Source organism: Schistocerca americana, chromosome 11, assembly GCF_021461395.2.
Source record: "Schistocerca americana isolate TAMUIC-IGC-003095 chromosome 11, iqSchAmer2.1, whole genome shotgun sequence".
Taxonomy (NCBI): domain Eukaryota; kingdom Metazoa; phylum Arthropoda; class Insecta; order Orthoptera; family Acrididae; genus Schistocerca; species Schistocerca americana.
Window position 1 is genome coordinate 137758087 of NC_060129.1, and position 72089 is coordinate 137830175.

The following is a 72089-nucleotide window of genomic DNA, read 5'->3' on the forward strand; positions in this document are numbered from 1 at the left end:
AAATTTGTTAACATCGAGTATAGATTTAAATGTCAGGAAGTCGTTTCTGAAAGTATTTGTGTGGAGTGTAGCCATGTACGGACGTGAAACATGGCCGATGAATAGTTTAGACAAGAAGAGAATAGAAGGTTTCGAAATGTGGTGCTACAGAAGAATGCTGAAGATTAAATGGGCAGACCACATAACTAATGAGGAGGTACTGAATGGAATTGGGGTGAAGAGGAATTTGTGGCAGAAATTGACTAGATGAAGGGATTGTTTGGTAGGACACATTCTGAGGTATGAAGTGACCACCAGTATAGGATTGGAGGGACACGTGGGGGGTAAAAATCATAGAGGGAGAGCAAGAGATAAATACAGTATGCATATTCAGAGAGATGTAGGTTGCAGTAGGTACTCAGTGATGAAGAGGCTTTCAAAGGATAGAGTTGCTTGGAGAGCTGCATCAAACTAGTTTTCGGACTGAAGATCACAACAACAACAGCTATGCCTGGAACACTTCAAGTCAACTTCCCTGTTTTTTTCATTTCTGCAAATGCCAGCGACCTAGGAGTTGTAGCGTCAAAATTTCATGGTGAAGTTAAACGTTGCTGTTTCTGTTGGCAGCACTGAGCACTGATTACATCACCATTTCCTGTCACACGTCTCTGCCGACTGCAAAGACCAATCTTTTGGTTTAGATTTTTGTTCAACAGTTTTTGAAGAATGCCGATGTAAAGAAATAGCACACTAGTTGCATCAAATATTTTTTTTGATGCAACTGGTGTGCTATTTTTTCACAACAGAAATCTTGTTATTCTATTCACCTGCGTCCTGGCGTAAGCTGTCGTCTGCACACCGGTCGCCAAAGATGAAGCGTGAAGATCAATAAGTTGGCGCAGGATCAAGCGCGCCTATCACGAGATAGGCCAGAGACACACGCGCAAGCGACTCGCCGCCAATGCCCTCTCGACAGCAAGTATTTAGCCTGCTGCCGCTCATCGTGGGCCTGTCACTGACTCACCCGCACATTCACCATGGCATCAGTTCTCACAGAGTGGGCTCAGTTCATGTTACATGCTACTACTGTAAATAGTAAATGTACAACAGCTGTTCCATAGTTCCTATCAGCTTGTACACCAATAGAAAAGGTACGATAGGAAACAATGTCTCTGTCATAGTACGATTCCAATCCTTCTAATGCTTTATCACTACCTCGTACTATGGCAAGTGTTAACCATGCATTACCAGGAACAACTTCTGTAGTAGTACATGAAAAGTTAATCTTGCATCCAACAAATGTGATAGGTCCAGTCAGTAGCTCTTCTTGAGAAACATTATTAGGAACAAAACTAAAAGTGTCCACTGTTTTATACACTGGAAGTCTGCTCCTTCTTCTATACATTCTCCTCCTGTACGGCATGGCTGTGTGCTCCGTGCGGCTGCCTCGAGTCGAATGAGCCTGCTGCTGCCTCAGAACAGGATGTACTTCCTGTCTCCCACCATGCGCGCACAGCGCCAGCGCGTATTATCAGTCCCGATTGCGCAACCCGCAGTTTGATTTTCCTGCAACACGGGCCTAGTAATACTAGGGCCCGTGTTGCGCTCTCTCTCTTACACTCAAGGCCACACGCCTCGCGCAGCGGCTACGTCACACTCTTGGTCACGTGACTTAGACAGCAGCATAAGGCTAAGTCACACAGCAATGAGACTTAAGTTTGTAATAGCAAGATTACTGATACCGTCTGCATGCAACAGGACTATTACTGATGAGCTCGTACCACAAAACATGGACTCTATTCCAGTTAAGTAAAAGTTCATGTAAATAAAGCACCATATTAACCCATGTGTGCATTTGTGTTGTAGAAAGAGGCCATAGCAACATCCTCTCCCTTCTTCCTTATGGTACAAACCTCTACAGGGGTGAAGAGGATACTACACCCCTCCCGCCCCCTCGAGTACAATGGCGCTGCTTCTTTGTGCCACCTGTACTTGCTTCACACAGTCAAAGAAAAAAAATGGACGTGATGAAAGCTCAAAAAGTAGTAAGATTCCTTCACATAGTTAAAGTAAAATTATGTTGTACTACAATTTCAAAAGAACTGTTTCAAATATGTAACGAAAAGTGGGCAAAAATATAATATTAAAAAAAACTCTTGGAACGCCAAAATAAAGCACTATAATGCTGTAGTAAAAATAGAGTGCATGTATGCCAGCGAATGCCTCTCAATGAATTACGAGTTGGAAAAGCTGGAGATACTAGAAAGAAGAGTACGAGGGTGGTTTGAGAAGTTCTCGGAATCACCACGAGAGGTCAGCGCTAGCGCAACGGGTTGTTCACGTGATATTCATTGGACTGTTCCCTGTAAACACGTGCCACGTCAGTGCTCTTGCAAGAGAGCTGTGGACATGATGTAGTTCTATTGTTGTTCCCGCGTAGTAATTTGCGTAGATGGAAAAAATCGAGATTCGAGCAGTGATTCAGTGCTTCGTAAAGAGAGGTATGAAAGCAAAGAACATTCGTGCCGATTTCCAGAATGCACCGGGGGACTCTGCTCCTTCATATTCAACTGTTGCCAAGTGGAGAAATGAATTTAAATTTGGTCAGGAGAGCTTAGATGATGATACGCACAGTGGTCGGCCAAGATTTGTCACTACTCCAGAAATCATTGCAAAAGTGCACAAAATGGTCACAGAGGACTGTCAATTGAGAGTGCGTGAAACTGCTTGCCAGATGTCATCTGAAAGGCTATATCACATTTTAAGTGAAGAATTAGAAATTAAACATTTATCTGCATGATGGGTGCCGTGACTCTTGACGCTGGATCAAAAACGCACGAGAATGGAGATATTGGAACAATGTTTGGCCCGTTTTAGGAGAAACAAACAAGATTTTTTGCGCCGGTTTGTGACCACAAATAAAACTTGGATGCACTACTATGCCCCAGAGACAACAGTCAAAGCAGTTCTGGGTTCAAAATGGCTCTGAGCACTATGGGACTTAACATCTGAGGTCATCAGTCCCGTAGTTAGGTTTAAGTAATTCTAATGACATCACACACATCCATGCCCGAGGCAGGATTCGAACCTGCGACCGTAGCGGTCGCGCGGTTCCAGATGGAAGCGCCTAGAACCGCTCGGCCACAGCCTTCTGGGATGCGAAGGAGATTCTGTTTGTAGATTATCTCCTCACTGGACGAACTATTACTGGAGAGTACTGTGCTACGCTCCTGGACAAACTGCAACAAAAGACACGCGAAAAAAGACCAGGTTTACCAAGGAAGAAAGTCATCTTCCATCAAGACAATGTGCACTCATACACATATGCCATCACCATGGCAAAATTACACGAAGTATGGCATGAGTTGTTGCCACACACACCTTAGTCACCTGATATGGCTCCGTCAGACTTCCGTCCTTGCCTAAACTGAAAATTTTTCTTGGTGGACGAAGATTTACCTCAAACGAAGAATTGATAGCCGGAGTTGACAACTCTTGGAGGGATCTCATTTTCGAGATGGGATCAAGGGACTGGAATACTGTTGGACAAAATGGATTAATCTACAAGAAGATTACATTGAAAAATAAAAGAAAAAGTTTCAGTGATGTAGGTACATTTTTTTTTATTTCGTTCCGAGAACTTTTCAAACCACCATCGTATTACAGAAATTCATGGGTCCTACCCAGATTGAAACTGGCTGGAAATTTCGGAGCAACAATGAAATCTACCAAAAAGGTGAGAAAATATCGGAGGCCATGAAAAAGAGGTTATCATTTCCAGAACACCTGTACAGAATGGACAAAACCAGACCAACCAAAAGCATAGTCGACTACCTGTGGAAAAAGAAGACAACAACGACATGGATTAACGAAGCTCGTAAAGATCTGGAAAGGTTCAACATTCAGGGAGTTCAGGGATACATTTCGGGCCGCGATTCAAAATTTGGAAGGCTTTCAAGTCGAAAGAAGTAAGAAGACTGGAAGGGCCCGGACGAATGAACAGAAGGAACAGCGCAGCATCCATTTGAAGGAGTACGGGAGAAAGAGGAAACTTCAGACAAAGAAGAAATCAAATTGCAGCGTGATCCTAAGTTGTTAAAAAAAAAAAAAGCCTCGACATTGCTATTTCGATATGGATATATATAAAAAAAGAATCGCCGGTATATGTCGTTTTTGGTACAAAATATCAATATTTCTTCAGCAGCCGTGCTATTCAACCCCACGAGTGCCCTGCCCGCATCTCGCTGTACCTGGCACTCGTCAGATCGGTGCTGCAGTAGGCGGCCGTGGCGGGGGAAACGCGGCAGAAATACATGTGAAGACTCTGCAAGCAGTACAGAACAAACTCCATCTGCCCCGAGATTTTAGCACGCGGCAGCTACACGATGTCGCGGGAACCAGGATACTTAAGTGACACATCCGCGATCTCGCCACGAGAAAGAACGACGCATTTACACACACACACACACACACACACACACATATATATATATATATATATATATATATATATATATATATACGCACACAAAACTGTTGAAAAATACCACAGCCGGCCAGAGTGGCCGTGCGGTTCTAGGCGCTTCAGTCTGGAACCGCGTGTCCGCTACGGTCGCAAGTCCGAATCCTGCCTCGGGCATGGATGTCTGTGATGTTCTTAGGTTAGTTAGGTTTAAGTAGTTCTAAGTTCTAGGGGACTGATGACCACAGATGTTAAGTCCCATAGTGCTCAGAGCCATTTGAACCATTTTTGAACCATACCACACACTCAACACAAACAAAAGACGAATGATAAAACACACAGCGACAATTGACAGCACTACATACCGAAAACACGCACATGTTGAACACTTCATGTATGCGATATATGGGTGAACGAAAGCCGGAAATCTCCCAACTGTAGTGTGGAGACTAATGAACACGTCTCTAGGGAATCATCCGCGGATTTACATGGATCGATTTAGGGAAATCACCGAAAACCTAAATCTGGATGGCCGACGTACAGTGACTCCACAAAGTATTCGTCCGACCGTGGCGCACAGACTGAAATACGCACAGTCATACAAATATAGCTGTGAAATGAATAATAACTATTTCCTGACATTGGTTGATTTCTACACTTGGAAATAAAACGCTCTTTACGGTTCATACGTCGTCTAATTTGAGACCAAATACACACTATGATAAATGACGCCACAACGAACACCAAACAAGTATTCGTCTAGTAAGCAGTATCTGTGGCACTGGGCCGCACTGACACACGCCACTCTCGCGTTCGTTATGCAGTTGTGTTTCATTCAGCACAGTGAAGAGTTGTCTCTCCGGTTTGAAAGCCGTTGAGTGATATTTACGTAATATGGGTCGAAAACGTTGCGAAACTACAAAGGACGAGAGAGAAATCTGCGTCACGTTATTTCGACAAGGAAAATGTTTCAAGAAATCGGAGAAACCGTCGGTAGACTTACCTGTACAGTGAAGAGTATTATATACAGGTTTAATCAGAGCAAAAAGTACGAAACAAATCACGAAGCGATCGTCCTGTAGTTCTGTCCAAGATGGAGAAACGACAGCTACTTCGAGAAGTCATCAAATATCCGAAACTGTACTCTCCACACCTTGCTACTGCTTTTCATACGCGTACAGAAGGGTCTGTTTCACCACAGACTGTAAGACGTATGCTTCATGAAGCTGGGTATGGAGGACAAACAGCCCGTAGTGTGACGTTTTTCGGCACGGTTATGTTCCAGTCGCGAGTGTTAAATGGTTCAAATGGCCCTGAGCACTATGGGACTTAACTTCTACAGTCATCAGTCTCCTAAAACTTAGAACTACTTAAACCTAACTAACCTAAGGATATCACACACATCCATGCTCGAGGCAGGATTCGAACCTGCGACGTAGCGGTCGCGCGATTCCAGACTGTAGAGCCTAGAACCGCTCGGCCACCCCGGCCGACGCGAGTGTTAAGGTCGATATTGGCCTCGCCAGAGATTCTGGGGCGCCGAATGGCCCTCTGGCGACGAAGAGGGGAGGGTTGGAGCGAACGGCAGTGTGTTGGGGTCCGGGTGGTCCGAATTGTGAATTAATAATTTTGGCACTCGGGAGGAATGAAGTGGTGGTGAAACCGAGACGCAGCTGTTGAGCGATAATCCGTGGGCTCTGCAATTGTATGGACGCAATTTACGGCGAACTGTGGCCGATGTGCTTTGTAGGCGTTTTGCCATGGCAGATAAACGAGACAGCGCGGGCCCAACCTGAACACGCTGTCGTGTAGCTTGTTCGCCCACACTAAGGATGTCATGATATTGGGGAACAGAGCAGTGCAATACGGTACGTGTATAACCTTCAGTGACTTCTGCGGTGTTAGTTTACTTAACTGTGAGCAGATTGTGCAGCATCTGTCACTTTTCAAGGAAATTTACCATTGTGCAAAAGTGTGGCCAATGCCAGATGGACGTTGTCATGAAGTTATTATATTTCTTTATTTGTGAACATGATTTTCTGTTATCGGGATTACTCATTGAACAGATTCGAAATTGTCAGTTCTGTGCTGTAGTTCAGCGGGTTATAACTAATGGAATTTGACAGATATGCTAACTGTGCGTTCTGGATGTGTTTTTTGTATCTGCTTATTAAATGAAAGTGAATTTTGTAGTTTGTAAAGTACCTTTCTACCATTAGGAGTCTGTAAGTTTTTATTTGGAAGTGATGTTTCCTACTGTCCTTGGTTGAGATTTTATTACGTGATTAACAATTATTTAACTAGCCTTTCTATGAAGCGTTTTAAGGCTTGTTTGTCCGTGAAATATTATTAATAAATTACGTAAATCAGTAATGTTGTGTGAGCAGTTATTGAAGGCACCCATCTTCATTCGCCAATCAACCGTGGCCAGGTAGCAATGGACATTGAAGTAACATTAGGCGACTAGAGGCTGTTTGTTAAGTTGTGGCAACGCTAATCCTGTTGTTTGTTGTTCTTCTTGAAGTGTCTAATCGCCCCTAAATTAAAATTAATTCCGCGCAGTAGAAAACTGTGCATTAGTAAAATCAACAGAAGAAAGAGACTTGCATTTGCAACGGAATATAAACTAGATGGGTTTGATTTCTGGAAGGAGGTTGTATTTACTGACGAGAGTCGATCTGAGTTGTTTTAAGTCTAAAGGGCGCGTGACAGTGTGGAGAAAAAACGACTGGGCGGCCGGAGTGGCTGAGCGGTTCTACGCGCTACAGTCTGCATCCGCTACGGTCGCAGGTTCGAATCCTGCCTCGGGCATGGATGTGTGTGATGTCCCTAGGTTAGTTAGGTTTAACTAGTTCTAAGTTTTGGGGGACTGATGACCTCAGAAGTTAAGTCCCATAGTGCTCAGAGCCATTTGAACCATTTGCACCAAAAAAAGAATTGTGAACTTGAAGAGAAAAATATAATAGTCTCAATTAAACATGGAGGAGGTTCAGTACTTGTGTGGTGGTGCATGAGTGCAAATGGTGTGGGGGATTCGTGTTTTATTGATGGAGCACAAGATCTACATAAATATCCTAAAAACGCATCTATCCAGTAGTTTGAATCATATGGGTCTTAATGGGGATTATATTTTCACACAAGATAATGATTCAAAACATATGGCTCTAGACAGAAAGCTGTGAGTGTTGTATAACACGCACAACTGAATGCAGACACCACCACAATTCGCAGACATTAATCCTATCGTGAATTCGTAGTATTTACTCGAGAAAAGAATCACGAATCGTCAGATATCCAGTAGAAATGGGCTACAGACCACTTTACAAGAGGAATGGCGTAAAATTACAGTGCAAACAACAGAATCTCTGGTGAAATCCATGCCAAGAAGAATGCAAGCGATTATAAAGAAGAAAGGAGGCACTACTAAGTACCAACAACAACAATATATGTTCAAAGTGTGATATTCAGTACTGTAGACGAATACTTATATTGCGTCTTACATTGCCTGTCTGTACTTCTGAATGCTTAACCATGTTTATTTATATAGCAATCTGTGTTTATTTATTATATTCTCATTTTCACTGATCAATAAAAGTCTTTGTCCCTGCTTTATTTCAATCCGCCAGTTTTCCACACTTTATACACCCGTAAGGGGGACATTGTACGTGAAATTCGTTGAAATTTGACATTTTCTGTTTTCTAATCCATAATGTACTTTGGACTTTCCTGCACATTTTGGTATATAATACAAAATCAGACAATTGTGAGACCTCCAAATAATATTTTGAATGTTGATGTGTGACTGTCAAATTTCACGGCTACGCATATACTGACTGCCACAGTTGAGCAGTCATATCTTGGGATCTACACAGTCTAGGAGGCTGTGAATTGATTTGTTTTGTGTCTACTGCTACGTCTCAGAAGTTGGCATTACGAATAAACAAATCAGTCCTTTCTTTCTGATAGTAGTTTTCGTTGAAAGTAGTGTGATTATTGGCTATTTTTGTAGTAAGCTAACTTCTATTGCTTTTTGTACGTAAATAAAATGACTGAGCGGAAAAGAAACTTCAAGAAACGCAAATTTGCGGGTAACAGATACTTGGAAACAACGATGAAAAGCCATGTGTCCACCTCCACCAAACACTTGGTGTAAATATAGGCAAGCTGAATTTTCTGGCACCCTGCATGAATTTACACATAGACATTCTCTTCCTTTGGCAGTAATGGAGGCAATCAAACCTACTTACAGAGATTTGGTAAATACAGAGCTACTAAAGAAGTGTTTACATGGGAAGACCCAGAATGTGAATGAGTCCTTCAATAATGTTGCGTGGTGTCGGGTGCCTAAAAATGTATTTGTTGGCCTTATGACAGTAAAGTTAGCAGTGACTGATGCTGTAATAACTTTTAATGGTGGGAAGTATGAAAGAGTTAAGGTTCTGGAGAAGTTAGGGGTAAGATTTGCACAGAACACAGCTAAAGGACTGCGGGAACTGGATGAGCTTCGTGTACGTGAAGGAGAGTTAGATGCTCAGCAAATGACAAAAGAAGCAAGAAAGAAAAGGAGGCAATCACTGGGCTGTTGAGACACTGAAGAATACACAGACTATGGGCCAGGGCAATTCTAGTGCATAAAAGACGCAGATATGTAAGTCTGTATAAGAGTTTGTAATAAAAAAGTTTTAGACCTCTATATCCTTGAACTAAATTCTTTGAAATAAATCAAAGACGCTGTGAGTACATAACATTTTGAATAGGAGCTCATGTCCCGAAACATACCAATTCCGTTGTACGATGATTTCAGTTCATATGCTTAACGCATGCATTTCTCCTTGAGGATGAATTAGGCGTGGCAATTATTACGTAACAATTCGAAGGTAAACGTAACGAATCATCTATTTATCACTTAATAACATTTGTTTTTTTTTAAACTTAAACATTACGTGTTCCAAAATAAAAAGTGCCCAGCATACTGTACGTATAGAACAGTACTGATGCAGTAAAACAGTGTCTCGATGTGGCGAACACCAACATTATTAGAGACATTGTACCTACGAAGCATGTTCTGGTACACATTCTCCTTCCCACCTGGTGTATCTTCAGTTTGTAATGCAGCGGCCAGTACTCGTACCAGCGTATCTTCCTCTGTCTCTACAGAGGCATGGTAAATTAGGCTTTGCACGATGACTTTACAAGTAGTAGTCCACATCTGTAGGAGTTAAATCCGGCCATCTCAACTGCCAAGCGGTTGGACCGCCTTGGTCTATCCACGTTTCACCTTATCGTCTGCTGTCTCCAAACCCTGCTGAAACCACATTTTCTGACGGACATTCAGTGGGACCGCTTCCAAGGACTGGTCCAATAGGAGGATCAAGTATGCCATACCAGTTAGCTTGAGTGGGAGGAGGTATGGGCCAATCACGTGATCTGTCCACACGTTAATACCAATCCGTTGCTGAAATCGCTGAACATGCCTAGCACGAGGGTTTTGGTCTCCCCGGACGTGGCTGTTTCGCGAATTCGGAACACAGTTCCTAGTGAACGTACATTCATCTGTGAACAGAACTCGACGTGGAAAAGAGGGACATGTCGATGCAGCGGTGAAGGAACAACGTGTAGTAGGGAAAGTGTTATGGAAAATCTGCGTGTACCCTTTGTTAAGTCGTACAGATTAGATTAGATTAGATTAATACTAGTTCAACGGATCATGAATACGACATTTCGTAATGATGTGGAACAAGTAAAATTTTCCAATACATGACATAATTAAGTTAATTTAACAACATAATTAAGTTAATATAACAACTTTTTTATTTTATTTTTTTTTAATTTCTTTTAATTTTTTTTCTTAATTTATATCTGAAAATTCCTCTATGGAGTAGAAGGAGTTGTCATTCAGAAATTCTTTTAATTTCTTATTAAATACTTGTTGGTTATCTGTCAGACTTTTGATACTATTTGGTAAGTGACCAAAGACTTTAGTGGCAGTATAATTCACCCCTTTCTGTGCCAAAGTTAGATTTAATCTTGAATAGTGAAGATCATCCTTTCTCCTAGTATTGTAGATATGCACACTGCTATTACTTTTGAATTGGGTTTGGTTGTTAATAACAAATTTCATAAGAGAGTATATATACTGAGAAGTTACTGTGAATATCCCTAGATCCTTAAATAAATGTCTGCAGGATGATCTTGGGTGGAATCCCGCTATTATTCTGATTACACGCTTTTGTGCAATAAATACTTTATTCCTCAGTGAAGAATTACCCCAAAATATGATGCCATATGCAAGCAATGAGTGAAAATAGGCGTACTAAGCTAATTTACTAAGATGTTTATCACCAAAATTTGCAATGACCCTTATTGCATAGGTAGCTGAACTCAAACGTTTCAGCAGATCATTAATGTGTTTCTTCCAATTTAATCTCTCATCAATGGACACACCTAAAATTTTTGAATATTCTACCTTAGGTATATGCTTCTGATTAAGGTCTATATTTATTAATGGCGTCATACCATTTACTGTACGGAACTGTATGTACTGTGTCTTATCAAAATTCAGTGAGAGTCCGTTAACAAGGAACCACTTAGTAATTTTCTGAAAGACATTACTGACAATTTCATCAGTTAATTCTTGTTTGTCAGGTGTGACTACTATACTTGTATCATCAGCAAAGAGAACTAACGTTGCCTCTTCATGAATATAGAATGACAAGTCATTAATATATATTAAGAAAAACAAAGGACCCAAGACCGACCCTTGTGGAACCCCATTCTTGATAGTTCCCCAGTTTGAGGAATGTGCTGATCTTTGCATATTATGAGAACTGCTTATTTCAACTTTCTGCACTCTTCCAGTTAGGTATGAATTAAACCATTTGTGCACTGTCCCACTCATGCCACAATACTTGAGCTTGTCTAGTAGAATTTCATGTAATTGTTGCTCACATAGAATGTCCCAGACGATACTGTGACTAAGATCCATTTCACGCGTAACTGTTCGGGTATTCGTTAACAGGTTCTCTTAAATGCGATTCCGTACATCCTCTTCAAATTCGGGCGTTTGGCTTTGCCGTGGAGCACCACAATCCTGCCCCTACACGGTTAAGGTACTTGGTTCTCGGAAGCGCTGCACAACAAGGGCAAAAATTTTGTGCGATGCCGTGCTACGTTGCGGAAAACGCTCGTGGTACAGTCAACTAACAGCTCTTCCGTTATCTCGAGCTTCGCCATACACAAGAAGTATGTCTGTGAATTCTGAAAACGTATACTGAACCACGTTTACTGTATCACAGACGCACAGGCTCTGAATAGGTCTCGCAGCATGGCAGATGTTAAGTGACATCAGGTGACCGTCTGATGTAGTACACGTCATACTGTGTATAAAAGGCATGGGTACCTTTTCAAAATATTATGCACTCATTCCCCTCTACAAGGCCTACAGGTTTTTAACGGGAATTTCCGAGCACCCTGTATGTTGTGAACTGGAAAGGTCCTATAACACTCCCTACGAGTACATCCGACGCTAGTTTTGCCACTAAGAATATCTCTCCGTTACGAATGACATGTATTGTTATGTCTGCTATGGACTCGTCGATAAAATCGAAAGCTGATTTCGACAATGGTTGTTTGCAAAATCCCTGTAGATTCCTGTAGGGGAGATTTTCTGTCTACAGAAACTTCATAACAGGCGAGCATAAAACGTTTTCTAAACTTCCACAACACACTGACGTCAATTATATTGGCTTATGCTGTTCGATGACCCTTTGTCTGAACTAAGGACCTGGGCATGTTTCAAACCACCTACAGTAGCCCATATCTTTGGCATATTGCGGAAGTATATGGGTAGCTCAAAAGCCCCGTAATCTTTCGTCTGTTCAGATATTTTAGTTGACTTTTATCCTGTTATCACTGCTTACTGTTCTAACAAACATGGCCACATTAACTGCAATGACAACCAACAGCTGCAGTGCAAAACTGAGCACTTCAGCAGCTGTTCAAAAATGGTTCAAATGGCTCTGAGCACTATGGGACTCAACATCTGAGGTCATCAGTCCCCTAGACTTAGAAACTACTTCAACCTAACTAACTGGTGGTAGAGGCATGAAATTTTCACAGCATGCCAAGTGTGAGATTCAACACATGTGGAACTAGAATAATTAAAATAAAATTCTGCTATATATAAAATTCTGCTATATTCTAAAGTTTTGTAGATGCGCTTCTCGAACCATTCTTGGAGATTACACTTTTGCTGGACAATGGTGTTTGCTGGACAATGGTGATGTAAAAAAATAATCAGCACTCCGAAATTACACCTCCTTTTAATTGCTTTTATTGCAATATCATGCGACACACTAAACATCACTTCACAATACAAAACATACTTGAAAACATCTTCCTCACAGTCACTGTTAAAGTTCACATTTTATAAGCTGACGACAATATTCGTCTTTCCAACATGACGTCCACGACTTGACTTTCTCAACGTCCGACTCTCTAACAACTCAACAACTAACTAACTATCGCTTACGCGCCCAAAAATCAGAGTTACAAGTACGTCAAAGATCATAGTGACAAAAGAAAAAATACACATAAGAATAATATCATCGCAATATAAACATATCGATGTATCACAAATGAAATCAAATCTGAATGTTGTCTCAGAAATATGTTAAGTAGTTAACAGAAATACAGTAGAATATTACTGGTATCGAGAGGTTCAGGTGAGGTACCATAATGGTTACGTAATTCAAGTACCATTACACCCTTAAACATACAATCGTGTATTAGACGAATACTTTGCGGAGTAACTGTGAGTTTGAAGCGTCGTCGTATCAAATGCGAGTCACGTGTGCTAACCAGTGTGCCACATCGCTCGGTTCTTACAAGGGAACCTCTCCATAGCACCCCCCTCAGATTTAGTTATAAGTTGGCACAGTGGATAGGCCCTGAAAAACTGAACACAGATCAATCGAGAAAACACGAAGAAGTTGTGTGGAACTATGAAAAAAATAAGCAAAATATACAAACTGAGTAGTCCATGCGCAACAGACGTAACATCAAGGATAGTGTGAGCTCAGGATCGCCGTGGTCCTGTGGTTAGTGTGAGCAGCTGCGGAACGAGAGGTCCTTGCTTCAAGTCTTCCCTCGAGTAAAAAGTTTACTTTCTTTATTTTCGCAAAGTTATGATCTGTCCGTTCGTTCATTGACGTCTCTGTTTACTGTAATAAGTTTAGTGTCTATGTTTTGCGACCGCACCGCAAAACCGTGCGATTACTAGACGAAAGGACGTGCCTCTCCAATGGGAACCGAAAACATTTGATCGCCAGGTCATAGGTCAACCGATTCCTCCACAGGAAAACACGTCTGATATATTCTATACGACACTGGTGACGGCATGTGCGTCACATGACAGGAATATGTTGTCGACCCACCTAACTTGTACACTTGGCGAATAGGTAAAAAGATTCTTCTACCTTGCCCGATTTAGGTTTTCTAATGGATGTGATAATCACTCCCAAAAAAGTCATGAAAACATAAGAGTTTGTCACATAAACTGCAACAAATGAATGCAACAGTTTCACAGTCGCACAGTTTTCCCTGTGCTCTGTCAAAACATATGTTTTTAACGTTTTCAGTTTTTTCCGTGTGTAGACCGTAAAATCCTGCCTATGTCCAAGCAAATCTGAACATGTCTTGGAATTTTGGAGAGCGAAGTTGATTATGTGTGAGTGCCTGAACTATGATAATTGTCTGAAAATAAAAAAAATTTAACTTTTCCCCCGAGGGAAGACTTGAACCAAGTACCTCTCGTTCGGCAGCTGCTCACGCTAACCACAGGACCACGGCGCTCCTGAGCTCATACTATCCTTGATGTTGCCTATGTTGCGCATGGACTACTCAGTTTGTATACTTCGCTTATTTTTTTATAGTTCCACACAACTTCTTCCTGTTTTCTCGATTGATCTGTGTTCAGTTTTTCAAGGCGTATCCTCTGTGCCAACTTATAACTAAATCTGACGGGGGTGCGATGGAAAGGTTCCCTTGTTAGCAGAGGAGGCGCAGCTTTTAGGTCTAGACTGGGCTAGCACAGACGCATATGCAGACAGAGCAGAACGCGGACGCTAGCGGGGCTCCCAATTCCATCCACGCAATGGGCCAATCGGCGACTTCCCGTGAGCAAAGCAGTCACGTGACCTGCGGCACTGCGCCGCGGGTTGGCCCTCTCCTCGCAGTTTTATAGTCTAATCCTGTTACGGAGAGGAGCCAAAGCACCTGTCTGCCACGCACCGCATCGTACTGGACATCCGTCCCACCCCCACTCCAGCGACGAGGTAAGTACTGCACTTGTCCAATGTGCGACGCCGCACTGCCCACGCGCCTATGCCGCTCCACAAAAGCGGCGAAATTAGTTCACAATCTCTCGTAGCAAGTTATCTTTCTACCATAAACGTCTCAATTCTATTTTGTAATACGAGTATCATCGTCAATACACAAAATTTTACGCTGAATGTACTACATTACTAAATTTTTCAAGATGCTGTTGGTCCCAAGGGGCTATTCAGATTGCGTTAATACATCGTTATTTTTCCCTCTCTACTTTTTACGAAATACAGGCTATAAAACAATTTCAGTTCTTTCTTTTCCTCCAGCACTCTTTTCCACTTTTCCTTCTTCAGGCAATTACGCATTTCACTTACTGCTTATGCCTCGAAAGTCCTCTAAATTTAACACTTTACGTCTGCAAATACCTCTCACTGCTGCTTCCTTCGCTTTTGTCGTGTATTTTTAAATCTTGAAAGTCCTCTAAATTTAACACTTCTGTAAATACCTCTCTCTGCTGTTTCCTTCGCTTTTGTCGTGTATTTTTAAATCTTTCAATACCTCGGATCCAGCAAGGTGTTAATTTCTTTTCCTGGAGTTACCTGATTACTTGATTTGCTTGTTTAGCGTACTGTAATTCAACCTGTATAAATTTCCCGAAATATATGACAATCTCATTTTTTCTTTATTATTACTATTATGTTATTCGAATTTCGGCAAACCAGAACCGTGTGAAACAGCTGATAGATAACTTATTCTCTCTCTCTCTTTCTCTCTCCCCTTCCTCTTCTTCTTCTTCGCAATACTTCTCCATTCTTGCTCTCTGTTGTTCTCTTCTTTCTTCTGTCCTTGCCCTTCCACTTTTCCTGTGTTTTCTTCTGAGAACCTTTGACTTTTGGTACGTTCTCCCTGAATTCATGTCTTTTCTATGTCTTTGTCTATATTCCTAACTTCTACAGGACGATTCACGAATATATGTAAATATTTTAATATGTTACCCTACAAGTAAAACTAAAGAAAAAAGTTCGTACAAACATAGGTCCGCAAATGTTTAGTTACGGAGTTACGGCTAATAAAACGTTTTGCCTGAAATTTAGCAACTGTACGGGGTTAAAGTAAAGCATGATTTCCATTTATTTTGTTATTACTCATTTGGTGAATCTAATAAAACATGTCCCAGACGTGTATCTGCAGTAGTTTTCCAGAACATCCAGACAAGCAAAGAAGTAATTTCGTAAAATTTTTGATTTATCAACCACTTGGCCCAATTTATTTTTTAAATTCCTCACAATTGCAGAAAGTTTTCAACAGAAATTGTTGAGAATTTAATATTGGAATAATTATGGTAATAATGTTAACTGAAACTGTATGAATGTGTCAGATAATCTGCTTTTATTAATGCTGTAGCACACGTGAATTCATGTTAAACCGGAAAAAACGAAGCTCATTGTTAAGGAAGTTGTACAGTGTACATACAAACTCACAATAAATGTTCAGAAATGCCTCCAACGAGTTAAATGGATTTAGCTGCACGTGCATGAACTGATTTTGTTGCTCGTTTCAGTTTCACTGGGTTGTTCTTTATTTCGTCTATTGCATTTACAATGCGAACAAGTAATGCCTCACGTCTATTGACTTTGTTCTGATAAACTATGTCTTTCATCCATCCCCATACACAAAAATCCATTGGTGTTAAATCGGGCGATCTGAGTGTTATAGAAGTTGCTAAATTTCAGGCAAAAGATTAGCCATAACTCTGCAACTGAACATTTGCGGACCTATGTTTCTATGAACTTTTTTCTTTAGTTTTACTTGTAGAATGAAAGATTAAAATATTTGCATATCTTCGTGAATCACCCGGTATATATCTTTCTTAAGTTCCATAAACCGTCAAATTTGGGTTTTTGGAATTCTGTCACCGAAGTTGAACTTCCTTTTCAGCTACCTGTTCTTTTTAAGCCATCATAAAATGTACATAGTTCGTCTTCTCGTTGCATCTATTATATTCTTAGTTTTTTTATGCACCTTCTTGTTCTTTGTGAGTTTCCAAATTCTGTTTTCATACTTCGTACCGAAAATATTTCGAATTATTCTTCTTCCTTTCTCCTCCAAATTATTTTACTGTTTGATTGTAGTTACGGTGTGGCATTCTATGGCATAAGGTCAATCGGTTTTAATCACCACATTGTAATACCTCAATTCTGTAATGATACACAAAGATTTTTTTATTGTGCATGTGAAAAGCCATTTCTATACTTCTTATTGCGTCTGTTATTTCTGATATATTACAGCACAGCTTCTTAATGTCGAAGCTTACGTGGTTCTTATTAGACCTGGAATTTTCCTCATTTTCTTCTCTGTAATTTATTCCCAGGTTGTCTCATTTGTGATTCCAGGCTAGGCATTCACTTCTGTATTGGACTTTTGGTTTCACTTGCGTGTTGTAATCCATTATTTCTGCATTTCTTGATATGCACATTTTATTGCTAATATTTTTTGTTATTCCATGTGCCCCTTCCACTTTGTGTGTCCGTTCATTTATGGATGACTTTTCTAAGGAATTGTCCTGAATTATCTCTCCTAGATATTTGAACATTTTGACCTCTTCTGCTTGATCAATGCCCTCCTGTACAAATTTTGTTGCACTTGTTTTATGCCAGTGACAAATTTTGTTCTCTGCACAGATATTCTAGCTAATTTACGACCTAATATCTTCCACATACGTTTCTACAGCCTGGATGGAATAATTTAAATGGAGGCATCTTCCGTTCCGGGCTTTAATTTTTTTTTTCATTTATATATGTACTTACAGATTGGAGCGGAAACTGTCCTACGTATGCTGGATGATTGCTTTTTGTTCATGGTATATCTGGAGCATTTATTTGCGAATGGCCAAAAGACAACTTTTTTCCTTATATTATTTGCTTTAGGTCTAAAAGTTATTTACTATCACGAAATTTGTATAACAATATTTCAGTTTGATCATTTTACATAGTAAGCGTACTGGGTAAATTTTACAAATATCAAACTGTGAAATTCACTAATTGTTAGTAAACCACCGTCGCCTAACGCGTTTATAAATAACGGATTTCTATTTTTTTACCTGATGGCCCACAGTAATTTTTGAGTCGCAGACTAACATTAGCACTAATTCCTATAGTAAAATCAAATTTGGATATAAACTTGAAACATGTTATCAAAACTTGCCAAGTCAAGTAATAATTGTATAAGAGACAACAAAATATTGTGGTCTTGCTTCCATTGTTTATAACTAAGCACTTGTTACTGCTGGCACTTCTTGCTGTTAGACACGTGAAATGGCTGCAGAAACCTTGAACTTCGTTTATAATTATAACGAATGGTTGTGTGACAGCAAGAAATGACAGCAGCGAAAGAAATAAGTGCTTTAACACATCACAAACAAGAAAAGCAAGACCACAACATAAAAAAATCGAAAGTAACGCGCTAAATAACGTGATATATAGCGAATCTCAATCTGAAGTGACCGCAAAGCAGAAAAATGAAAATCACCTTCTGTTGTTTGCACATAACAAGATATAGATTGTATGGCAGGTAAAAAGCTAACAGCATACACAACTAATAGCGTCATATGAGAGATGTGAACAAATACGTAACCGTATTATTTCCACATTTAGTACTCAGAGCTCAATATTTAAGCATACTGTAAGTTGAACAACATACAGCGCCTCAGTTCAGTGATGTAACATACACTCCTGGAAATTCAAATAAGAACACCGTGAATTCATTGTCCCAGGAAGGGGAAACTTTATTGACACATTCCTGGGGTCAGATACATCACATGATCACACTGACAGAACCACAGGCACATAGACACAGGCAACAGAGCATGCACAATGTCGGCACTAGTACAGTGTATATCCACCTTTCGCAGCAATGCAGGCTGCTATTCTCCCATGGAGACGATCGTAGAGATGCTGGATGTAGTCCTGTGGAACGGCTTGCCATGCCATTTCCACCTGGCGCCTCAGTTGGACCAGCGTTCGTGCTGGACGTGCGGACCGCGTGAGACGACGCTTCATCCAGTCCCAAACATGCTCAATGGGGGACAGATCCGGAGATCTTGCTGGCCAGGGTAGTTGACTTACACCTTCTAGAGCACGTTGGGTGGCACGGGATACATGCGGACGTGCATTGTCCTGTTGGAACAGCAAGTTCCCTTGCCGGTCTAGGAATGGTAGAACGATGGGTTCGATGACGGTTTGGATGTACAGTGCACTATTCAGTGTCCCCTCGACGATCACCAGTGGTGTATGGCCAGTGTAGGAGATCGCTCCCCACACCATGATGCCGGGTGTTGGCCCTGTGTGCCTCGGTCGTATGCAGTCCTGATTGTGGCGCTCACCTGCACGGCGCCAAACACGCATACGACCATCATTGGCACCAAAGCAGAAGCGACTCTCATCGCTGAAGACGACACGTCTCCATTCGTCCCTCCATTCACGCCTGTTGCGACACCACTGGAGGCGGGCTGCACGATGTTGGGGCATGAGCGGAAGACGGCCTAACGGTATGCGGGACCGTAGCCCAGCTTCATGGAGACGGTTGCGAATGGTCCTCGCCGATACCCCAGGAGCAACAGTGTCCCTAATCTGCTGGGAAGTGGCAGTGCGGTCCCCTACGGCACTGCGTAGGATCCTACGGTCTTGGCGTGCATCCGTGCGTCGCTGCGGTCCGGTCCCAGGTCGACGGGCACGTGCACCTTCCGCCGACCACTGGCGACAACATCGATGTACTGTGGAGACCTCACGCCCCACGTGTTGAGCAATTCGGCGGTATGTCCACCCGGCCTCCTGCATGCCCACTATACGCCCTCGCTCAAAGTCCGTCAACTGCACATACGGTTCACGTCCACGCTGTCGCGGCATGCTACCAGTGTTAAAGACTGCGATGGAGCTCCGTATGCCACGGCAAACTGGCTGACACTGATGGCGGCGGTGCACAAATGCTGTGCAGCTAGCGCCATTCGACGGCCAACACCGCGGTTCCTGGTGTGTCTGCTGTGCCGTGCGTGTGATCATTGCTTGTACAGCCCTCTCGCAGTGTCCGGAGCAAGTATGGTGGGTCTGACACACCGGTGTCAATGTGTTCTTTTTCCCATTTCCAGGAGTGTATTTGCCACCTAATAATCGCTCCTTTAGAAGTAAAATACTTTTGAACCGCTCGGCCACATCGTCCTGCTCAGAACTAAAATAAACAAAAATCCCACCGATGACGACACGTAAAATACTGAAACATCATTGGGTAATAACAAAACTATAATACGGTATCTTGCACATGGCGGAATTTGTCGCCAGTTTCACTTCCGAGAAAATGATGGCTTCTTTCTTTGGGTACACTGCTCATGCCGGCAGGGGTGGCCGAGCGGTTCTTGGCGCCTCAGTCTGGAACCGCGCGACCGCTACGGTCGCACGTTCGAATCCTGCCTCGGGCATGGATGTGTTTGATGTCCTTAGGTTAGTTAGGTTTAAGTAGGGGACTGATGACCTCAGAAGTTAAGTCCCATAGTGCTCAGAGCCGTTTGAACCATTTTTACACTGCTCATGTCGCGAACGTCGCTTTAAAGGATCTAGGATCAGTTAATGCTCAATGGTATATAACAATTTGTTTCAGAAAAGTCATCGACGAAATGACCAAAAGACAACGGAAAGCGTGCCACCATTCTCATGTTAATGCCAGCTGATACCACGTCAAGTCAAACAGTTGATAACTTCAAGGAGTAAAACATGGAACTGATGTTTCATTGGCCATATTCGCCAAACGACTTCTTGCTGGTCAAATGACTGAGTGGAGCAAAGACCAGAAAAAAAAAGTTGTGGTAAGTTCCTAAGGGAACAAACTGCTCAGTCATGGGGGACGACTCGAACCTTCGACGGGGGAAGCCGCGCGAACCATGGCAAGGCCTCCCGGACTGCGCGGCTAGACCGCGCAACAGCAAAGACTAGACTCCCTAAAAATTACACAATGGATTTTGGTCCGAATTGTAGTCAAACTATGAGTGGGAAATGGAAAAGTTGCCTACTGAAGAAAGGAAGACTAGGTCTAACGTCCCATCGACTTCGAGGGTCATTAATCGGCTATCAAATCGACCAGCATTAGGTCTAGATTTGCCAAAAATCTGAACTAGTGATTTGAGGGAAACTGAAATACAGTATAAGAGAAAGAAAGATAAAAAAAAAATATGATGCACCACGAAGGTGGTCATCCACATGAATGCTAAAAGGAATCCGTTTAACGTCGGTTACAGGATAAATCAACCAAATATAAAGGCTGTAAATTCAACTAAATACCTAGGAATTACTACTACGAACAACTTAAATTAGAAGGAACACACAGAGAATGTTGTGGGAAAGGCTAACCAAAGACTGCGTTTTATTGGTAAGACCCTTAGAAAATGTAACAGACCTACTAAGGAGACCGCCTACACTACGCTAATCCGTCCTCTTTTAGAATACTGCTGTGAGATCCTTACCACATAGGACTGACGGATTACATCGAAACAGTTCAAAGAAGGGCAGCACGTTTTGTATTATAGCGAAATAGGGAAGAGAGTGTCACTGAAATGATACAGGATTTGGAATGGATATCATTAAAACACAGGCGTTTTTCGTTGCGGAGGAATCTTCTCACGAAATTCCGATCACCAACTTTCTCTCCCGAATGTGAAAATATTTTGTTGGCGCTGTTCTACATAGGGAGAAACGATCACTATGATAGAATAAGGGAAATCAGAGTTCGTACGGGAAGATATAGGTGTTCGTTCTTTCCTCACGCTATACGAGATTGAAATGATAGAGAATAGTGAAGATGGTTCGATGAACCAACTGCCAGGCAGTTAAATGTGATTTGCAGATTATCCGAATGGCACGGAAATCGGCAGAAGTGGATTAGATGTACAGACAAACAATTGACTACAATTTCAGAAATGTTGGATGATTTATTCAAGACAAAGAGCCTCACAAACTGAGCAAGTCAGCAATGCGTTGGTAAACATCTGGCCCTTATGGAAGCAGTAATGCGGCTTAGCATTGATGGAGAGAGCTGTTGGACGTCCTCCTGAGGACAAACAAACAAATTTTGTCCAACTTGCGGTTTAGATCGACAAAATCCGATTCCAGGTGGAGGGCTCTGCCCGTAATATTCCAAACATTCTAAATTGGGGACAGATCCGGTGACCTTGCTGGCCGATGTAGGGTCTGGGAAGCATGAAGACAGGAAGTAGGAAGTCTCAAGGTGTGCGGGCGGGCATTATCTTGCTGAAATGTAAGCCTAGGATGGCTTGCCATTAAGGGCCGAAAAACGCGGTATAGAATTTCGTAGATGTTCCGCTGCGCTTTATGGGTGGCACGGGTGGCAACCAAAGGGGCCTCCTATGAAATGAAATGGCACCCCAGACCCATCACACCTGGTCGTTGGAGTCAGCCTGGCATGCCACGGCTGTCGAGGGCATCTGCAGACACGTCTTCGCCCGGGAATCTCATTGACTGGAGCAGAGCTGCCTTGAGTGATGAGTTCCATTTCGACTGATTGATTGAGAGGGGTTATGGGACCAAACGACGAGGTCATTACTTTCGCGATTCCCCAAGTTAGTCAGAGAAGAAAGAGTGTCCACTAAAAGTGGACGGATTCAGTCAGGGGAATCAAATTATAAAATAATGGACATTAAACGCACACAGTAAAAGGCATAAAAGGAGGCAGTCATGGGGTCACAGACCGAGCAGACTGGAAAAGAAGTCCCTACCACAACCAACCTGCCCCTGCTCCAAGACTAAAGTGGAACCTTATATCTGGAAATAAAAACCATTTTCACAGAGGAAACAGGACCAATTCAACCATTTGTGGATCGTCTACTAATATTAAAAGTAAGGAATCGGCAAGAGGGGGGCATTCCACCAATCTGTGCGATATCGTCAGCTTGGCTCCACAACCACATTGTGGGGGTGGGTTTTTACGTAGGAGGAAACACTAGGAGAGCCAGGTATCACCAATGCGTAAACGGCATAAAACTGTGGACTCCTTCCGAGAGGAGTGGAAAGAAGAGTGCCAAAGTGCAGTAGACTCTTTAATTGTGCGGAGTCTATTACTGTGAGCAGTAGTGCTCCAGATGGCATTCCAATTTTGGGTAAAGAGAGATTTGACGTAGATCTGCCTATCTGCAGTTCGAATCATGAAAGGAAATGGGAGGGGGGGATCTGCTTCTCTAGCCAAACGGTCAGGGGCTTGGGACCCAGAGAAAAACAAGTGTACAGGCGGCACGCTCAAGGGCAGAGGGAGGGTCATGGATAGCAGAGACCAAAAGGTGACGAGAGTAGCGTGGATCGATAGCCTGCAGGCTGCTCATTGAGTCTGAACAAATTAAAACACTGTGGAGGGAGGCTTGAAGAACAAAACGGAGGGCCCTGCGAATGGCTAGAAGCTCTGCGGTGAACACACTACAAGAACTGGTATAAATCGAGCGAGGTGGCGCAGTGGTTCGACACTGGACTCGCATTCGGGAGGACGACGGTTCAATCCCGCGTCCGGCCGTCCTGATTTAGGTTTTCCGTGATTTCCCTAAATCACTCCAGGCAAATGCCGGGATGGTTCCTCTGAAAGGGCACGGCCGACTTCCTTCCCCATCCTTCCCTAATCCGATGAGACCGATGACCACGCTGTCTGGTCTCCTTCCCCAAAACCAACCAACCAACTGGTATAAGCATGCATATTCAAATACAGAGATACGTAAACAGGCAGAATACGGCGCTGCGGTCGGAAACGTCTACATAAGGCAAGTGTCTGGCGCAGCTGTTACGTCGGTCATTGCTGCTACAATGGCAGGTTCTCAAGATTTAATTGAGTTCGAACGTGGTGTTACAGTCGGCGCGCGAGCGATAGTACACAGCATCTCCGAGGTAGTGATGAAGTGGGAATTTTCCCGTATGACCTTTTCACGAATTTACCGTGAATATCAGAAATCCAATAAAACATCAAGCCTCCGAAAAGGTTCAAATGGCTCTGCGCACTATGGGACTTAACATCTATGGTCATCAGTCCCCTAGAACTTAGAACTACTTAAACCTAACTAACCTAGGGACAGCACACAACACCCAGTCATCACGAGGCAGACAAAATCCCTGACCCCGCCGGGAATCGAACCCGGGAACCCGGGCGTAGGAAGCGAGAACGCTACCACACGACCACGAGATGCGGACGCCTCCGAAATCGCTGCGGCCATTTGAACCATTTTTTTGAAGCGGGTTAAGCCGAGTACATAGTTCTAACTTTCATCCACCAGAGTACAAAGTGCAAAGAGACATTCAAGGTACAGGTGAAGATAATATTTTTGTGAATTTCTGTTTATTTCTTATTTTGTTCATGTTTGTACAGTTTTTTGTATGCTTTTAGTTGTGTGTATGATGCGTGAATGTGGTGTAAAGTAAATATGTAGATCACTGTTCTATTGATGAACGCTGTACGAATTAGCGTGAGAAAGTTTTACGACAGTGTAGCACAATACACTACTGCCATTAAAATTGCTACACCACGAAATTGGCGTGCTACAGACGCGAAATTTAAACGACAGGAAGAAGATGCTGTGATATGCAAATGATTAGCTTTTCAGAGCATTCACACAACGTAGGCGCCGGTGGCGACACCTACAACGTGCTGACATGAGGAAAGTTTCCAACCGATTTCTCACACACAAACAGCAGTTGACCGGCGTTCCCTGGTGAAACGTTGTTGTGATGCCTCGTGTAAGGACGAGAACTGCGTATCATCACGTTTCCGACTTTGATAAAGGTCGGATTGTAGCCTATCGCGATTGCGGTTTATCGTATCGCGACATTGCTGCTCGCGATGGTCGAGATCCAATGACTGTTAGCAGAATATGGAATCGGTGGATTCGGGAGGGTAATACGGAACGCCGTGCTGGATCCCAACGGCCTCGTATCACTAGCAGTCGAGATGACAGGCATCTTATCCGCACGGCTGTAACGGATCGTGCAGCCACGTCTCGATCCCCGAGTCAACAGATGGGGACGTTTGCAAGACAGAAACCATCTGCACGAACAGTTCGACGACGTTTGCAGCAGCACGGACTATCAGCTCGGAGACCGTGGCTGCGGTTACCCTTGACGCTGCATCACACACAGGAGCGCCTGCGATGGTGTACTCAACGACGAAACTGGATGCACGATTGACAAAACTTCATTTTTTCGGATGAATCCAGGTTCTGTTTGCAGCATCATGATGGTCGCATCCGTGTTTGGCGACATCGCGGTAAACGCACATTGGAAGCGTGTATTCGTCATCGCCATACTGCCGTATCACCCGGCGTGATGGTGTGGGGTGCCATTGGTTACACCTCTCAGTCACCTCTTGTTCGCTTTGCCGTCACTTTGAACAGTGGACGTTACATTTCAGATATGTTACAACCCGTGGCTCTACCCTTCATTCGATCCCTTCGAAGCCTTCATTTCAGCAGGATAATGCACGACCGCATGTTCCAGGTCCTGTACGGGCCTTTCTGGATACAGAAAATGTTCGACTGCTGCCCCGGCCAGCACTTTCTCCAGATCTCTCACCAATTGAAAACGTTTGGTCAACGGTGGCCGAGCAACTGGCTCGTCACAATACGCCAGTCACTGCTGTTGATGAACTGTGGTATCGTGTTGAAGCTGCGTAGGCAGCTGTACCTGTACACGCCATCCGAGCTCTGTTTGACTCAATGCCCAGGCGTATGAAGGCCGTTATTACGGCCAGAGGTGGTTGTTCTGGGTACTGATTTCTCAGGATCTATGCACCTGAATTGCGTGAAAATGTATATTTGTCAAAAAAAAAATGTTTGTGTGGAATCTTACGGAACCTAACTGCTAAGGTCATCAGTCCATAAGCTTACACACTACTTAACCTAAATTATCCTAAGGAGAAACACACACACCCATGCCTGAGGGAGGACTCGAACCTCCGCCGGGACAAGCCGCAAAGTCCATGACTGCAGCGCCCTAGACCGCTCGGCTAATCCCGAGCGGCTATATTTGTTTAATGAATACCCGTTTATCATCTGCATTTCTTCTTGGTGTAGCAATTTTAATGGCCAGTAGTGTAGTTACGTTGTAAGTAGCGTGGTGCGACCTGCAGTGTGGTAGGTTTCTGCTCGGCTTTCCTACCGGCCATCTCCTGCAACGAGCTCACAGGTAGGTGCTTTTAAAAAGGGCGAAAGGAACCACACCGCCGCAACACCTACATAAGCATCCTGTCTGATCATCTGCATCCATTCATGTCTATTGTGCATTCCGACGGACTTGGGAAATTCCAGCAGGAGAATGCGACACCCCACACGTTCAGAATTGTTACAGAGTGGCTCCAGGAACACTATTCTGAGTTTAAACACTTCCGCTGGCCACCAAACTCCCCAGATATTAACTTTATTGAACATATCTGGGATGCGTTGTAACGTGCTGTTGAGAAGAGATCCCCAGGCCCTCGTACTCTTACGGATTCATGGTGTCAGTTCCCTCCAGCACTGCCCCTGGGGTATGCACTGGATATACACCACAGTGGTTAGACCTAGGATTTCCTATGGGGCCGTAGTGTGGTGGAAGAAGGAAGAACAGCAGGTTGCTGCTGAAGAGCTTGCTAAGGTGCGGAGATTGGCCTCCTTAGCGATAACGGGCGGAATTTGCAGCACACCTATTGCTGGAATGGAAGCCATGCTGGATATGCCTCCACTTTCACCTTTGGGTCAAGATGGAGGCAGCAGCTGGGGCATACAGACTTAAAACTGGCCAAAACTGGGTCTCATTTGGATATCCAGAATCGCACACTAACATAGTGAATGAGGTAAATATAGGTATGGCTGGGGAAATGCCGCTGACTATATAATAACTCCTGACTACTTCGACAAGCCTTACAACATAATAATTGAAAGTAGGGAGCAGTGGGAGAAAACAGTTTGACACCATACGGGGGACATCGTTTGGTTAACCGATGGGTCGAAAACAGATCAAGGCGTTGGGGCAGGGTTGTACGGGGTTCAGCCAAGCCTGGAGAGCAGCATCTCTCTAGGGAAGCTGGCCTCTGTATTCCAAGCCGAAATTACTGCAATCAGGGCATGTGAGGAGCAGAATATGAGTAGGTGCTACAATGACCGTAGCATCTACATCTACTCAGACAGCCAGGCAGCCCTGAAATCATTGGCAGCTCCTGCAAAAAGATCTAACAGTGTTGCAGATTGTCACAGGGCTTTGGTGAAGCTAGGGGGAAGGGTGAACCTAGTGTGGGTCCCTGGCCATTCAGGGATCTGTGGCAATGAACAAGCCGATAGATTGGCTGGTATGGGGGCAACAACTCCATTTATTGGACCGGAACCTGTCTTGACAATCACCAAGGCTATGATCAAATTAGAACTACGGAACTGGCTTAGGAAACAGCACGTAGGATATTGGACCAAGGTCCATAAACAAAAACGTGGTAAGGTAATTATGCCGAAGCCATGTTTTAAAAGAAGCTCTGTAATTCTGGGATTGAACAGGAAAATGGCTCTGAGCACTATGGGACTTAACATCTTAGGTCACCAGTCCCCTAGAACTTAGAACTACTTAAACCTAACTAACCTAAGGACATCACACACATCCATGCCCGAGGCAGGATTCGAACCTGCGACCGTAGCAGTCCCGCGGTTCCGGACTGAGTGCCTAGAACCGCGAGACCACCGCGGCCGGTGATTGAACAGGAAAGAGATCAAACTCATGACTGGACTGATGACCGGCCATGGGAATTTCAAAAAACACCTACACACAATGGGTATAATGGGAGAGGACCCTAAATGTAGGATCTGTGATGAGGGTGAAGAAACTGCATCACACCTAATCTCTGAATGCATGGCATTGGAGAGTAAAGGATACAGAATCTTCGGGACGACTAGATCTGAAGAAACTGTGTCTAACGAAAACATGGTAGAGGGACTCCTTACACTATTTAAGGGCAGTGGTTGGCTTTACTAGATATACAGGGAGCGATACCGCACAATAAACCTAGTATCGGTGCGGGCAGTGGCGGGTCAGAACTAAGCTGTTTTAGCTCTCCTGTTAAAATCAGTCAATCACTCAATCCCTCCAGCACTACTGCAGACATTAGTCGAGTCCATCCGACGTCGTGTTGCGTCATTTCTGTGTGCTCGCGGGGCCCTACACGATATTTGGCAGGTGTACCAGTTTAAGGGTACATACAACCCATAGAAGGTTGATCTCTGCAACTCCCAGACATTCCTTTTATGTCGGCCTCTTGATGCTCAAAATAAGTCATTATTTTTCCTCTCGTAAATGTTCTTTCAAATGAGCCTTACTAAAGATTGAACTTGCAAGTCATTTTGGAATAGGTTTCGATCCTGTGGTGAGGTTGCGGCAGATGGGCATTCAGAAACTTTGGTGTTTGCAGGGGCAGCGGCATGAGGCTGCGCAGAGGAGTCGCCCGCTGGCTGGTGATCGCAGCGCTGGTGGCGGCGCTGCTGCCGGGGGCGGCGGAGGCGGCGCGCGGGGGCGGAGCCGGCGCCAGGGTGGCGGGAGGCGTGGGCGGCCGGAACCAGCGGGCGGGCGGCGGCGCGGTCCGCAGGTTGGCGCACCGCACGCGCGTCGTGGACGAGGTCCCCCACCAGCAGAACGCCTACTACAACCACAGAGACGTGGCCTACTACAACCACAAAGACGTGAGCACCGCACTCACCACCCATACCAGTCGGTTGGGTTTAGCGGCTGTTCACAATGAACTGGACACCATCTGTATCTGGAGTGGGCAACGGCCTTGCCGCAGTGGATAGACCGGTTCCCGTCAGATCACCGAAGCACTGTTGGGCGTGGCCGGCACTTGGATGGGTGACCATCCGGGCCGCCATGCGCTGTTGCCATTTTTCTGGGTGCGCTCAGCCTCGTGATGTCAATTGAGGAGCTACTCGACCGAATAGTAGCGGCACCGGTCAAAGAAAACCGTCACAACGACCGGGAGAGCGGTGTGCTGACCACACTCTCCTCATATCCGCATCCTCATCTGATGATGACATGGCGGTCGGATGGTCCCAATGGGCCGCTTGTGGCCTGAAGACGGACTGTTTTTGTATCTGGAGGACAGTTCACATTCCTTCCCATAGTTCCTCTACAGATTCGCCGTTTCAACACATCTACTGGGATCATGCTCAGGTGTCTTCTGGTGGTCCCACGTTGTTGAACACTGTCGAAAACGAACCCCGTGTTCACTTATCAGGGTGTATACTCGGATAAAGGAAAAAATTCCCGGATTTCCCGGTTAAAAATATGTTTTTTCGCGGATGAAAATATACTATTGCCGTATTGAATGACAGTATACTCGTACTTACCCTTACAACTGTAAAACTTAACAATTCTTTGAATAGTTAAGCTTTTATAGACCAGCATAGAACTTCTTGGCACTTTTACAAAACGAACTCCAGGAGGAAGCAAAAAAATAAAAATTAAAAAAAACGCGTTTTGAAAAGATATTCGATGTGCAACAGCGTGTACGATGCGCATTTTCGTATTACGATACGCTGCATGTTTTCATATTACGAATGCATAAATTATGTGATCAAAAGTACCCGGATACCTAGCTGAAATTGTCTGACAAGTTCGTCACGCCCTCCATCGGTAATGCTGGATTTCAGTATGGTGTTGGCCGACCCTTAGCCTTGATGACAGCTTCCATTCAATGAGGTGCTGGAAGGTTTCTTGCAGAATTGCAGCCCATTCTTCACGGAGGAGAGGTATCGATGTCGGTCGGTGAGGCCTGGCACGGAGTGGGCGTTCCAAAACATCCCAAAGGTGTTCTGTAGGATTCAGGTCAGGACTCTGTGCAGGCCAGTCCATTACACATGTTATTGTCGTGTAACCACAGGCCGTGCATCATGAACAGGCGCTCGATCGTGTTGAAAGAAGCAATCGCCATCCCCAAAATTGTTCTTTAACAGTGGGAAGTAAGAAAGTGCTTAAAACATCAATGTAGACCTGTGCTGTGATAGTGACACGCAAAACAAGGGGTGCAAACCCCCTCCAAGAAAAACATTAACACCACCGCCTCCGAATTTTACTGTTGGCACTACACACGCTGGCAGATGACGTTCACCGGGCATTCACCATACCCACACCGTGGCATCAGATCGCCACATTATGTACCAAGATTCGTCACTCCACACAACGTTTGTCCACTGTTCAGTCGTCCAATGTTTACGCTCCCTACGCCAAGCGGGGCGTCGTTCGACATTTACTGGTGTGATGTGTGGCTCATGAGCAGCTTCTCGGCCATGAAATCCGAGTTTTCTCACCTTCCGCCAAACTGTCATAGTACTTGCAGTGGATCCTGATGTAGTTTGGAATTCCTGTGTGGCAGTCAGGATAGATGTCTGCCTACTACACATTACGACCCTCTTCAACTGTCGGCAGTTCCTGTCAGTCAACAGACGAGGTCGGCCTGTACGCTTTTGTGCTGTACGTGTCTCTTCACGTTTCCACTTCACTATCACATCGGAAACAGCAGACCTACGGATGTTTAGGAGTGTCTAAATCTCGCGTACAGACGTATGACACAAGTAACACCCAATCGCCTGACCACGTTCCAAGTCCGTCAGTTCGGAGGAGCGCCCCATGCCTAATGAGTACTGAGGTCGCTAATTTTGAGTACCTGGCAGTGGGTGGCAGCACAACGCACCTAATACGAAAAACGTGTTTTAGAGGGTGCCCGGATACTTTTGATCACATAGTGTACATTCGAATTCGACCAAACATAGCAAGTTAATTTCCGAACCACTGAAATCGAGACTGCCTTGCGCCCTTCTAAGCCTATCATATCACGTTGTATCGCCGGTCGATGACAGATATTTAGAGCACAGGACACGTGATGTAGTCTGTAAATAGGAATATCACCGTTAAGTAGTGCGAACACAGGTTTTCATAAATGCAAAAATATATTTTTTTTTCTTTTTTGTCAGTATACTGTCTTGTATACTAGCTGTTTGTGACAGCATTCTTTCTGTTGATTACTTCGTATTGTAGAAATGAAATGGAGCAAAGAGGTGTTAAGCGTCTAAATTCAGGTATACAGCGAGGATAGATGTATGTATGTACCCGCTGAATCATAATACGATATGTTGGCAATCGTTTCTTTCTCAGTAATATGCATACAACGTTACACAGTGATTTTCGATTTGTATCGTAATGCAATCTCCTGCAGTATTCCAGAATGCCAGAAAAGAGAAACGGGCAGTGATGGTGAGAAAGTTCTGAAGTTTCGCCCAGCGCGACAGGCGATGACAGCAAAACTCTGAGTAGCACATTGCATACCAATTCCACACTTGGACAAATAACGCAAGCGCACTTTTTAAGTTCTGATCGTTTAAAGTGTTGCAAATTGCGGTGCATACACCCACAACAACTTTTGAAATGATGGGCTGTGCTATTCTGTGGCTAAAAGCCAGACCCTTAAAAGATTAACCAGTCGCCAGGAAACGTAACGTTACAACTAGCCTGCAACTTAACAGGGCATGTACCGGTATTTTACCAGTGATCTAGGCTGGTATGATCACTAAACATATAAACATATGATTTAATTGTTCCTTAAGACAAGGTGAGACAGCTTCCCTGATGACTGTGTCACACGTGCTAATTCCATCTTCTATCATACACAGCAGCTTCTTGAAACAGGCCATGTCCAACCTCATGAAGTTCCGAAATACTTGCGGATTTCGGGCCCCACTTCTTTCATAATCCTCTGACTTCGTTCCTTGCTCTCAGCCAGGGTCGAACTCCATTACATCTGGCTTTTCATTTTCGTTGTCGTTCTGCCTCAATCCGAGAGTTTATTGTCACTGCCATGGCAATAGCTCAAAAAACAAGTGGGTCCTCCACGTGCAAAATGCTGTATAAATACACTACTGGCCATTAAAATAGCTACACCAAGAAGTAGTGCAATGATAAACGGGTATTCATTGGACAAATATATTATACTAGAACTGACATGTGATTACATTTTCACGCAATTTGGGTGCATAGATCCTGAAAAATCAGTACACAGAACAACCACCACTGGCCGTAATAACGCCCTTGATACGCCCGGGCATTGAGTCAAAAAGAGCTTGGATGGCGTGTACAGGTACAGCTGCCCACGCAGCTTCAACACGATACCACAGTTCATCTAGAGTAGTGACTGGCGTATTGTGACGAGCCAGTTGCTCGGCCACCATTGACCAGACGTTTTCAATTGGTGAGAGACCTGGCGAATGTGCTGGCCAGGGCAGCAGTCGAAATTTTCTGTATCCAGAAAGGTCCGTACAGCACCTGCAACATGCAGTCGTGCATTATCCTGCTGAAATATAGGGTTTCGCAGGGATAGAATGAAGGGTAGAGTCACGGGTCGTAACACATCTGAAATGTAATGTCCACTGTTCAAAGTGCCGTCAATGCGAACAAGAGGTGACCGAGACGTGTAACCGCACCCCATACCATCACGTCGGGTGATACGCCAGTATGGCGATGACGAATACACGCTTCCAATGTGCATTCACCACGATGTCGCCAAACACGAATGCCACCATCGTAATGCTGTAAGCAGGACTTGCATTCATCCGAAAAAATGACGTTTTGCCATTCGTGCACCCAGATTCATCGTTGAGTACACCATCGTAGACGATCCTGTCTGTGATGCAGCGTCAAGGGTAACCGCAGCCACGGTCTCCCAGCTGATAGTCCGTGCTGCTGCAAACGTCGTTGAACTGTTCGTGGAGATGGTTGTTGTCTCGCAAACTTCCCCATCTGTTGACTCAGGGAACGAGACGTGGCTGCATGATCCGTTACAGCCATGCGCGTAAGGTGCCTGTCGTCTCGACTGCTAGTGATACGAGGCCGTTGGGATCCAGCACGGCGTTCCGTATTACCCTCCTGAACCTACCGATTCCATATTCTGCTAACAGTCACTGGATCTCGACTAACGCGAGCAGCAATGTCGCGATACGATAAACCGCGATAGGCTACAATCCGACCTGTATCAAAGTCGGAAACGTGATGGTACGCATTTGTCCTCCTTTCACGAGGCATCACAACAACGGTTCACCAGCCAACGCCGGTCAACTGCTGTTGGTGTGTGAGAAATCGGTTGGAAACTTTCCTCATGTCAGCACGTTGTAGGTGTCGCCACCGGCGCCAACCTTGTGTGAATGCTCTGAAAAGCTAATCATTTGCATATCACAGCATCTTCTTCCTGTCGGTTAAATTTCGCGTCTGTAGCACATCTTCGTGGTGTGGCAATTTTAATGGGCAGTAGTGTACATATACCTGTGTAATGAAGTGTCGTAATACAAAACTATCTGCCGATCCTGTAATTCAGAACAGTAATAACCTACATAAGAAAATAACAATTACATAATAAATAATGATAAAAACAATTTCTTTTTAAATAAGAACTGTGAGTTCATGTAAATAATTTGAAAGAATGCTGCTCCTGTGTTACCCGCTCCCCCCCCCCCCCCCCCCTTTGTTTTCCCTGGTAGAACGAACGACTTTACAACAGAGCAGACGGTTCTATTTGCGTTTCGCGTGCTATTACTGTCTACTGCGAATATGTGCCAAGTATATCCCGCATGGACGGTGTAATAGGTCTACATGAACAGCAAGTAGTTAACAGATACGCACGCTTGGAGCCCTGGTGCACAGGTGTACAGTCTACGCGCATCGTGTAATGGGGCTAAACAAACCACTCCTCACTGCCTCCCGTTGGCAGCTGCTAGGCTAGCGGAAAGATGTGGTGGCAGCACTTACTGCGAGATGAGGGTGGGGGGGGGGGGGGATGGGGAGAAGCAGTAGGAAGGAGGGAGTAGGGAAGCGGCGCACGTTCTCAGCTGCGTCCAGCCAGCGACGATGCATGACAGCTCAGTAAACAAACCATTTCGTATGTTGGGACAAAAACGAATTTTTTCCAGTTTTTTTTTTTCAAATTTGATACTTCCTTCACACGTTTGAAATTCCTTGATTTCCAGAACTTGTGGCAACCCTGCCTCATTTCTTTCCATGCTCTAGTTCAAGTTGCTGACTGAAATATAACACTACTGGCGTTCACAATAAGGAAATAGTTCAACAGAAGCAGTACTTGCAGATCTGCCTTTGTAGAGAAAAGGAGCGGAACTTCTTCCTTGGGATTTCACTTAGCCGCGCGGTCTAGGGCGCTGCAGTCATGGACTGTGCGGCTGATCCTGGCGGAGGTTCGAGTCCTCCCTCGGGCATGGGTGTGTGTGTTTGTCCTTAGGATAATTTAGGTTAAGTAGCGTGTAAGCTTAGGGACTGATGGCCTTAGCAGTTAAGTCCCATAAGATTTCACACACATTTTAACATTTTTTTATTTTTTTTATTTCACTTATCGAGAACTCGGACCACTTAGCAGGCTGCGGTGTCGGTGGAGGATGGAACTGACAAGGGAAACTTCTCATTGCACCCCCTCCTCCCCCCCCTAATTTAGTGGTAAGTTGGCCCATTTGACAGCACTTCAAAAGCTGAGCACAGATCAAACATGAAAACAGGAAGACGATGTTCCGAGCTGTGGGAATAAAAGAAGCAAAACAGAAACAGCGAACGGTCCAAATTTAATTTGTGATTGTCGAGCAGCGTCAACGTCGGTCGTGTCGTGGTTGTGTAGTCACTGTGTTAGACTGTAAACGGGGAGATCTGCGTTCCAATCTCCTCATGCTCAATATCTTTTTTCACATAATTACGGAGCGTCTGTCCGGTCATTGACGTGTCTGTTCGCTGTATTCAAATTTCTATATGTGTAATGGTGTAACATCCATTTGCAACAGTGATATGTAAGGAAGAGACGTCCAGACGTACGTACCTGTTATCTGTTCCACACAGGTGCCACAACTTATGCATCTTGCTTTCCATTTTGGAAGTTTTCACTCTTAAATTCCCTTGTTGTAGAAAAAGTTCACACCTGTTTATTTTCTGTTTTCATTTCTGTGAGAAATCTATGCGGCATCTCACCTGCTCTCACTAGGCACCACGGAATATGAGTCATGTGGTAAGAATACACACACATCAAAAAAAGTTTTGCATCTCCCCGGTTCCCAGAACTGCTGAAGATAGACGTTGACTGTGGATACTGCATCACAGGCACAGTCCCTTTGGCTGTTCAGGATGTCACTAAACCCGCCCAGAGCAGCGCCTATTAGACGGAGGGGGTCCGGCAGTCGACCAGTTCCAGTCATTCCACCAGGAAGGAGGTACACGGCTCGTGTTGTCTGTAGTTCAACCATGCCTAGACGGTCAATACCGCAGTTCGATCGTGTCCGAATTGTTACTTCGTGCCAGGAAAAGCTCTCAAGAAGGGAAGTGTGCAGGCGTCTCGGAGTGAACCAAAGCGATGTTGTTCGGACATGGAGGAGATACAGAGAGACAGGAACTGTCGATGACATGCGTCCTTCAGGCCACCCGCGGGCTACTACTGCAATGGATGTCCGCTACCTAGGGGTTATGGATCGGAAGAACCCTGACAGCAATGCCACCATGTTGAATAATGCTTTCATGCAGCAACAGGACGTCGTGTTACGACTCAAATGGTGGCCAAGCGGTTAAAGGCGCTACAGTCTGAGTGATAGTGCAACCATATCGGTAACATATTGGGGAGGCATTGGGCTTCGTGTACGACAATTCGCGCCCCCATCATGCGCCCTGGGACAGATTGAAAAGAGCTGTTTATGGACGACGTGACCCACCAACCGCTCTGAGGGATCTACGCCGAATCGCCGTTGAGGAATGGGACAATCTGGACCAACAATGCCTTGATGAACTTATAGATTGTATGCCACGACGAATACAGGCACGCATCAATGCAAGAGGAGGTGCTACTGGGTATTAGAGGTACTGGTGTGTACTGCATTCTGGACCACCACCTCTGGCTGTATGGCGGTACAGCATGCAATGTGTGGTTTTCATGAGCAGTAAACAGGACGGAAATGATGTTTATATTGATCTCTATTCCAATTTTCTGTACAGGTTCTGGAACTCTCGGAACCCAGGTGATACAAAAGTTTTTTTGATGTGTGTATTACCGTCGCAAGTAAATGCGATACACAGTGAGAGCAGGCGAGATAGTGCATAGCCCTCTCAAAGAAATAAAAACAACAAATAAATGCGTGTGAACTATATTACAACAAAGGAATTCAAAGAGCGAAAACTTACAAAACGGAACGCAAGACGCATAACATGTGGTACCTGTGTAGAACAAATAGGAGGTACGTCTGTGTAGAGGTTCGGAGCTTCCTTCGTTACCCGTTGCTGTTGCAAACGGACATTGTACCACAACAAACACAGGGTACTCATTGAACTATATGGGTAAAAAAAGTAAATTAGTTACAAACTACGTCGTGCACACACACCATTCCACATTTAATCGTCACTACAGATATTCGGATTTACGTTATGCCATGTTCGATATGCCCGCTATCATTGGCAATGATGTGGCGCAGACGTATAGCGAAATTCTGCATGACCCGCTGAAGAGTCGGAACTTCGATGCCGTCAGTGACCTCCTGAACGGCTGTTTCCAGGTTAGCAAAAGTTTTGGGGTTGTTGCTGTACACCTCGTTTTTTGCTCCCACAAAAAGGCGTCGATGGTGTTGAGGTCGGGAGAATATGGCGGCCAATCAAGGCCCATACCAGTGCCGTCTGGGTACTCCAGAGCCGGAATGCAGTCCCCAAAGTGCTCCTCCAGGACATCAAACACTCTCCTGCTGCGATGGGGTCGAGCTCCGTCTTGCACGAACCACGTCTTGTCGAAATTAAGGTCACTTTGGATAAAAGCGATGAAATCATCTTGGAAAACCTTCACGTACCGTTCGGTAGTCACCGTGCCATCGAGGAATGTCGTACCGATTATTCTGTGACTGGACACTGCACACCACACAGTGAACCACTGAGTGTGAAGAGACTTCTCGATCGCGAAATGCGGATTCTCAATTACTAAAATGTAAACTTTCACGGCCGGAAATAACATGTCCATTATAATTATCCGGGCTGTTATGCCGTGGTCGGTTGATGAATTCTGTGGTGATTCCCAACAGCGGCCAATTGCACTGACGTTTTCAAAACACGTGACGTCACGCAGCGGCGCGGGGGCGCGCGGACACGGAATTTAGCGGCAGTCAGTAGCGAGCCAGTGTGTGTGTTGGACCTTCCATTAAGCTACGGACCCCCTTGAAGATGTCTCCCGCAGTCGGAGACGAAACGTTGGGAATCACCACAGAATTCATCAACCGACCACGGCATAACAGCCCGGATAATTATAATGGACAGGATTCTCAATTCCCCAAATGCTTTCTGGCGAACCCATCCAAATGAAAGTGGCTTCGTCTCGACACCAAACCATACAAGGCATAATAATTCCTATCATGCTCCGTGGCCAACAGTGCAGTTTGAATGTCCTAACGCAAATCGTTCATCACCCTGTACACAAATTTGAATATAGCGGTCAGACGTGTCAATGACCGGGACGACACTTCATAATTTGGTGAAAAAAAAAGTGGGGTCTGAGGTAGATTTGAACCTGGGTCTCCCCCTTCTTAGTCTACCACTGTGACCACGCAACCGTGACAAGATGGTCACTAATGACGATGTCATAAGTGTCGCTCGACAAAATTAAATCTGGACCGTTGTCCCGAATGTGTCGCGGATGTGAGTAGAAATGCATAACACTGCATAAGATGAACATGTAGGAAAACAACCTAGCGTCAGCCAGGGCGCTGGGAAGCAGGAGAGGTTGCGTTCCTATGACAAGGTACTGGAGCTACACTACTGGCCACTAAAATTGCTCAACCCAGAATAAATGCAGATGATAAACGGGTATTCATTGGACAAATACATTATACTAGAACTGACATGTCATTACATTATCACGCAATTTGGGTGCATAGATCCTGAGAAATCAGTACCCAGAACAACCATCTCTGGCCCTAATAACGGCCACGATACGGCTGGGCATTGAGTCAAACAGAGATTGGATGGCGTGTACAGGTACAGCAGCCCATGCAGCTTCAACACGATACCACAGTTCATCTAGAGTAGTGACTGGCGTATTGTGACGAGCCAATTGCTCGGCCACCATCCACCAGACGTTTTCAGTTGGTGAGAGATCTGGAGAATGTGCTGGCCAGGGCAGGAGTCGAACATTTTCTGTATCCAGAAAGGCCCCTACAGGACCGCAACATGATGTCGAGCATTATCCTGCTGAAATGTAGGGTTCCGCAGGGGTCAAATGAAGGGTAATGTAGGGTAGGGTCGTAACACATCTGAAATGTAATCTCCACTGTTCAAAGTGCCGTCAATGCGAACAAGAGGTGACCGAGACGTGTAACCAATGGCACCCCATACCATCACGCCGGGTGATACGCCAGTATGGCAATGACGAATACACGCTTCCAATGTGCGTTCACTGCGATGTCGCCAAACACGGATGCGACCGTCGTGATGCTGTAAACAGAACCTGGATTCATTCGAAAAAAATGACGTTTTGCCTTTCGTGCACCCAGGTTCGTCGTCGAGAGTACACCGTCGCAGGCGCTCCTGTCTGTGTTGCAGCGTCAAGGGTAACCGCAGCCACGGTTTTCGAGCTGATAGTCCGTGCTGCTGCAAACGTTGTCGAATTGTTCGTGCTGATGGTCGCTGTCTTGCAAACGTCCCCATCTGTTGACTCGGGGATCGAGACGTGGCTGCGCGATCCGTTACAGCCGTGCGGATAAGATGCCTGTGATCTCGACTGCTAGTGATACGAGGCCGTTGGGATCCAGCACGGCGTTCCGTATTACCCTCCTGAACCCACCGATTCCATATTCTGCTAACAGTCATTGGATCTCGACCAACGCGACCAGAAATGTCGCGATACGATAAACCGCAATCGCGATAGGCTACAATCCGACCTGTATCAAAGTCGGAAACGTGATGGTACGCATTTGTCCTCCTTACACGAGGCATCACAACAACGTTTCACCAGGCAACGCCGGTCAACTGCAGTTTGTGTATGAGAAGTCGGTTGGAAACTCTCCTCACTTCAGCACGTTGTAGGTGTCGCCATCGGCGCCAACCTTGTGTGAATGCTCCGAAAAGCTAATCATTCGCACATCCCAGCATCTTCTTCCTGTCGGTTAAACTTCGCGTCTGTAGCAGGTCATCTTCGTGGTGTAGCAATTTTAATGGCCAGTAGTGTACTTGCCCAGCTACGACAGAATGTTCTGGAGGGACGACAGGACACGGGAGACGTCGTGATCGCGGGGGATGGCATCAGACGAGCCAATATAAGCAGGGCCGCTGGTGCTGCTAGGGAGATTCCTTCGACAAATGCCTCAGACACTGAACCTGAGTTACTCTGGCACTTAGCTACACAGGGTAGATGCAGGATTGCACAACTTACATTCAATGTGTTGGTGCCTCTTAGGGTTCGACAGTGGTCTTATTCTACCCCGTGTTCCGTATCAGTTATTTCATCAGAACTGTACGTCCATTACCCACCGAGATCCCTTATCTGCACAGAATTTCCAGCACCAGGACTTCGAGTTGGACGAGCCTCCTCATTACTGGATTTAGCGTCCAGCTCCCATCCTGATCCGCTTGCAGGAAACTACAGACGCGACACCGTTCACTGTGGCCATTTTGCTTCTCCTTTCCACAGTTCAGTCCAAAATCTTCCTGTTTTCAGACTTGATGTGTGTTCAGTTTTTGATGGGCTACGTGATGGCCCATTTCAACATTCAATTGATGAGAGTGTGATGGGGAGTTTCCCTTGTAAGTGTAGATGATGGACTGATCCGAGCAGAACCTCAGGGGACCACCCGTGCTGAGCCTGTGCCTGGTGCTCTTGTCGGCAGGGCGCGCGCATCGTCAAGTCGTCGCACTTCGAGCAGGACTACATGCTGGGCCGCAAGATCTCCTTCTTCTGCATAGCGCAGGGCTACCCGCGGCCGGAGATCACCTGGTTCAAGGACGGCGTCGAGCTGCTCGACCACGACTACTTCCAGGTCACTACATCTGGACTGTACACTTTAAATTGCATTAATTATTATCTGTACCAATGTGGTTTGGTTGTTGTTGTTGTTGTTGCGGTCTTCAGTCTAGAGACTGGTTTGGTGCAGCTCTCCATGCTACTCTATCATGTGCAAGCTTCTTCATCTCCCAGTACCTACTGCAACCTACATTCTTCTGAATCTGTTTAGCGTACTCATCCCTTAGTCTCCCTCTACGGTTTTCATCCTCCACGCTGCCCTCCAACACTAAATTGGTGATCCCTTGATGCCTCAGAACATGTCCTACCAACCGATCCACTCTTCCAGTCAAGTTGTGGCACAAATTACCCTTCTCTCCAGTTCTATTCAATACCTCTTCATTAGTTAAGTCTGGTAAATTTCCACGAAAGAATGGAACATTCTCTTGCGCCTTCACGGTCGGTAAGGTCGACTGTTCCGGTATTGTATAAAGAATTTCGACAACATACAGCATATATAGCTAATTCATGACAGCTACACTATGTGATCAAAAGTAACCGAACACCTCCAAAAACATGTGTTGTTCATATTAGGTGCATTGTGCTGCCATCTACTGCCAGGTACTCCATATCAGCGATCTCAGTAGTCGTAAGACATCGTCACTTGACATGAGGCGTTCCGCGGAACTCAAGGACTTCGAACGTGGTCAGGAGATTGCGTGTCACTTGTGTCATACGTCTCTATGCGAGATTTCCACATTCCTAAACATCCCTAGGTCCACTGTTCCACGTCACTACATCTGGACTGTACACTTTAAATTGCATTAATTATTATCTGTACCAATGTGGTTTGGTTGTTGTTGTTGTTGTTGCGGTCTTCAGTCTAGAGACTGGTTTGGTGCAGCTCTCCATGCTACTCTATCATGTGCAAGCTTCTTCATCTCCCAGTACCTACTGCAACCTACATTCTTCTGAATCTGTTTAGCGTACTCAATCCTTAGTCTCCCTCTACGGTTTTCATCCTCCACGCTGCCCTCCAATACTAAATTGGTGATCCCTTGATGCCTCAGAACATGTCCTACCAACCGATCCACTCTTCCAGTCAAGTTGTGGCACAAATTACCCTTCTCTCCAGTTCTATTCAATACCTCTTCATTAGTTAAGTCTGGTAAATTTCTACGAAAGAATGGAACATTCTCTTGCGCCTTCACGGTCGGTAAGGTCGACTGTTCCGGTATTGTATAAAGAATTTCGACAACATACAGCATATATAGCTAATTCATGACAGCTACACTATGTGATCAAAAGTAACCGAACACCTCCAAAAACATGTGTTGTTCATATTAGGTGCATTGTGCTGCCATCTACTGCCAGGTACTCCATATCAGCGATCTCAGTAGTCGTAAGACATCGTCACTTGACATGAGGTGCTCCGCGGAACTCAAGGACTTCGAACGTGGTCAGGAGATTGAGTGTCACTTGTGTCATACGTCTCTATGCGAGATTTCCACATTCCTAAACATCCCTAGGTCCACTGTTTCCGATGTGATAGTGAAGTGGAAACGTGAAGAGACACGTACAGCACAAAAGCGTACAGGCCGACCTCGTCTGTTGACTGACAGAGACCGCTGACAGTTGAAGAGGGTCGTAATGTGTAATAGGCAGACATCTATCCAGACCACCACACAGGAATTCCAAACCGCATCAGGGTCCACTGCAGGTACTATGACAGTTAGGAGGGACGTGAGAGAACGTGGATTTCATGTTCGAGCGGCTGCTCGTAAGCCACACATCATGCCAGTAAATGCCAAACGACGCCTCGCTCGGTGTACGGAGCGTAAACATTGGACGCTTGAACAGTGGAAAAAAGTTGTGTGGAGTGACGAATCACGGTATACAATGGGGCGATCCGACGGCTGGGTGTTGGTATGGCGAATGCCCAGTGAACGCCATCTGCCAGCGTGTTTAGTGCCAATAGTATAATTCTGAGGCGGTGGTGTTACGGTGTGGTCGTGTTTTACATGGAGGGGCTTGCACTGCATGTTGTTTTGCGTGGCACTATCACAGCACAGGCCTAGATTGATGTTTTAAGCACCTTCTTGATTCCCACTGTTGAAGAGCAATTCAGGGATGGCGATTGCACTTTCACGATCGACCACCTGTTCAAAATGCACGGGTTGTGGCGAAGTGGTTACACGACATTAACATGTGTAATGGACTGGCCTGCACAGATTCCTGACCTGAATCCTGTAGAACACCTTTGGGATGTTTTGGAACGCCACCTTCGTGCCAGGTCTCACCGACAGACAGCAATACCTCTCCTCAGTGCAGCACTCCGTGAAGAATGGGCTGCCATTCCCCAAGAAACCTTCCAGCAACTGACTGAACGTATACCTGCGAGAGTGCAAGCTGTCATCAAGGCTAAGGGTGCGCCAACACCGTACTGAATGCCAGCATTACCGATGGACGTTGCTGCGAACTTGTAAGTCATTTTCAGCCAGGTGTCCGGATACTTTTGATCACAGTGTATGTGAAGAGATCTGTGTCTCGACTACGTTCGAAAATGGAGAAACCGAGTGTCGTACTATTATCAAACATTTTCATTTGGAGGGATGCACTGCCACACAAATCAAAACAAAATTATATATATGGACTCTGCACCATCATTAAAGTCTATTTACTTTTGCATTAACGAATGTAAACAGGTTCAGACGACAGCAGGCCATCCAATTGAGTCACCTTTGTGACTTTTAATTAAACCTGGATCGATCATTATACATCAAAGTGAAAACGGCACTCGAAACAATGTAAAAAGACTGTTGAAAGTTCATGGAAGGAGGCAAAAACCACTTCGTCGACTGGTAATCCGATGGCCACTGTTTTTTGGGATTCTCAAAAAGATTACTTGAGAAAGGCAGTACCATAACTGCTCTTTCACCAGGATAATGTCCGCAGCTCGTGGTCTTGCGGTAGCGTTCTCGCTTCTCGCGCACGGGGTCCCGGGTTCGATTCCCGGCGGGGCCAGGGATTTTCTCTGCCTCGTGATGACTGGTTGTTGTGTGTCTTTCATCATCATTTCATACCCATCGACACGCAAGTCGCCGAAGTGGCGTCAACTCGAAAGACCTGCACCAGGCGAACGGTCTACCCGACGGGAGGCCCTAGCCACACGGCATTTCCATTTACCAGGATGATGCACCATGTCACACATCAGCAATAACAATGACGAAAGTGCACGAATAGGGCTCTGAATTGGTTCCTCATCCACCCTATTTGCAGCCGCCATGTGACTTCTGCCTGTTCCCCAGCTTGAAACTGGCTTTCTGGGAAGTTTTCATCAGATGACGTAGCGTAGGTGTTGTAGTCAACGAGCACTTTGCAGAGTTTGACAGAACCTAGTTTTCCGATGGGATGAAAAGGTGGAGGATCTCTTGACCAAGAATATATCCCTCGAAGGGAACTACGTCGAGAAGTAAGGTGAGTTATTCACGAAACAAACATATTTTCTTGCTTTTTCACCAGATTTATCAAACCGCCCGAGTATAACTAAACCCTTAAAAGGGTCACAGGCTCTTAGTCGCGCTTGCCTATCTGCTTGCAGGGGCAACAAAAACTTGATTTTCAGAATTTCTTGTAACTGTTGACTTAATTTAAAAATGTAAAACGCTGCCATACGATTCACATTCAGAGGTAAAAATCATACATCAAAAGTTTTTAGCACAATTAAGTTTAGTACTACAATACAGTTAAGTCTAGTATTAGATTTACAAACTGTGTAGAGGAGCAAATTCGCAAAATTCAGAAATGAAAAGTATTTTTTTCTCTTTTTTTTCAATTTTGACGCAAAACGCTTAGTTAAAATTGTATTTACAACAAGGTAATTTTTTACTGTACTTTCAAGATATGAGGGCCTTTGCAGTGAACTAGGTGTGGTTTGTTACGTTTCCTTTTCGATTTCTTCTTCATTCTTCTTCTCGTTCGATAACTCACTGCCTCTCCAACCTTCACACATTCACTTTCTATTATACCCCACATGTTAACATGACTAAGAATTCACATCTGGCTTGTATATTGCAAGTCATAATATACAGTGCGAATCAAAAAGAATCATCCGATTTAAAAAATGATAACCATCATGTTATCTGAGATATGTGCACGAACAACTTACTGTTGGAAGGGCCAAACATTCGAGCTTTGCATGGTTTCCGCTAGGTAGCAGCAGTGTGCGCCCACATCAGTTCTAGTAAAAACGGTCTCAGGGCAACAGAGAGTGTTTTGTGTTCTATGTTTTGCGCAGTGTGTATCAGCAATAACTGCTCAGCGTGACCTTCGCACTAGGTATGGTGTGCATCCTCCGAACAGCACAGAGAATCAGACGATGGCACGAACAATTCCGAGAAGCAGGTTGTTTGCGTAAAAGGCCAATCGCCCGGCCGTCCCAGAGTGTCTGACACTGACGTCGAACGCATCCGCCGTAGTTTCACAAGCAGTCCGCAGAAATACGTTCGCCACGCAGCTCGACAGCTCAACATGCCTCCGATGTCCGACTGGCGTGTGTTGCGTAGACGTTTACACACGAAACCGTACAAAATTCAGCTACTACAAGCTCTTCCTGAAGGTGACACACAACGATGTGTCGAGTTCTGCGATTTTGTTCTTGGCAAGATGGAGGATGACAGTTTCCTTCCACGCTTAGTGTTTAGTGACGAGGCAACATTCGATTTAAATGAAAAGGTGAACCGTCATAATGTCAGAATATGGGGTACGGAACAACCACATGAAGTTGTACAACATGAGAGGGAGTCTCCAAAATTTGGTGTGTTTTGTGCAGTTGCACGGGAGAAAGGTGTACAGTCCATTTTTCTTAGCCGTGAACACTGTTACAGGAAGCACATATTTCGGTATGCTTGAGAACTTTCTTTTCCCACAGTCGGAGACTGATTCGAACGACTTCATTTACCAACAGGATGGGGCACCGCCACACTGTCCTCTGGAAGCGCAGTAATTTTTAAATCGAAGGATTACCGAACGGTGAATCGGTCGCACTGCACCAAATGGTTCAGCCTCACATTACTGGCCTCCGAGGTCACCGGACCAGACTGTATGAGCTTATTCCTTGTGAGGGTTTACATAAAACTCTGTTTATGTGCGTCCTTTACTAACAACAGTGAATGAACTGAGACATCGCATAATAGCAGCTGTGGAAGCTGTAACTCAAGAAATGCTCGCTGTGGGAACAATTTGAATAGCGCATTGACATACCTGTGCATCTCAAGGGGGGCATATTGAACACCTATGAAAAACTATGAAAAAAAACTTTTTCAGTTTCCTATTCATCAAAAAACAAAATCAATTACATATGTTTATTAGTTTCTGAAATATAGACGTGCCAAATCGGATGGTTCTTTTTAACACCAAAAAGTCAGTATAAATTTGAAAACTGAATAAATCACGGAATAATGTAGATAGAGAGGTACAAATTGACACACGTGCTTGGAATGATATGGGGTTTTATTAGAACCAAAAAGATACAAAAGTTCAAAAAACGTCCGACAGATGGCGCTTCATCTGATCAGATAGCAATAATTAGCATAACAAAGTAAGACAAAGCAAAGATGATGTTATTTGCAGGAAATGCTCAATATGTTCACCATCATTCCTCAGCAATAGCTGTAGTCGAGGAATAATGTTGTGAACAGCACTGTAAAGCATGTCCGGAATCATGGTGAGGCATTGGCGTCGGATGTTGTCTTTCAGCATCTCTAGAGATGTCGGTCGATCACGATACGCTTGAGACTTCAGGTAACCCCAAAGGCAATAATCGCACGGACTGAGGTCTGCGGACCTAGGAGGCCAAGCATGACGAAAGTGGCGGCTGAGCACACGATCATCACCAAACGTCACGCGCAAGAGATCTTTCACGCGTCTAGCAATATAGGGTGGAGCGCCATCCTGCATAAACATCGTACGTTTCAGCAGGTGTTTATCAGCCAGGCTGGGGATGATGCGATTCTGTAACATATCGGCGTACCTCTCACCCGTCACGGTAGCAGTTACAAAACCAGAATCACGCATTTCCTCGAAGAAAAAAGGCCCGATAACGGTAGATGTGGTAAATCCAACCCATACCGTGACTTTCTCGTCGTGCAATGGAGCTTCCACGACATTTCTAGGATTTTCGGTAGCCCAAATTCTGTAGTTGTGGGCGTTGACAGACCGTCGGAGCGTGAAATGAACTTCGTTGGTTCACAACACGTTACTTAACCAATCGTCATCCTCCGCCATTTTTTGAAACGCCCACACCGCAAATGCTCTCCGCTTCACTAAATCGCCAGGTAACAGTTCATGAAGCCGATGGGATTTGTACGGATAGCATCGGAGGGTACACCTAAGTGCCAAACAAACAGTAGTGTATGGAATGCCGGTGCGACGAGCGACTGCACGAGCGCTGACTTCCCCGTGCATAGACGAACCCGCTACAGTCTCCATTTCTTCCTGAACTGTCTCAGCAGCATTACGCCTTGTGCTCTGTCGGCCACTACGGGGTCTATCGTCTAAACAACCCGTGGCTTCGAACTTCGAAATCATTCTCGCCACAGCTGCATTTATCAACGGACCTTTACCCGTTCGAATCCCCTTCCTATGGCGACAGGATCGTAACGCTGAACTAGCACATTCCCCATTCCGATAATACAGCTTCACTAAAAGCGCCTTTTCAGGTAACGTCAACATGCTGCGACTGCTGGCGCATCTGATTCTCTCATTACAGCTCCTTTTATAGACGATTGTCGTGCGCAGTCACTGACGTTTTGCTGTCCAGCGCCATCTGTCGGACATTTTGTGAACTTTTTTTTGTTCTAATAAAACCCCATGTATTTCCAAGCATGTGTGTCAATTTTTACCTCTCTATCTACATTATTCCGTGATTTATTCAGTTTTCAAATTTATACTGACTTTTTGATCACCCAGTATATAAAAGCACACACAACAATGTCGCAATACCGAAAACAAATACCATTTGGTCGTTGTTGGTCAGCTCAAAAGATTTACGTCAGAGCTTTGACTCACACTACTAGAAAGTGCACTACGGAATGATTTTTGAATTTGTTACTTTTGAAAGCTCTTTTTGCAGGTTTAAAATGCGTTTCGACAGGATCTGGTTGTATGAGTGTCTAGTAAGGATGAGAAAATACAAGAGTTCATATAAAACTCAATTTTGTCCACCGGTGGACATAATAAGTTTTGAAATGTTGCTAGTCGAGTATCTCTTGAGGCAGCATAACTGGCCGGCCGCTGTGACCGAGAGGTTCTAGGTGCTTCAGTCCGGAACAGCGCTGCTGCTACAAAAATGTTCAAATGTGTGTGAAATGTTATGGGACTTAACTGCTAAGGTCATGAGTCCCTAAGCTTACACACTACTTATCCTAAATTATCCTAAGGACAAACACACACACCCATGCCCGAGGGAGGACTCGAACCTCCGCCAGGAGCAGCCGCACAGTCCGTGACTGCAGCGCCTGAGACCGCTCGGCTAATACTGCGCGGCTGCTGCTGCTGCTGCGGTCGCAGGTTCGAATCCTGCCTCGGGCATGGATGTGTGTGATGTCCTCAGGTTAGTTAGGTTTAAGTAGTTCTAAGTTCTAGGGGACTGATGACCTCAGATGTTAAGTCCCATAGTGCTCAGAGCAATTTGAACCATTTGAACATAAGAACTTATCGTTCCTTAGTACTTCCGTATCTCACGTCTTTGCACACTGATTCTTCCTGACTACTCTCGTGAACTTTAGCCTACTCTTTATCAATACTAAATTGTGGTCCGAGTCTATATCTGCTCCTGGGTGACCTAACTGAAAATCTTGCTGTATCTCCCTGCGTTTCCCAAGTGTACCACCTCCTCTTATGATTATTGCACGGATTATTCGCTGTTACTAGCAAAATTTATTACAGAACTCAATTAATATTTCTCCTCTCATTCCGAATACCAAGCCGATTTTCTCCCGCAACCGTTTCTTCTGCTCCTTCCCGTACAAGAGTATTCCAATCCCCCCTGACTATTAGATTTTCATATCACTTCACGAATTGAATTACCCATTCAGAATCCTCATATGCTTTTCCTGACTGTAACTCACACTCTGTCCATTTTGCTGCTGTCGATATTACGCTGTACTCACCTGACCAGCATTCCTTGTCTTCTTTTCATTTCACTTCACTGATGCCCTCTGTATTTAGATTCAGCCTTAGCATTTCCGTTTTCTGTTTTTCTAGCTTGCCTCCCATGTTCAAACTTCTGACGTTCCACGCCCCGACTGATAGTACGCGATAAACTTTTTTTCCTTCCATCATTGTGTGGCTGCGTGCATGTTCAAATGGTTCAAATGGCTCTGAGCACTATGGGACTTAACATCTTAGGTCATCAGTCCCCTAGAACTTAGAACTGCTTAAACCTAACTAACCTAAGAACATCACACACATCCATGCCCGAGGCAGGATTCGAACCTGCGACCGTAGCGGTCGCGCGGTTCCAGACTGAAGCACCTAGAACCTCTCGGCCACTCCGGCTGGCTAAGTTCTTATGTTGGTGGTGGTGGTGGTTAGGGTTTAACGTCCCGTCGACAACGAGGTCATTAGAGACGGAGCGCATGCTCGGGTTAGGGAAGGATTGGGATGGAAATCGGCCGTGCCCTTTCAAAGGAACCATCCCGGCATTTGCCTGAAACGATTTAGGGAAAGCACGGAAAACCTAAATCAGGATGGCCGGAGACGGGATTGAACCGTCGTCCTCCCGAATGCGAGTCCAGTGTGCCAACCACTGCGCCACCTCGCTTGGTCTAAGTTCTTATGTTCTCTGAGGCTATAGATACTGCGATAATGAAGAGGAAAAGGATATATCTGAAAAGGGCAGTCACAGAAGATGGGGAGAAAAACATAGGCACGAAGAAGGTTACTGTCAAACGACCATGCGTAACAGAAGACATACTTCAGTTGATGGGCGAAAGAAGGGAGTACAACAATGTTCAGGAAAATTAAAGAATACAGAAATACAAAGCTAAAGTGAAGTAGCTGCATTAAAAAGGTGAAGGAACCGAAAAGGAAATGACTGTCGGAAGGGCTGACTTAGCATACAGAAAATTCAAAACAACGTTCGGTGAAATTAAAAGCATGTGCGGTAACATCAGTGCAATGGGAATTCCACTGTTAAATGCAGAGGAGAAAGCCGATAGATAGATCGCGCGTTTGTATGAGGGGGAGGACTTATCTGATGACGTGACAGATGAAGAAACAGGAGTCGCTAGGGAAGAGACAGGAGATTTTAAAAGAGCCTTGGAAGACTTAAAATCAAATAAGGCAGAAGGGAAAAATAACATTCCATCGAAATTATTAAAATCATTGGGGGAAGTGGCAACGAAACGACTATTCACATTGGTGTGAGGCATGTCTGAGTGTGACGACAAACCATCAGATTTCAGAAAAACATCATTCACCTGATTCCAAGCCATCAAGAGCCGACAAGTGCGAGAATTATGGCACAAACAGCTCATGCATTCAAGTTGCTGACAAGAATAATATACAGAAGATTGGAAAAGGAAAATGAGGATCTGTGATGACGAACAGTTTGTCTTTAAGGAAGGTGAAGACACCATGAGGCAGTTCTGACGTTGTGGTTGATAATAATAGCGCGACTGAAGAAAAGACAAGATACAATTGTAGGATCTGTCAAGCTGGAGAAAGCGTTCTACAATCTAAAATGGTGCAAGTTTTTCGAAATTCTCAGAAAAGTAAGGGATGGAGTGGGTCTTCACGTACTTTACTGGCTGAATAAGATGTGCGGCCATTATATTAGCTTGGTCTTTTTCATTTGCTAACTGACAGAATTCCAGATCACTCAAGAGGGTAGCAGAAATGAATATTCAAAAAAATCCCAGAAATGTATTTCATGTTCAAAATTACACTCGTATGTCCCAAAGATACTGTTGTCTGAAACGCTAAAATTCCATTTAATACAGTCTTCGCTACCGTAACCAATTCACTTTCAGTTACAGTTATTTCATTTTGTATTACTTTCGCGTTTGCTTTATCCGCTGTAATCGAATTCACAAAGTATGCTGACGCATGTCCCACGAGGAATGTTCAGTACTCACAAGGGAACCTCCCCATCGCACCCCCCCTCAGATTTAGTTATAAGTTGGCACAGTGGATAGGCCTTGAAAAACTGAACACAGATCAATCGAGAAAACAGGAAGAAGTTGTGTGGAACTATGAAAAAAAATAAGCAAAATGTACAAACTGAGTAGGCCATGTGCAAGATATGCAAAGGACAGAATGAGCTCAGGAGCGCCGTGGTCCCGTGGTTAGTGTGAGCAACTGCGGAACGAGAGGACCTTGGTTCAAGTCTTCCCTCGAGTGAAAAGTTTATCTTCTCTATTTTCGCAAAGTTATAATCTGTCCGTTCGTTCATTGACGTCTCTGTTCACTGTAATAAGTTTAGAGTCTGTGTTTTGCGACCGCACCGCAAAACTTTGCTATTATTAGACGAAAGGACGTGCCTCTCCAATGGGAACCGAAAACATGTGATCGCAAGGTCATAGGTCAACCGATTCCTCCACAAGAAAACACGTCTGATATATTCTATACGACACTGGTGACGGCATGTACGTCACATGAGAGGAATATGTTGTCGATCCACCTAACTGTACACTTGGCGAATGGGTAAAAAGATTCTTCTACCTTGCCCGATTTAGGTTTTCTTGTGGATGTGATAATCACTCCCAAAAGACGGAAAGATAATAATTATCTGAAAATAAAAAATTAAAATTTTCACTCGAGGGAAGACTTGAACCAAGGACCTCTCACTCCGCAGCTGCTCACGCTAACCACGGGACCACGGCGCCCCTTGCTTCAGGTTATCCTAGATGTTGCCTATCATGCACATGGACTACTCAGTTTGTATATTTTGCTTATTTTTATCATAGTTCCAAACAACTTCTTCCTGTTTTCTCGATTGATCTGTGTTCAGTTTTTCAAGGCCTATCCACTGTGCCAACTTATAACTAAATCTGAGGGGAGTGCGATGGGGAAGTTCCCTTGTCAGGAACACGACAGGAACGCTCAAATGAAGCAAAAAGCTTCATATGGACATATGAGAAGCTTATTTCCAAAAGGTACCAAATCTGAAAATTTGAAAAATGAGATGATAGGTGGCTGCACTACTTAAAACCATTCTTTTGTAACAAGAACTGTATGCCAAAACGTACCATATATGTTACATATTTCCCCTTAAGACTTCTTGTTCATGGCGAAGAGTACCAAATCCAGTTTTAAATCGTTTACAAGAAGTACCACACACCGACAGCCAATGTTGCTCTTCTTGATAATGACGTCACAGTCAACATGGCCGACATTTATTTACATGATATTGTATGTTGTAAGAACGTGTCTGGCAGTTTTCTATGTTCTGTGTGAGTTTTTAATTAAATTATCGAGTTTGATACGTCAGATGAATGCAGTGAATCACCAACAGGAACTCCGGAGTAACAGTTCCCGAAATTAATTTTCTGCCGAAAGGTACCAAATAAACTTTTATTTATGCAGTATCAATTAAACAAACATTTAACACAGATACTTTGTGTAATGTGTCTCAATATCTGTCTGAATATAAAAACAAAGAAACGAAACATATCGTGATTCTACTGTGTTTGTAAAACGTTTTTTTTTTTCTCTCCTGTTAAATCAGATTTTATGAATGTGGTACCTTTTGCAGATGAGTATCTCATACGTCCTATTTCTAACGCTTTCCGGGATGGAATATATTTACTGTACACTGGGTTTTGAGCTAGTGGCTCGTAGGTACATGTCTTATCTACTCAACCTCTTTCACGTTTAATTCTAGCTCAACCTATCTTGTTGCTGTTAACCTCTCTGCTCTATCCTTATGCCACCAAACTAGCGCGCTGAACGTACAGTTGAGCACGAACCTCAAAATAGTAATGTTGATTAGTAATCTGTCTTCAAGGGACACACAGAAGATACACAATTCAATTAATACCGGGAAAAGGCAATCATGATCGCTTTGAATCTTGATTTGCTCGACCCAGTTTCTTTCACTCTCAGTGAAGTTAGACCCTTCCATTGCATGGACTGGCGCTTAGTTACTGGATCATAAGCGAAAAAGCAATATTTGTCACATGTTATCAATCTTTAATCAGGCCCATTTTAGTGGTATTCAAAGTGTCGGTACAAACATTTGCACGAGCTTCTTTTTGACCCATCCCGAGAATTTCCGGAACCAGTTTCGCACACATTTTTGTCACGTTAAACTGGTTATGTAAAATTTGCCTTGTGTAGTTTTATCAGTTCATGCAGTTTCAGGACTATCAAATAACCAAATACTCAATCGACACTGATTACCTACTTTTTTGATATTTTCATCCGTTTTTGACACTGAATGGTGTCCCCGGCGGGAGTCATCTTGAACGGCTTCTGGCCCAACTTGGAAACGCTTGAAGCACTTGAAAACTGGCGTATGTGATAAACAGTACTCGCTAGACACTTCTTTTAGTAAAAAATAGGTTCCAAAAACCTTTTTTTCCAAGTTTCATGTAAAACTTCACGGCAAGTCATCGTTCCATTATTACAGTTACTTATTTACTGGCAAACAAGCAACAGCTGTTACACAAACACAGGCCACGGCCACACATATTAGTGCACAGACACCACAGCTAGTGGTCGTTCATCTTTAAGCGCATCGGCGTGGTGTGGGCGCCTTGCAACGGTTCACGCACCCACCCCCTCCCCCATCGCCGAGGTTCCAGTCCTCCAAAAAATGGTTCAAATGGCTCTGAACACTATGGGACTCAACATCTGAGGTCATCAGTCCCCTAGAACTTAGAACTACTTAAACCTAACTAACCTAAGGACATCACACACATCCATGCCCAAGGCAGGATTCGAACCTGCGACCGTAGCTGTCGCGCGGTTCCAGACTGAAGCGCCTAGAACCGCTCGGCCACACCGGCCGGCTCGAGTCCTCCCTCGGGCATGTGTGTGTGTGTGTGTGTGTGTGTGTGTGCGTGTGGTCGCCAATGCATTGGCGTTCAACTTCTCATCCTCAGCAAAGGAAGTGCTTGAGGCCAAGGGATTCGCCCATGTGGAATTGCAGCTGGCTTTGGTAACTTGCCGGCGATGCAGCCATTTTGATATTGTTATAAAGTAGCGTTTTAATTACGGTTTCACCGGCCGACATTACGTGGGCAGAAGTGTTTAGTAGTCGTCCCATGTGCGGCACTTATTTTATTACAAGGAGCTGACCACCACCACCACCACCACCACCACCACTATCATCATCATCATAAGAAGGAGAAGAAGAAGATTAAATGTCGCCAGTGGACGACCTCTCCCTTAAAAAAACGGAGCGAGCAGTGTGATGGGACAAAATTAATGTCTGGCCTTAAAGCTGAACTGGAATATGGGCTATTTCAAGATTTTTTCCCTAATCAGAGTTACAGATTTCTAAATGTTATTGAATTATGCAGGTTCTAAAATTTCCAAGGGTGACACTTCTTTTGGAAGAGCTGTACTTGCAGCAGGAAGTTAGTAATTCTCAGTTTCGTTTCTTTCTCTGTTCAATAAAAACTCCGGTTTCTTTTTAACATGGTGCACATTTCTTTCTCTTAGGTTTTGTCCCCCCCAAGAGTCAGTCTAACCTTTTCAATTTTTTTAATAATATCAGATGTATGTGGGCTGGGGGTAAGGAATGGAAGAGGAAGCCGCCTGATAGATTTTTGCACAGAGCATAACTTAATCACAGCTAACACTTGGTTTAAGAACCAAAGAAACTTGTATACGTGGAAGAGTCCTTAGACAGTGGAAGGTGTGTCCACTGGGGGACGAACCACACAATAACCCTAGGTTCGATGTGGGGCAGCGGGGGGGTGGGTGGACTGCTGTGGGGTTGTGAACCACTGAGGGCTACAGCGAGACGAAGCCTCTCCATCGTTTCTAGGCTCCCGGTTTAATACACACAATACTGTGATTCACACAATCAAATGCCTCGGATAGATCACACAAAATGCATACCGGTGCTATTGTGTTGTTTAATGCTTGTAATATCTGGTGTGTGAACATGTGAATGGCATTCTCAGTAGAGCAACCCTTCTGAAACCCAAACTGTGACTTGCTGAGGATATAATTGTTGCCAAGGCGAGACACTATTCTAGAATACATCACCTTCTCAAAAATTTTGTAAATGATGTCAGCAGTGAAAGAGGTCGGTAGTTACTGACGTCTCTCTTATCACCTTTCTTAAAGAGGGGTTTAACAATGCCATATTTCAGTCTCTCTGTAAAAAGGCCTTGTGTTAGTGATGCATTAGGTATTTCGGACAATATCGGACTTATTTTATGGGAAAGAATCTTTAGTACTCTACTGGAAACACCATCAAAACCAGAAGAGCTTTTATTCTTGGGAGAATGTATGACCCTCTTAATTTCAGAACTAGAAAGTGGTGGTACAAACATATGCTTTAATTTTATGAGAGTTATTTCTTCAACATATTACTGTGATATTTCTTGTGAACTGTTGGTCCCTATTCTTGCTACTATGTTTAACAAATGATTATTAAATACGTTTGCTACCAGTGACTTGACATTTACAACGCTTCCATTCAAGACATTTACAACGCTTCCATTCAATTCAGTAGTAATGTGATCCTCTTCTGTAGTTGGCTGTCCTCTCTCTTGCGTCACTGTATTCCATATTGCCTTAATTCTGTGGTCAGACATGCCGATTTCTGACATTATGTGCAAGTTCCTTGACTTTTTAATAAAATTTCTTAGTAATTTTGAGCACTTTTTGTAGTGCGCAGCTACTGCAGGGTCTCTACTTGTTCTTACCAAAAGATACGAGGCGTGTTTTCTTAAGTAAATACCGTTTTGAAATTAAAAAAAGACGTGCTAAGACATCTCAATAATTTTATTTTTACATGAAAGCCTATAAGTTAATATTCTTTTCTACATAATTTCTGTCAATATTGAGGCACTTGTCATAACGTTGTACCAGTTTTTGAATACCCTCCTCATAGAAGCCTGCCGCCTGACTTGTTAACCACTGCGTCACCACTGTTTTGACTTCGTCATCGTCTCGAAGACGCTGACCGCCCAGGTGTTTCTTCAAGTGCAAGAACAGATGGCAGTCACTGGGTGCAAGATCAGGGCTGTACGGAGGATGATCTGGAGATTCCCATCGAAAAGATGTGATGAGATCTTTGGTCTGATTCGCCACATGAGGACGGGAATTGTCTTGCAGCAGAACGATGCCCTTTCTCAACTTGCCACGTCTTTTGTTCTGAATTGAACGGTGCAGATTGTGCAATGTGTTACAGTAAGCTGCAGGCAGAAATTCCACAAGCAATACCCCTTTTCAGTGCCAAAAAATTGTGCATATGATTTTTAGAGCACAAATTGTTTGCTTAAACTTCACATTTCTGGGTGAATCTGAATGTCGCCATTCCATGGACTGTTGCTTTGATTCTGGTGTGACGTAGGCCACACCTGTTTCTTCGCCCGTAACAATTTGGCTTAAGAAATCGTCACCGTCGTTGTGGTACCGCTCAAGCAAAGTCAAAGCACTGTCTAAACGTTTGGTTTTGTGCACATCCGTCAACATTTTCGGTACTCAACGTGCGCACAATTTTTGGTAGTTCAGGTGCTCGGTCACAATGCCATACGAAACACTATGAGAAACATTACGAAAGTCATCCCGCAAGGAGGAAATCGTAAAGCGTCTGTTTTCTCTCACCTTATTGTCCACTTCCTGCACAAAACTTTCATTAATGACCGAAGGACGCCCACTCCGTTGTTCATCGTGCACATTTGTGCGGCCATCTTTAAATGCTCTCACCCACTTTCTTACCATTCCATCGCTCATAATGTTTTCTCCGTAAACTCCACAGATCTCACGATGAATATCAATCGCTTTTAGGCCTTTAGGGAACTTCCCCATCGCACCCCCGTCAGATTTAGTTGGCGCAGTGCATAGGCCTTGAAAAACTGAACACAGATCAATCGAGAAAACAGGAAGAAGTTGCGTGGAACAATGAAAAAATAAGCAAAATATACAAACTGAGTAGTCCATGCGCAAGATAGGCAACATCAAGGACAGTATAAGCTCAGGAGCGCCGTGGTCGCATGGTTAGCGTGAGCAGCTGCCGAACGAGAGGTCCTTGGTTCAAGTCTTCCCTCGAGTGAAAGGTTTACTTTCTTTATTTTCGCAAAGTTATGATCTGTCCGTTCGTTCATTGGCGTCTCTGTTCACTGTAATAAGTTTAGTGTCTGTGTTTTGCGACCGCACCGCAAAACCGTGCGATTAGTAGACGAAAAGACGCGCCTCTCCAATGGGAACCGAAAACATTTGATTGCAAGGTCGTAGGTCAACCGATTCCTCCCCAGGAAAACACGTCTGATATATTGTATACGACACTGGTGACGGCATGTGCGTCACATGACAGGAATATGTTGTCGACCCACCTAACTTGTACACTTGGCGAATGGGTAAAAAGATTCTTCTACCTTGCCCGATTTAGGCTTTCTTGTGGATGTGATAATCACTCCCAAAAAAGTGATGAAAACATAAGAGTTTGTCACAAACTGCAACAAATGAATGCAACAGTTTCACTGTCGCATAGTTTTCCCTGTGCTCTGTCGAAACATATGTTTTTTACGTTTCCAAATGTTTCCGTGTGTAGACCGTCAAATCCTGCATATGTCCAAGCAAATCTGAACAAGTCCTGGAATTTTGGAGAGCGAAGTTGATTATGTGTGAGTGCCTGAACTTTGATAATTGTCTGAAAATAAAAAATTTAACTTTTCCCTCGAGGGAAGACTTGAACCAAGGACCTCTCGTTCGGCAGCTGCTCACGCTAACCACGGGACCTCGGAGCTCCTGAGCTCACATTATCCTTGATGTTACCTATATTGTGCATGGACTACTCAGTTTGTATATTTTGCTTATTTTTTTCATAGTTCCACACAACTTCTTCCTGTTTTCTCGATTGATCTGTGATCAGTTTTTCAAGGCCTATCCACTGTGCCAACTTATGTGAGGTTTGTCCGGAAAATACGTATAAAAGTTGAATAATGTCTTTAGTTACAAGTTGCAGTCACGGCCAGGTGGGACTACTGCTGTAATCAATCCCATCAACGCTCAGTTCGAGTCAGAGCACTCTGCGTGGAGGTGGGAGTGTGCGGCAGCTTGTTGACAGTCACCCTTTGTCTCCTGCCGTCGGCACGGAGCTCTCTCTGATTGAGGAACAGCACGTCAACACCTTGCAAAGGTAGGCATGAATGGCCGTGAGACTATTGTGTGCTTGAAACAGGTTTAGGGAGACAATTCTCTGAACGAACCGACCGTGAACAAGTGGTTAAAAAGGTTCCGCGATGCAACGGTCACCCTCGCCCAGGACGCCCGTCGACATCGAGTTCCGATGCAGATGTTGAACGAATTCGGGCTTGTGTTCTTAAAGACCGTAGATTGACAGTCAGAATGATTGCTGACGAGCTGTCAGTCCCCAAAACAATCCTTCACGAAATCCTGACACAAAAACTTGAAATGAAGAAATTGTGTGCGAAAATCGTACCGAAGCTCTTGACGCCAGAACAGAAAGCAAAGAGGGTCGAGTGCTGTGAGGATTGGTTGGAAGCAGAGGAACGAGGGGACTTTCTCAACCGAGTCATCACTGGAGACGAGTCCTGGTTTTACGAATTCGATGTGGAGCTCAAATCTCAAAGCGAGGAATGGAAACTAGCAGGAGAACCGAGAACAAAAAAGTCGCGAAAATCAGGGTCCAATGTGAAGACAGTGTTGATTGTACTCTTTGATTCTAGGGGCATTGTTCACAAGGAATTTGTCCCTCCTGGCCAGAGAGTGAACGGAAATTTTTACGTTGAAGTTCTGACACATGTCAGAGCTCGTGTGGCCCCAGTTCGCCCGGAGTTGGCAAAAGGGGGCAGGTGGATCCTCCATCACGACAATGCGCCCGCTCACACGTCACTCGTTGTGCGCGAGTTTTCGATCCGAAGCTCAACCACCGTGACAGACCACCCGCCTTATTCGCCCGATTTAGCCCCATGTGACTTCTTCACGTTCCCGAAATGCAAAATGGTGCTTCGGGGGCGGCACTTGGGAGATGTGGAAGCCATCGAGGCGGAAATGGCACGGCAACCGAACAAAATCACAACTGAAGACTCCGAGCAATGTTATCAACAGTGGAAACGACATTGGCAGAAGTGTATCGCGTCTCAGGGGGGGGGGGGGGGGGGGGGGTGCGGCGGCGATGGGGAGGTTCCCTTGTAATAAATCTTATAACAGTCCGTACTTCACAGTCGGCGGGACTCACGATTATTGGAGGCACCTTAAACACTCAGTACACAACGTAAACAAGGAAGAATCAGACTGTAATGGCGCCAGTGCGTAGACAACAGATGTAGGAACCCAGTGCGCATGCGCAGAACGCCGACCGCAGCTCTGCGGTCGCAGTGTGACAAAACGCTACTTAAAAAAAACACGCCTCGTACACTTCCCTTTCAGAAGATACTTTAATCCCCTCAGTGATCCATGGTTTTTTACATGGCTGTTTAATGTCCCTTCTTATTAGCTTATGCAGGAAGCTATTTTGAAATACCCTGGCCACCTCTGTTTTAGAGCCACGCCTCGTGACGAGTGTACACGTGAAGAATGTAGTGGTATGGCGGTTGCAGGTGCGAGAGTGGACTTCGGGCAACGACACGGTGCGCTCCAAGATGGAGATCGACCCGGCGATGCAGCGCGACGCCGGCTACTACGAGTGCCAGGCCGACAACCAGTACTCCGTGGACAGCCGGCGCTTCCGCACCGACTACGTCGTCTACACCTTCTAGCCTACCAATACACTGCGCCGTATTTCCCTAACAGACCACCTCGGGACCAACGGTCACTACCATTGCAGGACGCGATTTGGACACATGTTTTCCTGCCTCATCTGCATAGAATCAGTGTCAATGTGGCACCATGTTGCGCCTGTAACCAGCATTCCATTATAGATCTAAACTGTCTGTTGTTTCTTTCTACCAAGTATTAAGCTGTGCCAGAAAAAAAAAGAAAAAAAAAAAAGAAAAAAAAAGAAATATGTAGCGGTTAAGTTCATCCAGTTACCACACAATGTAGTTTCACACTTCAGTGATAACACTGTGCAAGTTATTAAAGCGATCACTGAATTTACTTCAAACAGCAATTTTACTATTTTAATTTTATTGTAGTTAATTTATAGATACAACACTCTGACGGAACATATTCTGCGCTGTTTCAAAGTGTGTTTTATGTGATATGTGTTTTAATCTGCACATTCCAGCTGGTTCACCGAAAGATTTTTGTTCTGAAAACTTTATTCTAACAAGGTAATGTAATGTCTCTTAAATAATTGTAACTTGTAGCTGTCAACAACCAAACAGGATGAACTTATTGTCTTATGGACCAAAATTCAATAAAATATTAAAGAAAGTGCATTGTCTTGACTACTATATCATGCCGTAGTCTCCTATTAAACTAGGGGCGTGTTTTTAAAGTAAGTACCGCTATGAAATTAAAAAAAGACGTGCTAAGATATCTCAACAATTTTGTTTTTACATGAAAGCCCATGAACCATGGACCTTATCGTTGGTGGGGAGGCTTGCGTGCCTCAGCAATACAGATGGTCGTACCGTAGGTGCAACCACAACGGAGGGGTATCTCTTGAGAGGCCAGACAAACGTGTGGTTCCTGAAGAGGGGCAGCAGCCTTTTCAGTAGTTGCAGGGGCAACAGTCTGGATGATTGACTGATCTGGCCTTGTAACATTAACCAAAACGGCCTTGCTGTGCTCGTCCTACGAACGGCTGAAAGCAAGGGGAAACTACAACCGTAAATTTTCCTGAGGACAAGCAGCTTTACTGTATGATTAAATGATGATGGCGTCCTCTTGGGTAAAATATTCCGGAGGTTAAATAGTCCCCCATTTGGATCTCCGGGTGGGGACTACTCAAGAGGACGTCGTTATCAGGAGAAAGAAAACTGGCATTCTACGGATCGGAGTGTGGAATGTCAGATCCCTTAATCGGGCAGGTAGGTTAGAAAATTTAAAAAGGGAAATGGATAGGTTAAAGTTAGATATAGTGGGAATTAGTGAAGTTCGGTGGCAGGAGGAACAAGACTTTTGGTCAGGTGATTACAGGGGTTTAAATACAAAATCAAATAGGGGTAATGCAGGAGTAGGTTTAATAATGAATAAAAAAATAGGAGTGCGGGTTAGCTACTACAAACAGCATAGTGAACGCATTATTGTGGCCAAGATAGATACGAAACCCATGCCTACTACAGTAGTACAAGTTTATATGCCAACTAGCTCTGCAGATCATGAAGAAATTGATGAAATGTATGACGAGATAAAAGAAATTATTCAGGTAATGAAGGGAAACGAAAATTTAATAGTCATGGGTGACTGGAATTCGTCAGTAGGAAAAGGGAGAGAAGGAAACATAGTAGGTGAATATGGATTGGGGGGAAGAAATGAAAGAGGAAGCCGTCTGGTAGAATTTTGCACAGAGCATAATTTAATCATAGCTAACACTTGGTTCAAGAATCATAAAAGAAGGTTGTATACCTGGAAGAATCCTGGAGATACTAAAAGGTATCAGATAGATTATATAATGGTAAGACAGAGATTTAGGAACCAGGTTTTAAATTGTAAGACATTTCCAGGGGCAGATGTGGATTCTGACCACAATCTATTGGTTATGAGCTGCAGACTGAAACTGAAGAAACTGCAAAAAGGTGGGAATTTAAGGAGATGGGACCTGGATAAACTGAAAGAACCAGAGGTTGTAGAGAGTTTCAGGGAGAGCATAAGGGAACAATTGACAGGAATGGGGGAAAGAAATACAGTAGAAGAAGAATGGGTAGCTCTGAGGGATGAAGTAGTGAAGGCAGCAGAGGATCAAGTAGGTAAAAAGACGAGGGCTAATAGAAACCCTTGGGTAACAGAAGAAATATTGAATTTAATTGATGAAAGGAGAAAATATAAAAATGCAGTAAATGAAGCAGGCAAAAAGGAATACAAACGTCTCAAAAATGAGATCGACAGGAAGTGCAAAATGCCTAAGCAGGGATGGCTAGAGGACAAATGTAAGGATGTACAGGCTTGTCTCACTAGGGGTAAGATAGATACTGCCTACAGGAAAATTAAAGAGACCTTTGGAGAGAAGAGAACCACTTGTATGAATATCAAGAGCTCAGATGGCAACCCAGTTCTATGCAAAGAAGGGAAGGCAGAAAGGTGGAAGGAGTATATAGAGGGTTTATACAAGGGCGATGTACTTGAGGACAATATTATGGAAATGGAAGAGGATGTAGATGAAGATGAAATGGGAGATAAGATACTGCGTGAAGAGTTTGACAGAGCACTGAAAGACCTGAGTCGAAACAAGGCCCCGGGAGTAGACAACATTCCATTAGAACTACTGATGGCCTTGGGAGAGCCAGTCATGACAAAACTCTACCATCTGGTGAGCAAGGTGTCCGAGAATTACTTCGAGCAGATAGTTAGAGAACCAACTCGTGAAGCTAACGTTTTAGACCTCATAGCAACAAATAGACCGGAACTTTTCGACTCCGTGAATGTAGAAGAGGGTATCAGTGATCATAAGTCAGTGGTTGCATCAATGACTACAAGTATAATAAGAAATGCCAAGAAAGGAAGGAAAATATATTTGCTTAACAAGAGTGATAGGGCACAAATCGCAGAATATCTGAGTGACCACCATCAAACGTTCATTTCTGAGGAAGAGGATGTGGAACAAAAATGGAAAAAATTCAGAAACATCGTCCAGTACGCCTTAGATAAGTTCGTACCGACTAAGGTCCAAAGCGAGGGGAAAGATCCACCGTGGTATAACAATCATGTACGAAAGGTACTACGGAAACAAAGAAAGCTTCATCATAGGTTTAAGAGTAGTCTAATCATAGCTGATAAGGAAAAGCTGAACGAAGCGAAAAAGAGCGTAAAGAGAGCAATGAGAGAAGCATTCAACGAATTCGAACATAAAACATTGGCAAACAATCTAAACAAGAACCCTAAAAAGTTTTGGTCATATGTAAAATCGGTAAGCGGATCTAAATCCCCTATTCAGTCACTCGTTGACCACGATGGAACCGAAACAGAGGACGACCGAAGAAAGGCAGAAATACTAAATTCAGTGTTCCGAAACTGTTTCACTGCGGAAAATCGTAACACGGTCCCTGACTTCAGCCGTCGCACGGACGCCAAAATGGAAAATATTGAAATAAACGATATCGGAATTGAAAAACAACTGCTATCACTTAGTAGCGGAAAAGCATCCGGACCAGACGAGATACCCTTAAGATTCTACAGTGATTATGCTAAAGAACTTGCCCCCTTTCTATCAGCAATTTATCGTAGATCGCTGGAAGAACGTAAAGTACCTAGCGACTGGAAGAAAGCGCAGGTCGTTCCCATTTTCAAGAAGGGTCATAAATCAGATGCGAATAATTATAGGCCTATTTCGCTTACGTCAATCTGTTGTAGAATAATGGAACATGTTTTGTGTTCTCGTATTATGACGTTCTTAGATAATACAAATCTCCTTCATCATAACCAACATGGATTCCGCAAACAGAGATCATGTGAAACTCAGCTCGCCCTATTTGCCCAAGAAATTCACAGTGCCGTAGACACTGGCGAGCAGATTGATGCCGTATTCCTGGACTTCAGGAAGGCATTTGATACGGTTCCGCACTTACGTTTAGTGAAAAAAATACGAGCTTACGGAATATCGGACCAGGTTTGTGATTGGATTCAGGATTTCCTAGAAGAAAGAACACAACATGTCATTCTTAACGGTTCAAAATCTGCAGATGTAGAGGTAATTTCGGGAGTACCGCAGGGAAGCGTGATAGGACCTTTATTGTTTACAATATACATAAATGACTTAGTTGACAACATCGGTAGCTCCGTGAGGCTATTTGCAGATGACACGGTTGTCTACAAGAAAGTAGCAACATCAGAAGACTCGTACGTACTCCAGGAGGACCTGCAGAGGATTAATGCATGGTGCGACAGCTGGCAGCTTTCCCTAAACGTAGATAAATGTAATATAATGCGCATACATAGGGGCAGAAATCCATTCCAGTACGATTATGCCATAGGTGGTAAATCATTGGAAGCGGTAACGACCGTAAAATACTTAGGAGTTACTATCCGGAGCGATCTGAAGTGGAATGATCACATAAAACAAATAGTGGGAAAAGCAGGCGCCAGGTTGAGATTCATAGGAAGAATTCTAAGAAAATGTGACTCATCGACGAAAGAAGTAGCTTACAAAACGCTTGTTCGTCCGATTCTTGAGTATTGCTCATCAGTATGGGACCCTTACCAGGTTGGATTAATAGAAGAGATAGACATGATCCAGCGAAAAGCAGCGCGATTCGTCATGGGGACATTTAGTCAGCGCGAGAGCGTTACGGAGATGCTGAACAAGCTCCAGTGGCGGACACTTCAAGAAAGGCGTTACGCAATACGGAGAGGTTTATTATCGAAATTACGAGAGAGCACATTCCGGGAAGAGATGGGCAACATATTACTACCGCCCACATATATCTCGCGTAATGATCACAACGAAAAGATCCGAGAAATTAGAGCACATACGGAGACTTACAAGCAGTCGTTCTTTCCACGCACAATTCGTGAATGGAACAGGGAAGGGGGGATCAGATAGTGGTACAATAAGTACCCTCCGCCACACACCGTAAGGTGGCTCGCGGAGTATAGATGTAGATGTAGATGTAGACAGGCGAAATACCCACAGACTTCAAGAAGAATGTAATAATTCCAATCCCAAAGAAAGCAGGTGTTGACAGATGTGAAAATTACCGAAGTATCAGTTTAATAAGCCACAGCTGCAAAATACTAACGCGAATTCTTTACAGACGAATGGAAAAACTGGTAGAAGCAGACCTCGGAGAAGATCAGTTTGGATTCCGTAGAAATGTTGGAACACGTGAGGCAATACTAACTTTACGACTTATCTTAGAAGAAAGGTTAAGAAAAGGCAAACCTACGTTTCTAGCATTTGTAGACTTAGAGAAAGCTTTTGACAACGTTAACTGGAATACTCTCAAGGAGCGAAAGGCTATTTACAATTTGTACAGAAACCAGATGGCAGTTATAAGAGTCGAGGGCCGTGAAAGGGAAGCAGTGGTTGGGAAAGGAGTGAGACAGGGTTGTAGCCTCTCCCCGATGTTATTCAATCTGTATATTCAGCAAGCAGTAAAGGAAACAAAAGAAAAATTCGGAGTAGGTATTAAAATTCATGGAGAAGAAATAAAAACTTTGAGGTTCGCCGATGACATTGTAATTCTGTCAGAGACAGCAAATGACTTGGAAGAGCAGTTGAACGGAATGGACAGTGTCTTGAAAGGAGGATATAAGATGAACATCAACAAAAGCAAAACGAGGATAATGGAATGTAGTCAAATTAAATCGGGTGATGCTGAGGGGATTAGATTAGGAAATGAGACACTTAAAGTAGTAAAGCAGTTTTGCTATTTAGGGAGTAAAATAACTGATGATGGTCGAAGTAGAGAGAATATAAAATGTAGACTGGCAATGGCAAGGAAATCGTTTCTGAAGAAGAGAAATTTGTTAACATCGAGTATAGATTTAAGTGTCAGGAAGTCGTTTCTGAAAGTATTTGTATGGAGTGTAGCCATGTATGGAAGTGAAACATGGACGATAACCAGTTTGGACAAGAAGAGAACAGAAGCTTTCGAAATGTGGTGCTACAGAAGAATGCTGAAGATAAGGTGGGTAGATCACATAACTAATGAGGAGGTATTGAATGGGATTGGGGAGAAGAGAAGTTTGTGGCACAACTTGACTAGAAGAAGGGATCGGTTGGTAGGACATGTTTTGAGGCATCAAGGGATCACAAATTTAGCATTGGAGGGCAGCGTGGAGGGTAAAAATCGTAGAGGGAGACCAAGAGAGGAATACACTAAGCAGATTCAGAAGGATGTAGGTTGCAGTAGGTACTGGGAGATGAAGAAGCTTGCACAGGATAGAGTAGCATGGAGAGCTGCATCAAACCAGTCTCAGGACTGAAGACCACAACAACAACAACATGAAAGCCTCTACCTTAATCTACTTTTCTACATAATTTCCGTCAATATTGAGGCACTTGTCATAGCGTTGTACCAGTTTTCGAATACCCTCCTCATAGAAGTCTGCCGCCTGACTTGTTAACCACTGCATCACCACTGTTTTGACTTCCCCATCGTCCTGAAGACGCTGACCGCCCAGGTGTTTCAAGTGCAGGAACAGATGGCAGTCACTGGGCGCAAGATCGGGGCTGTATGGAGTATGATCTAGAGTTTCCCATCGAAAAGATGTGATGAGATCTTTGGTCCGATTCGCCGCATGAGGACGGGCATTGTCTTGCAGCAAAACAATGCCCTTGCTCAACTTCCATGGAAGACTGTTGCTTTGATTCTGGTGTGACGTACGCCACCCACGTTTCGTCGCCCGTAACGATTTGTCTTAAGAAATCATCACCGTCGTTGTGGTCCCGCTCAAGGAAAGTCAATGCACTGTCAAAACGTTCGGTTTTGTGCACATCCGTCAACATTTTCGGTACCCAACGTGCGCACAGTTTTCGGTATTACGAGTGGTCGGTCACAATGCCATACAAAACACTACGAGAAACAGGAAAGTCATCCCGCAAGGAGGAAATCGTAAAGCGTCTGTTTTCTCTCACCTTACTGTCCACTTCCTGCACCAAACTTTCATTAACGACCGAAGGACGCCCACTTCGTTGTTCGTCGTGCACATTTGTGGGGCCATCTTTAAATGCTCTCACCCACTTTCTTACCATTTCATCACTCATAATGTTTTCTCCGCAAACTGCGCAGATCTCACGATGAATATCGATCGCTTTTAGGCCTTTAGCACAAAGAAATCTTATAACAGGCCGTACTTCACAGTCGGCAGGACTCACGATTATCGCAGCCACCTTAAACACTCAGTACGCAACGTAAACAAGGAAGAATCACACTGTAATGGCGTCAGTGCGTAGATTAAGGTACAGGCTTTCGAGTAATAATAAAATTATTGAGATATCTTAGTACGTCTTTTTTTTAATTTCAAAGCGGTACTTACTTGACAAACACGCCTCGTACGTCGCTTTTACCTTCTAGACTACCTACAGCATTCACATACTAGACTATGCTGTGTTCACGCATACTAGACTACACCGTATGCTTCCACTAGACGACATCAGGTTCACTACTACACTACACTGAAAGACCTGAGTCTAAACAAGGCTCTCTGGTCTGAGATTCTCTTTTACCTTGCATGTCGCAGGCAGCGCGTGAGCAATACATTGAAATTACATCTGCTCGGACCTCTTACATAAGCCTCCACTGGGGGGGGGGGGGGGGGGCAAAAATTTGGCAGCGATGGTGAGTCAATTGGACTTGCCATGAGCAACAAATTTTTCTAGAATATATTTAGTTACTAAGTCTACAGTCACAGAGTATATACATTATTGATAAGTGCAGAACATATTAGGTAATGAAATAGAGTGCACACGCACTGAGTACAGAATATATCAAAAAATGACAAAAAGTATATGCAATGAGTGTAAAAGATATTAACAAATAACAAAGTGCACACGCACTGTATAAGTCTTTAGCATTTTTACATAACATATCATGAAGTGAAATAAAGTGCACAAGCACTGAATACAAAATATATTAACAAATGACATAAAGTGCACACACACTTTATAAGTCTTTAGTATTTTTAGGGCACCTGATCTTATTAACAAATGAAAAAAAGTGCACACGCACTGTAAAAATCTTTAGCATTTTACAAGAATTGATTACCCTAAAAACGAAATAAAGTGCACACGCACTGTAGAGGTCTTTAGCATGTTTACAACATATCATGGAGTGAAATAAAGTGCACACTCACTGTAGAAGTCTTTAGCATATTTACAACACATCATGGAGTGAAATAAAGTGCACACTCACTGTAGACATCTTTAGCATATTTCAAGAACTAGGAAAGGAATGGGAAGCATTGCATCATGGTTGTAGCACAGTAGGTTGCACGTAGCTGCACTGAAAGTCCATATCTTTCTACAGAAGCACAACACCAAGTGAGACAATCTGAAGTTCTCTTCCCTGAAGTATTTATCAGTGCAGCCAAGACACTGAAATGTTGTATTAATATTCAATGTTATCATTTTGGTAGTACATTAGGTACACCAAACAGTAGAACCATAATGACATCTCCATCGTTCAAGGTGTTGGACGGCTTGATATGTCAACACCACATTATTGTAGAATCCATACCCTTACATCAATGTAGAATTAGTGCAAAAACCAAATATAGTGCTCCATGATCATGAGGATGGACAGGACAAACGGATATTGCAGTAATTTCTGGTAATTAGGTCAGAAGGTGAAAGACATTAAGTCTTATGCTAATCATCGTTGAGAATTACACTATCAACCGATCTGAACAATTACTGGCATTCATTGGCTATTTACAGAGCATTTAAGTAGTATGTATGGAGTATTACAGAACATTATTCATAAGTCATCTGATTACAGTAAATATTGGCACTCATTGGCCAGTTACAAAGCATTGTTTTATGCATTATTCAGAAGTCGTCATTCAAAATGAGTTAATTATTGGCATAGCATTTATACATAATTAATCTAATTATAGTAATCATTGGCATTCATTGGCCAGTTACTAAACATGTAGCAAGTATGGAATATTACAAAACACTATTCATAACTCATCTGATTGCGGTAACTATTGGCACTCATTGGCCAGTTACAAAGTATTCATATAGTTTTACAAAACATTATTCAGTATTATTCAGAACTCATCATTCAAAACAAGAGTTAATTATTGGCATAGCATTTATAGAATATAACAAAATTATTATTTATAGAAATTATTGGCATAGCATTTATGCATTATTGCAAAACATCATTCAGTATTACTCAGAACTCATCATTCAAGTGACATAGGACATATTTAAAATGTAACACACTGTAACTATTACTCAAGGTCTGTGGTCCAATAATACATAGATATAATGGATTCAATACATCTGAGAAATTTGCATTATATTTACGACTAGAAATATATCTTCAACTGGTAGCATTATTTGGTTGTATACTGGTAATAGTTGGGACTGGTAATAATTTTTTTCTTGCTAGCAATTCATTGCGTTGAGATCGATAATTAATTGCTGGGATATGGAAATATTTGCTTTTGACTTATTGCTGGAAATAAGGATTAATAACGTCATTCGTCATGTGTCAGCTGTAGCAATGTTATGAAACAAGTAGAGTACATGTGATCACAACCATGAATGATACACACAAACCGGTAAAAAAAATGCAAGTACTAGAACAGGTTTAATGACTAACTGCTTATAGCACATTAATTTCATGAATAGCTTCTCCTGGAAAAAATAAAAAATGGATTATTGAGCTGAAAGAAGAAATGCATATTATGCTGAAAAGTAGTGAACTTCGAATTAACAGGTAATGAAACGTGTACTCAATATGTATGTGCTCTAGCTGTCCTTTCCAAAACATTCAGTCATTATACCATGCGACATAGGACATACTGTCAAAACGAAGTGCAACAAATACTTAAATAACTACATAGCATCTCTTAACTAATAGTAGATATATAAACTTAATCATTATCATCATCTGCAAAGAAAAACTTCATTATTCATATTACCATAACTTCATCACTATCATCAAGTGCAAAGAAAAACCTCATTATTCACATTAGCATATTCTTCATACAACTATTCATCATCATTTATTATCATCTGCAAAAAATAGACACTTCATTATCCATTATTCATATTACCATTTAGTTCATACAACTATTCATACTATAGAGTTTCTTATTTCTAGCATATTTCATCACTAAAACTAAGATGTGTAGTTCTATCTGACAGCTTGCTCAATCACCTCGTATACTGAAAGAAAAATAATTAGTCAAGACTGCTATCATACAATGTGTGTAGTATATTCTGGTTAATGCTTGTTAATTCTGATCCATTTACTCTTCATGACAAGATATTGCATTTCCTTTCGTTCATTCCGAATGTGAAATTCCATTTCAGAGTAAACCACTGTGGTTTGTTTGCTTTCTGAAAATGATGAATAAGGATTAATATCTTGCATTTAAACCATATACCCATTGGATAAAAACTTGTTTATAGTTGTATAATTAAGCATACCGCATAACATGACAGAAAACATATTAGGTCAAAAACATAGACAGTTTTCAAGTGCAAAAAATGTACACATGGTATCATAATGTAGTGGCAAAAACTGTAGAATAGTCAAGATATTGAGATATCATAAGGAAAAATGTCACAGTCAACTGGTGTTTGTTATATCTTAAAGATTACAAAGTGCATACAGACAAAAATTCTACTTTCGATAGGAAAACAATCATACATATACAAAAAATGAAAATGTGCACGGTCTGATACATAACGACAAGAAAAGCGACCTGCTAACCTTACCTTGCCACGCACTTGCCAGGAAAAAATATGATAATCATCAGTAAGTGTTCATACAAATATCTGCAAATGGCATTACAGTGTGATAAATCATAAAGTATATTCATTCAATAAAGGGTTTAATATTGGAGACATGGTGATTGCCCTTGCTTTTTCTGGTTCTCAAAGTTTCGACGTTTACTACATTGGGGTGAGGAATGACAGTATGTGTGTATCCCAATCAATATGTTTTTTATGGCAGTATATTTTACATAGTTTACCAATTTCTTTCATTAGTCGTTCACAAGGGTTCGAAGAAGCGTGATACCTGGATATATAGATCGGAGAAATGTTTCTTGCTCGTAACATATGTGTCCATATAGCAGATCGAAATTGCGGTCCATTGTCGGAAATTACTTTCAATACATGCTCTACATGAGATAAAAAATCTTTTACAAATGCATTCGAAATAGTTTTAGCAGTAGCTTTGCGTAACGGAGTGATGGTAACAAATTTCGAAGTGAGTTCAACAGCGACAAAGATATAGCAAAAACCTCTATTAGTTCTGGGAATCGGACCAAAAATATCTACAGCGACCATGTGTCTCAATTTAACGGGTACAATGGGATGTAACGGGGGAATATGTGAAGTCGTGTCTGATTTAGCTTTCTGGCAGATTTTACATGACGCAAAAACTCGTCGAATACGTTTCTCCATGTTGGCAAAATAACAGTTCTGTCTCAGTATAAGAAAACATTTTCTGGCTCCGTAATGTGCGTAACTTAAATGAGTGTACCAGATTAATTTGTTAACAAGTTCGTCAGGAATGCATAATAACCAATTGTTGCTGTCAGGGTGAGAGTGGCGAAACAGAATGTTATTGCATACAGTGTAATGGTTTCTGATGGTAACATTATTCTTATCTTGCCAAAGGCGTTTAATTTCTTTCCATACGTTGTCTTTTTTCTGTTCTTGTGCTATGGCTCGTAATGATGACGAAATAAAATTTTCGAATGCAACTTGTTGAATATACATGACGCTAAAATTCGCTTGGCAGGAGTTGGTTGCGATGTCTTGATGATTGTTGCTGAGAGAACGGGATAGAGAGTCTGCTACAATATTTTGTGTACCGGGAATGTGAACAATTGTAAAATTAAATTCCTGTAAATAAAGTTTCCATCTGCTTAATCTGTCGTGTGTAAATTTTGCGGAAAGTAAAAACTGTATAGCTCTATGACCTGTGTAAACGGTTGTATGTCTTCCATAAAGAAAATGCCTAAATCTTGTAAATGCCCATCAACACATAATGTTTCAAGTTCTGTAACAGAGTAATTGCGTTCAGCAAGTGACAGAATGCGACTCGCAAAGACGATGTTTTTAATTACTGTAGTACCCTCTTCTTCAATTTCCTGAAAAATGTGTACGCCTAAAGCGGTGTTAGAACTGTCGGTGGCAATGGAAAAAATTCTAGTAAGATATGGGTGGTGCATTCAACTACAGAAATTTCATGGTAATGCTATTTATTCGACGTTAGATTTGAAATCGGGATTTTGGCAAATTCAGCTTCATCCGAACTGCAGAAAGTACACAGCATTTCTCTGTTTTGGTGGCTGTTATCAATTTTGTAAATTACCGTTCGGTTTAACAATTTCTTCAGCAGCATTTATTCGCGGTTTGAATAGCATACTTCCGACGGAACTTAAAGACAAAGTCACAACGTATGTAGACGACATTCTTATTGCAGAAGCTAACTGGTCTGAACATAATTTGATTCTTGAACAACTGTTACAAACTTTTCGTGCAGAAGGACTCACAGTTAATCTTAGCAAATCGCACATTAGTAAAACTTCCATAAAATTTCTTGGACGTGTAATTTCAGCAGAATGCATTGCGCCTGACCCGGAAAAACTTCAAGCTTTACGTGACATTGGTTCAAATGGCTCTGAGCACTATGGGACTCAACTGCTGTGGTCATCAGTCCCCTAGAACTTAGAACTAATTAAACCTAACTAACCTAAGGACATCACACACATCCATGCCCGAGGCAGGATTCGAACCTGCGACCGTAGCAGTCGCACGGTTCCTGACTGCGCGCCTAGAACCGCGAGACCACCACGGCCGGCTTACGTGACATTACTGTACCTACGACGAAGAAACAACTACGCAGCTTGTTGGGTTTAATAGCCTTTTTCCGTAAATTTATTCATTATTCTGCTTTAGACACCCCTAGATTATGCCAGTTGACGGGTAAAAACAGTTTTATTAGGACATTTTTAAAGCATTTACATGGGACTTGGGATAACATTACTGCATATGCGCGAGGCTACTTTTTACATTATACAATAATGCTCAGGCTCCGGCATCGCTGCACCACGACCGGCCCAGCCAACACGATACACCAGACCAGACTGCTAGCAACAACTTACTGCTACAGCTACACAGTTCCTACTGCAGTCAACACTGCTCTCTGGTCTGAGATTCTTATACCTTACATATCACAGGCAGCGCGTGAGCAATACATAGAAATTACATCTGCTTGGACCTCTTACATCCTACCCCACCCGCCATATTCTCCAGACTTGGCTCCCTCTGACTATCACCTGTTTAGATCAATGGCGCATGGCCTGGCTGACCAACACTTCTGTCCCCATGAAGAAGTCACAA

The 72089-nt window shown here is 43.7% G+C and overlaps 1 protein-coding gene across 1 annotated transcript; it reads left to right on the plus strand.

Moving 5' to 3' along the window:
* Nucleotides 1-28361: 28361 nt before the first annotated feature.
* On the plus strand, nt 28362-58903 carry LOC124554116 (immunoglobulin domain-containing protein oig-1-like; the record flags this gene model as incomplete). The annotated part of the gene is made up of 3 exons (XM_047128181.1): nt 28362-28490; nt 39687-39836; nt 58549-58903. Coding segments are annotated over 3 exons (438 nt in total), but the record flags the coding sequence as incomplete, so codon positions are not given.
* Between the last annotated feature and the right edge of the window lie 13186 nt (nt 58904-72089).